This window comes from Camarhynchus parvulus, chromosome 12, assembly GCF_901933205.1.
Source record: "Camarhynchus parvulus chromosome 12, STF_HiC, whole genome shotgun sequence".
Taxonomy (NCBI): Eukaryota; Metazoa; Chordata; class Aves; order Passeriformes; family Thraupidae; genus Camarhynchus; species Camarhynchus parvulus.
The window spans coordinates 5814683-5875630 of record NC_044582.1 but is presented as its reverse complement, the minus strand read 5'-3'; the positions used below and the strand labels follow the sequence as shown (position 1 = coordinate 5875630).

The 60948-nt window shown below is 50.9% G+C and overlaps 4 protein-coding genes across 5 annotated transcripts in view; 2 read left to right on the top strand and 2 right to left on the bottom strand.

Moving 5' to 3' along the window:
* The first annotated feature begins 1740 nt into the window (after positions 1-1740).
* Positions 1741-19571, top strand: WDR82 (WD repeat domain 82). Its single transcript, XM_030956486.1, has 9 exons — positions 1741-2132; positions 6953-7050; positions 9855-9921; positions 10112-10211; positions 12848-12964; positions 13709-13864; positions 13989-14058; positions 15830-15972; positions 16151-19571. The coding sequence occupies exons 1-9, from the start codon at positions 1972-1974 to the stop codon at positions 16178-16180; spliced, it is 942 nt and encodes a 313-aa protein (XP_030812346.1). The 5' UTR covers positions 1741-1971; the 3' UTR covers positions 16181-19571.
* Positions 19572-20310: 739 nt separating this feature from the next.
* Positions 20311-27782, bottom strand: PPM1M (protein phosphatase, Mg2+/Mn2+ dependent 1M). The gene is made up of 10 exons (XM_030956485.1): positions 27568-27782; positions 26492-26615; positions 25635-25889; positions 25056-25168; positions 24005-24089; positions 23565-23683; positions 23106-23169; positions 22182-22289; positions 21828-21976; positions 20311-21559 (listed from the first exon to the last, which is right to left on the bottom strand). Exons 1-10 carry the CDS (start codon positions 27780-27782, stop codon positions 21415-21417), a joined length of 1377 nt encoding a protein of 458 aa, XP_030812345.1. The 3' UTR covers positions 20311-21414.
* Positions 27783-27831: 49 nt separating this feature from the next.
* On the top strand, positions 27832-51486 carry TWF2 (twinfilin actin binding protein 2). 2 transcript variants are annotated; one of them, XM_030956645.1, is made up of 11 exons: positions 27832-27970; positions 37208-37285; positions 41401-41579; positions 42865-42960; positions 43702-43821; positions 47328-47489; positions 47954-48010; positions 48711-48836; positions 48930-49080; positions 49489-49610; positions 50130-51486. In XM_030956645.1, exons 1-11 carry the CDS (start codon positions 27946-27948, stop codon positions 50295-50297), a joined length of 1284 nt encoding a protein of 427 aa, XP_030812505.1. In that variant the 5' UTR covers positions 27832-27945; the 3' UTR covers positions 50298-51486. The 2 variants fall into 2 exon arrangements, with proteins under 2 accessions (XP_030812505.1, XP_030812504.1); XM_030956644.1 differs by lacking the exons at positions 47328-47489; positions 47954-48010 and having other exon boundaries at positions 43702-43806.
* Positions 51487-56029: 4543 nt separating this feature from the next.
* Positions 56030-60948, bottom strand: part of ALAS1 (5'-aminolevulinate synthase 1) — a 7116-nt gene continuing 2197 nt past the window's right edge. The window contains exons 3-10 of the mRNA XM_030956628.1: positions 60871-60948; positions 60566-60788; positions 59933-60117; positions 59178-59357; positions 58856-59020; positions 57493-57761; positions 56860-57022; positions 56030-56307 (exon numbers count right to left, since the gene is read on the bottom strand). The exon at positions 60871-60948 is cut by the window's right edge and continues 78 nt beyond it. Of these exons, the coding sequence (XP_030812488.1) occupies positions 56147-56307; positions 56860-57022; positions 57493-57761; positions 58856-59020; positions 59178-59357; positions 59933-60117; positions 60566-60788; positions 60871-60948 (1424 nt within the window). The 3' untranslated portion in view covers positions 56030-56146. The remainder of the gene's footprint in view (positions 56308-56859; positions 57023-57492; positions 57762-58855; positions 59021-59177; positions 59358-59932; positions 60118-60565; positions 60789-60870) is intronic.

Sequence of the window (60948 nt, the reverse complement as noted above, 5' to 3'; positions counted from 1 at the left end):
AGGAGGGCAACAGGATCCAAAAGCAAAATCAAACTCTATTCTGGACACCTTGAAAGGAAATGCAATTAACGTTCAGGAAGGCATCTACAGTTTATTTTTTTCTTTTGATTGTGTTTCTGGGGGATCAAAGTGACAAGATCTGCTGGCTTCTAAATTTAAAATAGCAGCAAACTTCATGGGGTGAGATTCTCACAGCTACTCTTATACTCCAAGAGCAGTTTTTTAAGGTAAGAAATACACAAAACATGCACACTGAGCCTGTCAACAGGATTTGTGATAGAAAAAAAGCAGTTCCAAGGTGTGTGTACTGGAACAGCATCCTCAAAAGCCACAGTGTGTTTCTCAAAGGCTTAAGTGTGTGCTGCCCACCTTTACCTGAGAGCCCACGTGGCGCAGGAGCAGGTGCTACAGCTGTGGGGCTGCTCTAATATTGCCAACAAGTATTTAGAGGAATAAAGATTACTGGGAAATAAAAATGTGCTGACTGCTTGACTGAAAGTGGGAGGGGAAGGGTGTGAAAGTGATCACAGTGTATTTCAAAGGACAGGGAGCTGACGGATGCTCCCTGGTCAGCTGGGCTGCCCTGAGGCTGTCCCTGCCGGGCTCTGCTGAGATGCCGGCACAGCCAAAATCACCTATGTTGGAAAAGAACCCTGAGACACCGAGTCCAACCTATGGCCTAGCATCACCGTGCCACCCTGATCCCATATGGCCACAGCCAGCCTTTCCTGGAACACCTCCATGGGCAGTGATCCCTCATCTCCCCGTGCAGCCCATCCCAACGTCTAAGCACCTTTGCTATGAAGAAATTCTTCCTGATGTCCAACCTAAACCTCCCCTGGCACAGATTGAGGCTGTGTCCTGTCATCCTGTCAGTGGTTAGCTGGCCAAGCCCCACCCGGCTACAACCTCCTCTGGGGCAGTTGTAGAGAACATAAGGTCACCCCTGAGCCTCCTTTTCTCCAGGGTAAACACCCACAGCTCTCTCAGCCGCTCCCCATATGATGGTGCTCCACACCCTTCCCCAGCGCTGCTGGCCTTCTTTGGACCTGCTCCAATATTTCAATGCCCTTCCTGGAGTGAGGGGCCCAGAACTGGACGCAGCACTCCAAGAGTGCCCTTACCAGTACCCAGGACAGGGAGACAATCAGTGCCCTGCTCCTGCTGGCCACACTATGGCTGGTACAGGCCAGGCGCCACTGACCCTCTAGGCCACCCGGGCACGCCTGGGCTCATGTTCAGCCGGCTGCCGACCAGCGCATTTCTCTCTAGTTTCCACTGGAAACTCCGAAAAACGCCTTAAATCGACATCACACGGGGATATCCCGCACAGGGCGCGGCTGTCCCGCAGCCCCTCACGGCCCGCAGCACGGCCAGCCCGCCCGGACCGCACCGGAAGTGACGCGCTCCCGCCGGCGCGAAGCCATAGCCCGTTCGACGGGATGACGTCATGCCCTCAACCCAGCCCCCTACGCCTCAATCGGCACGGACGGGCGGGTGGGTAAAGAACGGGCAAGGAACCCCGGCCCCGCCACAGCCGCCCGGCCCTGCCCTGCGCCGCCCCTTCCCACCTCAGGCCCCGGGAACGGCGGGGACGGTGACAGATGCTGGCAATTACGGCGGGCCGGGAGCGCGCGGGCCTCTCTGCTTTTCCTGCCACACTCAATATGGCCGCCGGCCACCCCGCCCTCCCCCGTCCCAGCAGCCCCCGCGGACGCCCCCTCAGCACCCCCCGTTCCCAGGGTGTCCCGCGCGGCCCCGCCGGAGCCGCAAGATGGCGGACACAATGAGGGGGAGCCGCCTCTCCGCGGCCTGACCGCGCCGAGCCCGCCGCCCCCCGCCGCCCCCGCGGCCCCTCACCGCCCCTGACCGCCCCGTCCCGCCCGGCCCGGCCGTTCCCGCCACCGCCCGGAGCCCCGCCCGGCTGCCCTCAGCGCCGCCGCCCTCGCTCGGTGCGGCCCGGCGGGCGGGATGAAGCTGACGGACAACGTGCTGCGGAGCTTCCGCGTGGCCAAGGTCTTCCGCGAGAACTCGGACAAGATCAACTGCTTCGATTTCAGCCCCAACGGCGAGACCGTCATTTCCAGCAGCGACGATGACTCCATCGTTCTCTATGACTGCCAGGAGGGCAAGTGAGTGGCGGGGCCGGGGCCGCGGCCTTCGGGGGCTGGGGCAGTGTCTGGGGCACGGGGGTGCGAGGGGCCCTGGCGACTGCCCACGGTGGCCTTTGGGGACAAGTTGTGCCCGCAGATCTGGCCGCCGAGCTTCAGCTTGAGCTTCTCTCCAGTTTTTTTCAGCGTAGGCTTCTGAGTAGAATCCCAGCGGCACGGATGGCAGCAGCGTGGGTTTGCCTGCTCTACGGGTGTGCTTGTTACCTTGGTAGGCTGCAGACAGTGGTGATAACTTCCTAAGTGTAAGCGAAAGTTCATTTCTGTGAGAGCTAAACAGTTGCTAAACCTAAAGGGTTCAGTCTGGTCACATTTCCAGGTCTCGGGGTTGCTGCAGGTATGGAACTGACTTCTCGGGCTTCTCTGGGCTCAAGTCTCGCTAATTAGTAGAGAAGTGGTTGTGAGCAATGTGCAGATGTGCCTTTTTAATGCCTCAGTGTAACCTTTTAATGCCTTTCAGTGTAACTTCTTTGCTAAATGCTTTAAGCCAAAAGGTGCAGATAATGTGACTAAACGAAACTATAACTATAAAAACCTGATGGTGTTTTCCGTAAAACCCAGTTCCTAAGTAGTGTCTTGGATCACTGCGGGCAAACGTGGTCCTCTGTGTTTTGAATCATTTTTTCTAGTTGTGTCCTTGTCTGTAGAGCACTGTGTGATTTGCCTGTGTCTTTGAACATTGTCTGTTTGGATGTAATCGATCAAGGTGTTGATTGATTTCTGTTACCTAAGGGTAATGAGTTGAGGGTGTGTTTCTGTTTCTCATTTAACTGTCCGTATTTATCTATCTTCTACCATTGATCACATGGTGCTCATCTTGGTTTTCGGATAAACTCTCAGAAATCTGCAGAGCACTTGAGATCTGGTGCTCCTGTTCAGCAGATGGAAACCTACACCAAGGGCATTTGTAGCCTGTGAGAGTTGGAAAAATTTGAGCCAAATGGTGTCATTATGCCATTAAAATCTTTCTCTTTACTTTCTCTTTCTCACACTGTACAAGTGTGCATTTGTCTGCTTTAAATTCCTGCAGGTTTTAAGTTTTACATGTGCTTATTGGTGTAGAGATGTAGTTCTGAGGTTGTTGGTTGTTCTTGGATTTTTTTTGTAAAGTCAGGACTGCAAAGCATCACGTCCACGCAACATGGAAGGAGAAGTGTGTGTATTAGAGGACAGGGAATAGAAAGGTCAGGGTAGTGCAGGAATGAAAAAGAAATGGCTTGGGAGTGTCAAGACAGAGATATGTCAGTGTTGTATATATTTTCTATAAACTAGGTATTCCTAACCCTCCTGCTTTTCCAAGCAGGCCAAGACATCATACTTGATGGGAGGAAAGATTGCCTCCTACATACTCTATTTGGTGGCACACCTATTATATATTATTTTAGACTTCTGTGTAGTTTGATTGCTTTACACATTAAAATTGTTGGTGTTCCCCATCTGCTAGAATGAACTCTGACATGAAAATATTTCATTTTGATTTCTGTAAGAACAGGTAACTCTATACATATGGATTGTGCCATGGATCACATCCCAGATCTTAATTATATACAGTAGTAGCAGGGCTGAGTGATGTTAATGCAGATGGTATTGATTGCTCTTCCCCTTTCAAACATGTAAAGAATAGTTTGATGGGTTGGGAGGCATTTGGCCCTTTCATTCCTATCTCCATCTAATCCTGATGTGCTTTATAGTCAGAGGGTTTGCTTCAATTAAGTTAAATGTAGATCAGTGGTCCTCTACTGCAGTGCTGCATGGCAGTGAGAGTAGTTTCAAGGTAACCTCTGTGTCAGGATGCAGTTCTCTGGTGTTTATAAAATTTTAAAATTATTTGAAAGCTTCTCATGCACTGTCAACTGGCTTAAAAGTGTAGCTGTGATTTTTAGGGGCAGCTAAGGATGCAGGACACACTTGTTCTCTAACCTGGAAAGTTTTACTTTATCACTCAAAATTCATGTGAAGATGCTGTTTCAGATCTCTGAGTGAACATTGTTGTGGCAATTTCAGGCTTGTAGTTGGTTTATTTTTTCCCATAAATCACAGTTTCTGCAGCCTGTAACTCTCACCTGCTTGGATATAATGGTCAGGTGGAAATAAAATGTCCTGCTTGCTGGGGTTCAAGGTAGGATACCCTGCTTCATCAAATGGCCTGAAAATTAATTCCTTTCACTGTGTAAAAGTGGGAAAATCTGGTGTGTCCTCTGTTAATGAGCAGTTCTGCTGAGAGAATAAAAATGCAGCTGTTTGGTTGTACTTTAGGAGTATCCTCACCTGATTTGCTTTGTTTTGCCACACCAAAATGAGTTGTTCAGCTCTGTGAGAATGTGCTCAACCCCATCTCGGTGAACTTCAGCTTGTGACAGTGTCAGGACAGTTGAAACAGTGCTGTGTAGCCAAGGGCTGACAGGACAAGATTATCTCCTTATCATGTATTGTTCTGGGCTTAGGTAACTGACATGAGTATCCAACGATTTTGGTCCTGAGATTCCATTTGTTTCAAAGTGTGCAAACAACTAAATTGTTACTAAATTTTTAACCCATCCTGCATCACCAAATCCCTCCACAGAAGCATAAGAGGCTCCCTGGAGTCTGTTTGGACTTGAGGAAGGATTGTGAGAACTTTTGTGTGTTGGGATGTACAGCAATCCCTGAGGCTGGGAACAGCCTGGCTGCACATTGGTGACCCTGCAGTGATAGAAAGGTTTAGCTTGTGTTTTAGTGTATAGCAATTTTGTGTTATTGAAACAAATAAAGTGGCAGATTTGGACTCCTGCTTTACTGTGGTGTTTGCTGGGCACACCCACATTCCTGGTTGTGGTGGTGATGTTTTACCCACAGCAGCAGTGATTCAAACCAAGGCATGAATTATATTACAGTCCTTGCCTGTGTTTTGTTTCATCTTTGTAGCAGATTTGCCTGAGATCTTGTATTTTTCTTTGTCAATATAGCTTTTTTTTGTAGGTGGGCTGCACAGATTGATCTTGACTTTGGAATTGTTTTAGTGATTGTGATTTGTTGTTAAAAAGTACTTAGTTTTCTTGTTTGTGTTTAAAATAGTTGACTGACAGCAGGTCTTGTGTGCAGTGACACACTTCTGTTTGTATCAGTTTACATGAAAACTTCACCTTTCATAGAACACAGAACTCTTTTTCCTTCTTTTTGGTAAATGTACTTTTGTCTGTGTTGATCTTTATTGTCTCTCTCTATTTAATTTATTCTAAATACATCTTCTGAGGTTTAAACTTGTAATAGAGAAGCCAAACTAGGCATGGGAGAATCTAATATCTGTAATATATTTTGAGATTGGGGTTTTTTCCTTGGTTTGTTGTTGGGTTTTATTCCCACTAGACTGGTCAACATCATGGGTGAGGTAACTTCAGAAAGCAGTGTGGGGAAGTATATCACACATAATGTTAGAGTGTGTCAAAATTTAAATTAGGTGTGCTTTTTCAGTGTGTGGCATGTTTAGATCTGAAGAATAATTTTAAAAAGTGCTGGAGGTACTGGGGAAGAATCAGTTGAGGTTTGGTCTGTGGTACAGGTGGTGTGTGGCTTTTCACTGCACTTGCTGTATTGGCTTTCTCTTCATGGGAACTTGTCCCCAGCAAGTTTGTTTGAAGTCAAAGCCCTCTGGCTTCTGCTGTTTGAGAATTGATATTCAAGAATGAATGTCTGGTTTTGTTCCGATATGAAAGTGCTTGTGCTCTTGTTTGGGTGTGCCAGGTTGAGGCTAATGAAGAAAGGGAAAAGTCCAGTGTAATAGAAATACCTTGTCTGAGGTGTAGCCTGACAAACTTTTCTCTTGGCAGCAGTTTTGGTTTCGAGTGCTCCTGCTGTTTGTTTCCGTTCCCAAGCTGTTTGTCTTTGGTTGTGTGGGTAAAATACTTTGTGGGTCTGTGTTATAACCAGAGTTATGAGTCTGGAATAAAAATAGCTCCCAGAAAAGATGGCATTTGTGGTGTTGATCAGTACCCTTCCTGCTCCACTGCCCAGCTCTGAAACCTTTGTGCATCCTTGGCTGGGGATGAAAAGGGAAGGAGAGTGGTGGAGACCTTGCACTGCTCAAACAGGCAACACTGCTGTGAGATACCCTTATTAGCCAGCTGCTTCCAAGCTTACTCTGCAGTTTGAATTTCTGGTACTGCAGTGCATTACCTGCTTACCAGACCCCCAGAAACCCAGTGCTGTAGGTTGTGTTTGCTCTCGCTAGTATTTTTCATTCTGTTGCAAAATGTTAGATTTCTTTCCCTAAGATTGCATACAAGTCTAATTCTGCAGTGGTTTGGAGAAGTCCCTATGTTGCTCTGTCTGTTAGAGATGACTGGTATATAGATGTGTTTGGGTTAATACCCCGTGAACGAGACACCCTGTTCTAGGGTTTGAAGTAACACAGAACAAAGACAAATTATACTCAATCTAAAATAAGCAGCAGATGAATGGGAGATTTGAATGGGCAAGGGCACAGTAAGGCAGTGCTGCTTGCTGTGCTCATTATGGTAGCTCCTCCTTTTCTTTTTGCAGTAGACGTCATAGGAAAAGGACTTTTGGAGGAGACACATGCATTTAGCAGGTACTACAGAGACCTCCTCAAGCCTAGGGATTGTTTTGGAGAAACAACAAGATCCTTGTTTGAAAATAAAATACAAAGGCTTTTCTTTCTTTGTATAAAAACATCTGACTTCTTGAAACAATCATGTAATGCCTCAGTGGGAACAGGCCTTGTTGATGTGAGTTTTGTTTTGAGATTTTTGTTGCAGAATACAATTATTTCTCCTTCCTCCTGACAGACCAAAGAGGACCCTATACAGTAAAAAGTATGGAGTGGACCTCATCAGATACACACATGCTGCCAACACTGTTGTGTACAGCTCCAACAAAATAGATGGTAAGTGATCCACTGGAGTAGAGCATATTAATCTCCTTACACTGCATGTCTGGATAATTAGAGCTAAAGATTTGGGAAAAAGTTATAACAGCTCTTCAGTGATGAGAACTCTGTCAGAGGCAGAGGAGGGAATTAATGTCCAACATTCATGCACAGCTTGGTGCTAGTCCCTTGAGCTTCCTTACATGTTTGTTCACTGCTGCAGTAAGTGAGGGGTTAAACAATGTCAGGGAGATAAAACTCAGGTTCTTCATCTGGGTGTCAGTGCTGTCATTGGCCTCTGCACCTTCACTTCTTACCTGAGTGAGGCGGAAGGAGCACTGGGCCCAGTGCCCCAGCTCTGCCTGGTGCACACAGCTCAGCTGCAGAGGAAGGGAGGGCAGAGCTCCAGGCAGCTCAACAGATCACGGCCAAGCCTGGAGGAGGTCACAGAGCTCAGTCTTGGTTTTCTGCATCGTAGTCAATGTCTGAGAATTTTGCAGTGATCTCGTCTCAGCACAGCACTTCACAAATGGATCTGAACACTCTACTTGTAGACTCATAATGTCTGTAGTAGAGGTTTTGGTTTGGTTTTTCCTTTGCACAGATGAAACTTAACAGTAGAGATGCTGGTGCCTTGTGATGTGTGCTGGGCTACTAAAGGAAATGCAAAGGCTGTGAATTTAGAGAAGATGGAAGTTAAGAGTTGGGAAGTTGGGTTAAACTAGAACAAGCTGGGCCTGAAACTAGAGCAACAAGGAAGTCTCCACCAGAATTGGATTTATTGGTGTAAAAGGTTTAAAAGTGTCACATGCCTTTTTAGTCTGTTTCAGAACCTACTTATTTTTTAATTATATTATTACTATATGTCACATTTTTAATTTGGCTGTTATTTCATTTACAATAAGTAGTAATTAACAATCTAATGAAGCATTTTAATGCCATTTTGAATACTGAGTTTTTGTTTCTAAGCACTGGTAAGCCTTAAGACTTAAATCTTCCTGCTGCAGGGTAGCATTATGGTGAACACTTAATTAGAAGAAAAGAAAAAGAGACAATGTGAGAATGTTTGTTGCTGTTACAAAATGTAACCTTAATAAAACCAACAGTGTGTTCTGTAGGAGTCCAGGTACTCTCTAGTCCCTAATGCATGTGGTCATGGCAAGGTGCATTGTATTAACCTGTTTTGCAGGTATTGGGAGGGGAAATTACCTCAGGAACATTCTATAGGAATGCTGGTGCTTGTTTGCAAGCTTTTGTTGAATGTTTTGTTGCTACCAATCTACTTGTGAAGATTTCCTCAAGACCTCTGGACTAAATCCATGTTGCCTGATTCCAGGCTGAGGTAGTAGTTTGTACAGTTTGAGGGTCTATGATACCACCCGGTACAGGAGATAACTGTACAGGCCACTGCCTTGCCTGGGACAGAGCCCTGCCAGCAGTGAGCATCACAGGGGAGCACAACTGCCCAGTGCTTCCTCCTTAGCACAGGAGGATGGAATTCTGCATGGATGCTTCGAGATCAGGTAATGACACTTCTTGCAGGAAAAACTAGAGCCCTAATAGCAAGTTTCAAGCATGTTGGTTCTATCCAATGTGGGACGGGACACTGGTGTTAGGGATTTATATTTTGGATAATCACGTCATGTCACTTAGAGCTTTTCAGAACTGTCACCAGTACTACATTTCCAGCTTGTTCAGTCAGCTTCAGTTTGCTTCTCAAATACTGGAAGGTGGTTTAGACCTCTGATAACAGCTTGATGAGCAACCTCAGGCAACAATGAGAACTTGACAGTTTTTTCACAGACAGAAACTTTTGCTGAATGAGCCTTTCAAAACATTCTGAACACAGTAGCCCCTCTGGCTGTCAAATTGCCCAGTTCATGTTGCATCCTCTTGGCACATGTTCTTCTGAGTCAAAAGTAAAATGTCCTTGACCCTCAGCAGGACTGGTTGTTCCAGCAGTACAGAGTCTGCACATAACGATTAAAAAGTGGCCTCTGTCTTTTAATAACTGTTTCCTCTTAGAAGGATTTCTTTTAATTTTGGGAAGGAAGTCTCAACAGCATGTTCCAGAATTGTGAGCTACTCTTGGTATGTTCACCTATACTCAGGATAAAATTGGCACGTGAGAAATGTTGTGCTGCTGCTCTCATCTATTCAGTTTATGTTTAAGGGTGCTTGAAGTGCACTAAGCTTTAGACTACTCTGTCCTCTTCTTAGAGCTTAGTGTGGAGAAAGTGTGAAGTTGTTGATTGTCAGATTAAACAAAAAGAAGAGAGATTTGCTAATTTTTAATGATCTTATCCTGGCTTCAAAGTTACAGTTTTATCTTTAGCTGAGTGCCAGAATTTGTACATTTTCTGTGTGTACTGCTTAGTTGGAGATTTGTTTGCTGAATGTGTGTGTAGGAAAGAGAGCAAGATTCATGCTGCAAAGCAATATGAAGTGGTATCAACTCTGTGAATTTGATACTCTCCATTTCATGAGAGCAGTGGAATAAAACCTGCTGCTACTTAAATTTTAGCACCTTTGAAATTACCTTGCATAAATCACATGACAGTTATTTTTAAAATGTAACATGACTTCAGACTGTGGGAAGTATCTTTTCCTGTTGCCTAATTTTCAGTTCTGCTTAAGAACTGAGTTGGTTTATGTCTGTTTCTAACTTGATTCTCTTTCGAAGTCTTACTTGAAATTAAATTACCAGATATAAGCACTGTGGTGAGATTAGTATTGCTCTTGGGAGCAAGTTACTATGTGATCTCTTTCAGATAACCTTGGGCAGGTTGTGTAATAAAGCTTATGGTTTGTTTATGTTTCAGACACAATCCGATACCTCTCCCTCCATGACAACAAATACATTCGCTATTTCCCAGGGCACACAAAAAGGTGAGCTGTGGCTTGGGGACAGGGCAGGAGGAATTGAAATGAAAATGGTGATGGGCTTGAGTTCATTACACTTGGTTCATGCTGCTCTTTGCTTGGTTCAGTTATGGGTTTTTCCACAACTGTTGAGGTGTGTGTTGCTGCATTCACTTCTTTGGTTTGTCTCTGATGTATGTGGGTTTCTGTGTTGCAGGGTGGTTGCTCTTTCAATGTCTCCAGTCGATGATACGTTTATTTCTGGATCTCTGGATAAAACTATTCGTCTCTGGGATCTCCGCTCTCCAAATTGCCAGGTAGGTTATAAAATTCATGTGTACAATGTGTTGAATTTTCAGTTGGAAGAATAAAAAATGGGTGTGTGTTTGTAACAAACTGAAAATACTGTCAGAAGTGTGTGCTGCTGATTTAGTATTGACACATTCCTGAAGGAGCCTGGGTCAGGAATCTCCTGTGCAGAGTGTGTGTGTGTCACATTGTGTAACAGCACTTGCTCTCACCTGTGTCTCTGCTGGAGAGGCACTGGGGAGGGCAAGAAGTAACACCCACAGCTGATGAAACAAGAGAAGGGCTGGGTGTCATCAGCTTGTTCATCAGGCTGCTACCTTATGCAGAGAGTGTTCTCTCAGAGTTGGCGTCCCTCCTGTGTTGAGAATTCATCTTATCTGAGTGTTTGTGTGTCTAAAATTGGTGCCTTGATGCAATTAAATTTGATGAAGAAACTGGTGATCTAAAGTAACTCAGCAGCCATATGGTCTGCCACCTCCTTGCATCACCTCTGTTGTTGATCAGAACTGTTTGTGAGCAGGTTTGACTCGATAGCAAGACAGCAAAACTGTTTTTGTTTGCTTATTTTTGTGAAATGCTTTACTCTTCTTAGTGGAAGCTGGCTTGTAAGAGCTGAGAAAAATACAAGAACTGGCAGCAGTGGCAGGAATGAAAGATTGAAAGTAGAACCACCTGTAGTGGTGCTGAGTTGTTTTGTCCTGGTATCTGGGTACACAGTGTTGTGCTCTCATATTTCTCCATCTCTCTGGGACTGTTTTGCTTATGAGAGAGGGCTCCTTGCTTGTTCCAGATGAGGGAATTGTCAATGAAAGAAAAATGTTACATTTCTTACAAAATGTTTTTATCGTTCTTCAGACCAAGCCTTTTCTTAATTTTTTCTTAATTCTGCTTTTTTTGGGAGTATGCCTTTAACTCCAGCGTGTAGGTTTCCCTTGGGATGAATCTCCATCTCCAAGTTGCTGCAGATGAGACAGGGTTGTAAGTGCAGCAGCCATTCTGTGACTCATGCTAATGTCTGAACTTGTAAGAATGGTAAAACTGGGACTTATAACTGGAAGCTGCATCCAGCCAAGTTTGGGAAACAGGTGGAGGAAGTGTTACTTGTAGTTTTCAGTTGGTCCGTGAGATGGCAGCCATGCTGCCTGGAAATATTCCCAGGAAACCAGAGCTGGCCCACTCACCAGGGCCCTGAGCATTGGCTGAGCTCTCTGCCTCACCTCCAGAGACCACAGGGAAAACTGACCTGTGAGGGAAAGAAGAGAAGTAGTAAAATCTCCAGATTTACCTAAAGAGGAATGCAGAAAGAAAAAAAAAATGCAGAAACTTGTTAAATGTGTTATGGATTTAATCAAAGATGTGTTCTTGTTTATGTGCATACAGTTCATGAAAATGTTTGACTAACATGCACCGACTGGTAGTCAGGATACAGAAGATTACATATTTTGTTGGCTTTTAACAAACTTCCTCAAGTGTTTTCTATGATGTGACTTAAGGAAAAGGTAACATTAAGAATAAGCACTGGTAGTAACCTATCAATTTTAATATGTGTGAAAAACACCATTCACTTTTGTTAAAATTTTAGAAGTTTAATGCTAATGAAAATAGTAATAAAAATTAGGACTCTATAAGAGACAATAAAAAGCAAAGAATTATGGATGTCCGGGTGCCTGGCACTCTGCCTCAAAGCACACCTTGCTAACAAAGGATTACCCCTTAAAAGCAATAGCCTATAGCATATTCATATATCTCACACATGATTCAAACATTCCTTTCAAACTAGGGTGTTTCTGCTTAATTTTGGCTTCCCTCCCCCTTATTGTAAATCAGTCTTCTTGGTTCCTCGAAGTCTGAGCTTTCCCGATAAGGAGGCAATAATTCTTCTCTTGGGATCTTGGTGTCTATTATTGTTATCTCTATCCAGATAGGACAATGTGAAGAATTTCTTGATTATCTTTTCCATTCCTCGAGCTAGTTACAAAAAGTATCTTACATCACATAGTTTCTATTTTAATATTATGCTATAGCCTAAAAACTGTGTTTGCCACACTACTTAAAAGAGATTCATACAGCACTAGTTAAAAGAGATTAATACAGCATAACTCTCCAACATAACACACAGAGCATTCATTTTAATATTTCCAAAGAGCCAATATTATAATATGTATCTGTAACATGTTAGGTCTGTTGGCTTGCAGCAGGTATGAGGTTTCATTAAACAGGCATGTAAAGCTCAGCAATGATATTCCCTTGCTTTCAAAGTACTTTTTTTCCCTCTTGTGCAGCCATAAGTGGTAGAGCATTGCTGTTGATACCAGCAGCAGTGTTTTGTGGTGCTGCCTGGTGTGGTTATTAACACAGCCATATGAGCCTCCCTTCTCTGGGGACTTCTGTAGTGCATGACATCTTGAATGAGGTTTTAATTTGTTTTGGTCTAAACTTTGTCACTGAAGCAAATTGGAAGCCCTATATGATGACCTAAAGTTGAGAAAGCTGGGTTCTGAACCTTTGTGAAACCTCAGTATTTACAATTGACATTAGTTTGTTCCACCCCTAGTGTGCTGTCCTGCTCACAGTGGACTCAAAGGGGGGTGGTAGAAATGTAAGCATCAGTCTTGCAAAATAATTCTGACTATTTGTATTTTAGGGTTTAATGCATCTCCAAGGGAAGCCAGTGTGTTCTTTTGACCCAGAAGGGTTGATTTTTGCTGCTGGAGTCAATTCTGAAATGGTGAAGCTTTATGATCTGCGTTCTTTTGACAAGGTGAGGTACCCTGACTTCCCTTTTTACAGCTTTCATCTTGCAAGAAGTAATCTAAGCTCAGTGCTCAGAGGCTGGATTTGTGTACTCAGGCTTACTGTCTGGGTGCCTCCTTGGCATCCAGAGAGTTCTCATTATGCACACATTTAATGGACAGAGACACAAATCCTGAGGTACACTTAACCCATGTTCAAGTGCTAACTCTTGAACCTGCTCCAAACTGCAGTTCAGGCTCTTTGTTGTATGGTTTTGGCCTTTCTTTCCTTGCTGCTTATTCAGGAAGAACACTGGCAAAGATTGAGCCAGGACTGTCAGAAAGGGTGGAAATTTCAAAGGAAACTCTGCTGGTGTGGTCAGCTGAACTGAATAAACACTGAGCATAGTTAGGTCCATGGTTTTCAAAACTCAGATGACCATTACACTGGCTCAAATTCTTTCTTAAACTTCATTTAGCAGCCTTGTTTGAAGATCTGTTCCTACCTTAATTTGTGCTGTTGATTGTGGTAGAGTATGAAACTGTTGGATTGAAACAGCCTATTGCACTCTTTTTTTGTTTTGGAAACTAGATTCATATATTGAAACTTATACGTGCAGAGACACGTTTGCCTTGACATTGTCTTTTGGTATCTTAGGGCTAAGGATTTTCTTTTAAAAAATCTGAGCTGTTTTCCTGCACTATGGTTAAAAACAGATTCTTGTTAACAGCAATATGAACAAACCCTCGTGTTTCCCATTTTCTCTCTGCAGGGGCCATTTGCTACGTTTAAGATGCAATATGACCGAACATGTGAGTGGACAGGCCTGAAGTTCAGCAATGATGGGAAACTCATCCTCATCTCCACCAACGGCGGCTTCATTCGCCTCATCGATGCCTTCAAAGGGGCTGTCTTGCACACGTTTGGGGTGAGCCTGCTGCCTCTGGTACTTGCTGGAAAGCCTGCTGTTAGTTTGGGGAGCAGGTGCCCTTCGGTTGTGAGATTGCTGTGGACACACTCTCTACTACATATTCTCCTGTTTTGTGCCATAGGGTTATAACAATAGTAAGGCTGTCACGCTGGAGGCATCATTCACACCAGACTCTCAGTTCATCATGATAGGTAAGATAATTCTTGGCAAGAATTTCAGTGCTCTGAAATTAGATGTGTTATGGAGGGCTAAAGCTGTGTCTGTTGGCAAACAGAATGTATTTAAATAATACAATGCAGCTGTAAGCTTTCTTTGCACTGACAGTGTTCTGTTTTGTTAGATTGCTCAGTGTTCTCTAGACTGAAACATAAAAAAGCCTGCAAGAAGTCTTTTCTTCTTTTCCTATATATAAATGCTGTTCCAAAAGAGATAAGAAAGTAGGAAACTGTTGTAGTGTGGGAAAACTGGTCACAGAGTTTGCTAGTGGCCTCTCCCTGTGGCTAGGACGCCCTCACGTGCTGCCTCACAGCATTTTGTGGCTGTGTTGTGGCCATCTCCTGATGACCAAAGCACATGTTTGTGCTTGGGAGACTGGTCTCGTAGCTTGGTGCATTTGTTGTACAGGGCTGTTCTCACTGGTGACATTCTAGGGCAGCTGCAGTTTGTTCATGTGGCTCTTGTAAACCCCCATGGCTGTGGAAGAAGCTCTTAACCCTTGATAGAAGCTGTAGGCATCAGCTGTGGCTCCCAGTGTATGATTCCCCTGGCCCTCTGCAAGATGGACCTCCTGTGGGAAGCAGGTGCCAAAAATCAGCCTGAAACTCGTGTACAGGCTGGTGCTGCACCTTGGGCACCCCACAATGAGCACTTCAGTCACCTGCTGCCTAACAGGACCTTTGGACACAAGTCAGATGAGTCTGTGTGGTGCTGCCCCATCCTAGAACTTTATATTTTCTTCTTATTTCTGTGGCTGATGTATCAAATATGTTTAACCTGGTGGTAATTTGATATCCAGATCCTCATTTTTCCTGTATGAGTGATGGTCTTGGCAAGACTCCCTTTCTTTTGTTCTGGCTGAGAACTTCCTGATTGCAGAGAAGAGGGGTGGGGTTTTTGTTTAGTTTGTCTCTGGAGAGCACTTTATTGCACATATTTACCTTCCTGTTGTGCTCTTCCAAATTAAAACAGTAGTTGAAGTTCCAAACCACTTATTCCTGTTCAGTTTTTACATACGTTAAAGTTGCAACTTGTGCTTCTTAATTTTTTTCCTGAAAGGCTACAGACATAAATACAGAAGGAGAAGAAAATGATTTGCATTTTTATTAGGAATCCTATTTAAAATTAGTCTAAAGCAGAACTGAATTTAAAAATTCTAAGTTCTTAGCCTCAGAGTTTGAAAAATGTAATTTTAAAGTGAAAAACTTGTTCCATTATAGTAATGTGGAGAGTCGATACCTCCAGGGGAGCTTCTGATATTTGGCTTAGTGCATTGAAATCTGGTTCCCTTCCATGATGAAAGCTTTGGCTTGATTCTGTGCCCACTGAGTGAGACATTTACCTGTGTCTGAACTGAGAACTTGTATGAACAATGACTCTTTCCCCAGCACTTGGCCTCTGCACATTGGTGCAGGTTGGCCAGGGTCTCTGGTCCACAGCTGGAGGGTGTCAGGTCTCCTTTCCTACTGGGTGACAGTAGTTAACATCTTTGCCTGTAGAATGTTGCCCTGTTGTGTGGTTGAGTCTCTGCAGTGCAAAGATACAAACCTACCATTTGGATACAGGTGTTTCAACTCTATGATGTTTTGTACCTGCCCTTGTGGCATTTGGAGAACTCTGAAGGTTGTATTATGAAGTTGAGACCTGCCTGTTCCTAAAGTTCTGACAGAAAAAAAATGTTCTTTCTTTCCTCTGCTGACATCTCCAGTGCATCTTGCATATTTTGTTTTCCATTCCTACCTTCAGGTTCAGAGGATGGGAAGATTCATGTTTGGAATGGAGAAAGTGGGATGAAGGTGGCTGTCCTAGATGGAAAACACACAGGTCCTATAACCTGTCTGCAGTTCAATCCAAAATTCATGACTTTTGCTAGTGCATGTTCCAATATGGTAAGGAAATGGGCTTTCACTTCCTCTGAGCTCCATGAGGTGCTGACCCTTCCAGAGATGAATCTGAGAAGGCTCAGTGCCCCTCATATGTGCTTGCAGAAGGTGGCAGCTCCTACAGGATGCTGTAGGAGAGATTTGTGTTCTGCTATCAAAAGATGTTTTCTTTCCTCCTCTCTAGGCCTTCTGGTTGCCAACTATTGACGACTAATTCCTGCGCTGCGGCCGCTGTGGGATGGCTCCATACTGCTAACAGCAGCACGTCATTGCAAGCATAGTTCTGGAATTGCTTCCATCTCCTAGACTGTGTTCCTGTTCCTGCGTATTTTCCATGTCTTACCTTTATCTACAGCATTCCCTTGGGAGGACTGCTCCTCTTGGCCTCCTGGCACGCTCAAGAAGCAGTATGCTACAAGTTCTTACCTTCCATGCCCAGGAGGCTTTAGCCCAAGATGGAACTGACACAGTGTCATTTCTTAGAGCCCTGAAGTCTGTTTTATCTACAAAGTGTTTGTAGCATTTTTTAAAGCTGTAATTATGTGTTTTCCTGCTGTAAATGCACAAGGCTATTGATGTTCCAATGTGGAGCGTGCAGTTCCTTTCCATAAGTGCATGTTTTTAACGTCTGGGATCTCTGGTTTCACTGCAGTCCACAGATGCAAATACTTCTGTGCCAAATGTGAACACTGATGATTTTCAGCGGCAGATGCTGGATTCTCTTGCAGTGGAACATGCACCAGAAGTGTGGGTAGCTGTGGATGTACCTCATACATCTTGTCATCCTTTTTTTTGGCAATTTAGTGTGCAACTGCACAGGTTTCATCCACTGTCAGAGATTGCCAAAGCCTCCCTGCTGTTTGCTGTGTCAACATCCTGGAGGTGCAGACAGCACTGCTGAGGTCCAGCTAGTGTCCCGAGCAATAAAGGAGTCTGTCAGCAGAAGATGGAGGAACCACACTGAGACTGAAAGCACAGTCTGCCTGTGTATCTTCCTTATGTACCATCTTGGCTGATCTTACTTGTAAATATCATGGGGTGGGTGGGCAGTGGGAATGGGCCATATTTTTTTACTTTCAGATATAAAAGAATATGATGTGGGCCAGTAATGTGAGGTGTCTAGGCTGTTTACTTTCACCGATGCAGTTTTCCGCCCCCTGGTTTGTAAATAAGCTCCATGAAATTTATCCCACAGCAGGCTTAGACCGGTATCCCTTTGCTGGTAAAACTGATGTGGTTAGTCCATCACACAGTTTGGCACTGGGCTGCAGGTTTTTGGTGATAGCTCCAAAAGAGCAGTGCATCCTTTGTCAGATGGTGTCTTCAGAGACGAATTTAAAAAATCTTAGGCATGACTGTGCTGACTGCTTTGCTGTGGCCCTGCTCCAAGCAATGCCCCTGCAAAATGATGGGGAGGGACATGCTCTCCTGCCTCAGGGGCTTGTAGCACTGAAAAGCTGGCTGGCTGGTCTTCAAGCCCAGTTCCAGGGTTTTTTTCCTGAAATGCTGCTTCAATGGAATGCATTCACCAGCAAGCTGGGACAGGCCTGGCAAAAATGCAGTGTTCACTGTATTCTTGCCTTTCCAAACACACTTGGGGTTGTGCTTGGGAAGTCTGTTCTTTCCCTTGCCCAGCCACATGTGCTTCCCTGCTCATAAATATGAAAAGTTGGCAAAGTGACAAGGCAGTAACAGGCGTGTTCTCTCTGCTCTCCAGGCTCACTCCATACTGGCAAACCATGCTGGAGCATTTTCCCTAGGTCAGTTTCCTGATGTTCCCCTGTTACAGCAAAGTTCATCTCAGCTGTGTACGGGTCACATTTTGACTCCCTGGAAAAGTAAATGCCTTGTAGAACAGCTGTTTCTGTTTTGCTGTTTCTTGCCTTTGTTTTGTCCCCTCCCAGTCCTTGTTCAGGGAAAGGTGTTGTGCTGAGAGCTGGGGACAGGCACTGAGCATTTCTGTGCTGCTGGTTCGGTTCAGGTTGCAGCACTTGGCTGTCGCAGAGCAGGAGCCTTGCCCACACGGGGCAGGCTCACACTGTGCTGCTCCTTCTGTGCTGTGGTTGTGGCTCTGCTGCTGCTGCCACACGGGGCATTTCTAACCACAGGTCTGCAGTGTGAGTTGGCCATCCTCCAGCAGGGTGATGGATGCTTTCCCTCTGCCGCACAGGCCTGCTGCTGGAGATGCAGATGAGAGGTTCATGCCACCCCTCTCCTGTGCTGTCCCACCGTCGCCTATAAATAAAACTGCCCCGTGCAAAGGGAGGTGGTTTTCTCGGGCCTCAGTCACTTTAACTCAGCAGTGTTGCATTTCAGGCTGTTTGGTGCTATTTTACCTTCGTTGGTATTTGCAGTGCTTTGTAAAATACAGATATTTCGGGTTTGTAGTGTGTTTTAACAGTCAAACTTCAGCGTCCAGTAGTAAATTATCTTTGAGGTTTTTCAAGTCTTTTGCCTGAGGAAGTGAACAGGTAGCCTCTGGCCATATTCCTTGATACTTTTGACAGGGAAGCATTTGCAAATCTTTTATTCTATAAAAGCTCTTTGTTAATGTGGTTTTGAGCGCTTGTCTAGAGGTTGTTGTTCAGCTCTCTTCTGCTTGCAGTGTTTTAAAACATGGTGTGTTGTGGCATGGAATGTTGAAGAAAAAGGGAACCAGAGTTGTTGTTTAGGAGGATACACACACAAGCACATCAGTGGCTTTCTGGAGTGAAGAGGGATGTTCAGGCTCTAGCAGTAGTTCTCCATTCAGGGTGGCAGCTGAGCCCACTGCCACCCACGGAGGCAGAGACATCTCTGTTGATGTAGCATGGAGTGCTTTCCATCTGGCTTTAAAAGAGGGGAATGTGCCAAGTGTTGTCAGGGAACATGAGGATTGTGTGTTTCAGACAGTTGGACAGGAAAGGTGAATAAGCTTTTAGCTTTCAGCTTCTTCGTGCTTCTCTAGGAGTCCCAGGGCTGCAATTCCTGTGTTCTTTAGGGCTGCCAGCTAATGAGAAACAGATCTGATGAAAAACAGCCTTCCCAGGTCTGACAGAGTGGCCAAGCAGCAAACAGCATTCCCCCTCCAAATCTCACATGTAAATCCTCCCCATGTTCTTTGGGATGAATTAAAGACCTTTCTTTAGAACAAGGGGGAAATGAGACTCAAGAGCCCACCTCTAAGCAAGCAGTGTGGTGGCTGAGCACATCTGCCTGGGCTGTAGGAGATTTCAGGTGTAGTTCTCCAAATCAGTCTTTAAAAATTTTTATTCCTTTATTGAAGCTCCCAGGTCCTGGATTTGTGCCCCAGTCCCTTTGTGCTTTGGAGGGTGCAGGAGTGATTGACAAATTTGGAAGCAGCAGGGTATCTTTTTCCAATGCCTCTTGGCTATTTTAGCACTTTAAGAGACTTTACTTGGTTTTGGGTCAGGAGCAGGAACCTGGTGAGCCTTTCACAAACCGGTCTCTGTGGTCATGAGCTGCTCTAGGGAGTTGGACTCCTCGGTGGTATCTGCCAGTGAGTGTAAATACATAAAGTCAAATTATGCTTTGTCACAAAATACTACCTATGTGGAGAATGCAATGTTGTGGCTGTGACCAATAAATATTTTGTAGAGAGACCACTCGAGTGCTGTAAATTCTGCGTTTGTCCAGTGTGATACAACTTGCTGGTGTCTTAGAGGGGGAATGTTAAACTCATCCGTTGATTTGGAGAGTCAGAAATTCTGTAGTGGAAATTGTGGTTCTTTGAAGGTACCCCTCCATAAACTGCCCATTTTAAGGGTTTTTTTTTTTGCCTATGAATGTATCAGGATAGGGAAGCCTTGTGACAGCTACTTATGGAGCTGTGGTGCCCTAGGTAAAGAGATGTTCACAGCAGCCTGTGGTCTGAGCTCTTTCTCAGCAAGGTGAGAAAATAACTTGTTGAATTTGGGTGACAGGAATCTTGGGTAATTACAGTTAATGCATATAAATGTGCTACAGCTTCTAAAGGGAGAACAGCAGCCAGTATCATTACCACGGGTGAATCCTCATGTGCATTGTTTTCAGGTCAAAGTTAAGAGGCTGGAAGGAGAAAAATGCTTTTTATTCTACCCCTTGCCTAAATCATGAGCAGATAACTAAGAAGGCTGCCCTATTCCTGGAGGGAATTTCCTCCCACTGCTGGAAATAATCTTTTGACACCAAGCCCTTGCAGCAGTTCTGGTAAGGGGATGCTTCTGGACAAGCAAAGACAAATTAAAAGCACAAATTCCCCAGTGATTTTCTGGGGCTGTTTTCCTCCAGCCCAGATCTGTGTAAAACCCCCAGCAGGAATAACACCACAGTAAGATGCATGGGAAAAAAACAAAGTACTTTCATCCTTGCAGAACTTAAACACACACTGGGGTTTGGCTGCTTCTCTAGGGAATGGAACCTGTGTAATGAATAATGAAAACCAGAGTGGGGACTTGGGGAGATGGGAAGCTTGTCCAGACCTGAATTTGCCTGGCTAATAAACAGGTTGGGAAGCAGATCCTCAGAGTTTAAGGCAACTCTGGCATGTCTGCTGCACTGTGTTTCTGCTGGAATAAGTGCTCGAAATTCAGCACTGCAGACAAATTGCAACAAACCAGTTTTATTTTACTTGGAGCTCTTCTACTGAATCAGCTGATGCACTGAACACCTTGGTTCTCATCAGTGCTGCTGCTACAAAATCTGCTTTGCTATCAGAAATGACCTGAATAGAGAAAGTGTCAGCAGGTGTGGATTAAGATTTGTTAGAAATCTGTACACGGTGTTACTAACACGCTTCAGTGTTCTTAAATAAGAGTAAGGCACATATCTTTGCACAGGAAGCTTCTGTACACAAGGGTGAAGCTTCACCTGGTTGCATCCTCTGGGTGTGAGGTGCTGCCTACAAATGGCAACTGTCTCAAGAGCTCTGGGCTACTGCTCCAGCATTCCCATGCCACAGGCACAGCTGTGCCCAGTGCTGTCTTGGCAGCAGCTCCCAGGTTTTCAGCACATCTCACATTACAGCAAATGGATACGAGAGATGCTTTAGCTTATGCATCCAGTTCAGCTTAGTTCAAGTCTGATTAAAAACCAGCTCTTCAGACTGGCTGGATCTCAATTGATCCTTATTGTTCAGTATTGAAAAGGGAGAAGGATCAGTAGAAATATGGATTTGAGTGTCACTGTACCGCAAAGATATTAGGAAAAGTGCCCTTTGGTTTGCATGGCCCCCTTTGCAGGTTCTCCTTGGTCCAGCAATGAGAAAGGGGAGTGATTTGTTGCCCACTGTGCTTCTCTTGCATGTTAAGGAGCTAATCTTGTTCAGCCTGTGCCAAGTGCTGGCTGTGCATTTCAGGTTCCACTGCAAATGGTTTTGCTGGAAGAGCAGCAGAAGTCCCTCAGTCTCAGGCTGATGCAGAATGGCAGCAGAGTAAGGGAACACAGAGATGCTGGGTGTCATCCTGACAGTCAGTCCTCTTCCCTGTTGTGTAGTGGGATGACAAATACAGAGATGTCATCATAGGATGCCTCATGGCTCTCATCCAGCATCCACTGGTGGCCTCTCTTCTTTCCCCTTGCCCTGCATACCAAGCACTTGGCCAGTTCTGAAAACCTGTGGGTAGAAAAATGCAAGGGCTCATACAGCAACTATTCCCCTTAAGTACAACGTTGAGATGTAGCTTTATGTTGTCAAAATAAGGTTTTTTAAGACATCAGCTTTGTAATTGTTACTTTAGAATGGGAACAGATTAGTAGGCAGTTTGCAAAGTCACAGAAAAGAGTGGTCATGCCAGAGCTGACCTGGAAGCAGTGGGATCTCAACCTGCTTTAGGTCTGACCAGGTTCTTTGGAAGGGAAAACAAAGACAAAGCTGGTTTTACCTTTGAGGATCTGTCCTGTTTTCTGCAAGGAAGCTCCTGACCACATGTGCCACCTCATCATTGCACAGAACATCCCAAAGGCCATCAGTTGCCATGATGAGGACATCGTCCTCCTTAATGTCATGCAGAGCAAAGTCAAATACATTCACCTGGAAAGCAGAGCAGTTAATCTGTGACAATTCCTGCAATGTAACAGAGGGGTCAGGAGATGAGACTGTCCCTGAGAGGTGACACACTGGGACCAGGGTGCTTGGAGAAATGCTAAGACCTGCCAAGTCTTAATTTAAAAGGTGCATCCTTCAGAGGAGCAGCTTATTTAATTCCACCCTACAATTCCCATGTGCTGTGACTGACCTTAGGAATGCAGGAGAGGAAGGGTTTGACTTCAATGTTGGTGTCAATGACCTTGAGCTGATGATCCCCCAGGCCTCGAGAGACAGCCAGAGTGCCCAGCAGGCGAGCCTGGCCCCAAACAAAGCAAAACAGGATCGAAATGTCAGGGTGTGGGGCATTTAAAGGCTGATGTGTGGCTTGTCCTGACTGATCTATGTGTTGCTTTAGGACCTTCCTCCAAGCATCACCCAGCACAGCCTCTGGAGGCTTTGGAGATGGAAGAGTGATCAGAAGCAATGGTCTGATGTGAGTGTGGAAGCAGCCTGACTGTGAATGGCTCCATGTGGCCCATGGTGTGCTCTGGAGTGAGTACATGTGCTCTGGGTAATGCTGCAGACCTCAGGAGGCCCATGGTGGCATCTGCTCTTGGTTTGAGGTGGCAAGAAAGATAGTTGGGCTGGTTTGGGGGTGTCTGTTTGTCCTGCACTGACTCGGTAAAGGGGTGGCACATGGGTTGTAGTGCTGGGGGAGTTGATGGGACTTTCTGCAGGCAGATACTGGATGGGTGCAGTCACTGCTTCTCCCTACCTCCTCCTGCCCCTCCAGGCTCATTTCTCAGCCTCTCCTTGAGGAGGACAGTTTGTGGGAAAGGCACTAGGGCTAAAGGAGACAGTTCCCAGTGGGAGCTGATGAAGTTCTCACCTGAATCAAGTTCTGTGTGCAAGCCCTCGGGGCTGCTCTCTGCTCTGCTGTACTCTGGAGGAGGGTTTCACCAGCCAGGCAGCAAAGGAAGCTGCTGTATCCAGGCTGTGGGACTGCTGTGCTGGAGAACACCAGTGCTCCAGGTCTGCTCTAGTGCCCCAGAGTGTGACATGAGTGACAGGGACACTGAGGACCCCCAGAAGACTTGCCTGTGCTTTCCCAGTGTGTAAAGCATTAAGCTACCTGCTTCCCATGGCCATGGACAAGAGGATACTTGAGGTCAGCCTTCTCCACCGTCTTGTACCCCCTGGAACAGAGAATTCACTGTTGATTTGGGGTTTGTCTGACCTGATAGTGCAACCCAGCCAGAGCATTTTGACTTTGATTGATCCTTGTGATGTCCCCGTGCACAGGCAGCTCACTGAGGATCAGGCAAGGTGATCCCCACTCTCCCCTTCCTCCCCAGCTTGTGCCTGCACCAGCCCCGTGCCCATGGATGCCAGAAGGACCATCCTGACTGTTTTCTAACCACCCTGCCAGGGCCCTGGTCCTTTGGAGGGAGCTGCTCACAGCATCCTCCCCTACCATCATCGTGCTGCTGCTCTCACTGGCGGGATGTGCCCCTTGTCCCCTCACTTCCCCATGGGTGTGAGCAGGTGAAGCTGCCCTGTGCTGCAGCCCTGCAGGGCAGAAGGGACTCACCAGCCCTCCATGAAGTAATCCCGGTACAGCACTTTGTGGCCCACATCATCTCCCTTCAGCCTCCGTGGAAACTCAAAGCGGGTGAATTCACCATCCAGGAGCTTGGGGAAAAGGAAAGCCTGGAGGAGGGAATGGAGGGCTGAGCATGGACAGGTTCTGCTTCAGTGGAGTAGGACACCAGAGCTGCTTCTGCCTCAGGACTGGCACTCCCAGCAGCAGAATGGGGACCAGAATTGGGAAAGCACGTTCCAATGAGGACGTGAACATCTCCCATACTAAAGATTGTTGGCTGAATTTCTACCCCAGCCCTCCCTGGCTGGTTCCAGCTGACATTATGGCCACACAGTGGCCTTCAAAGAAAGCTGGAGGTCCTCTGGCCACAAGCCCTCTCTGGCCCAGTGGGATGCTTGCAGCTGGATTGTGTGGAAGGAGTCACTCACCAGGTGCTGGATTCGCTGCCTCTCTGACTCGGGGGTGAACTCGCTGCTCATGGGCACAATGCTGTCCTTCAGGACAAGAATTGCCCTACAAGGGGGAAGAGGCAAAGCTCAGCTGTGCCAGAGAATAGCTGGGCACCCAAAACTGTTAAAAATGCCACTGTATTTCAAACAACTCCATTGCAATTGCACTGTTGCAGCAGAGAACTGTGCTTGCCTGGTTTGACAGTGGTTGAGCTCACTGTTAGAGGAATGGGGGGCCACAGCCAAGTGAGGGAAGTCACCCCTCACTTTGAAACACCTGCCAGGCTGAGTGTGCTGCTGCATTACCACCCCAAGGCTGTGTCTGGGCAGCTTTAGTCCCTTGAAATCCCCGAACTGTTCCAGAGGGCATGAGAGCCTTTCTTCCAACAGGTCTCATGGCAAGCAGGAGGGGGATGGCTGGGCTGCACATTTACTGTCTGTAGGATTAAATCAGAGCTGTGCTTTAACCTGGCAGCTAAACACCACACAGCCACTCACTCACTCCCCCACACCCAGTGGGATGGGGCAGGTAACTGGGAAAAAGAAAAGTAAAATCTGTGAGTTGAGAGAAGGAAAGTTTATTAGGACAGGAACGGAGGGAAAATCATGAGAAAATAATTAGAATATAGAAAACAACTGATGCACAGTGCAGTTGCTCACCACCTTCTGACTGATGCCCAGCCACTTCCCCAGCAGTGGCCTCAGGCCACCTTTCCCCTCAGTTCACACACTGAGCATGGTGCTATGTGGTCTGGAACATCCCTTGGGTCACTTGGGGTCAGCTGTCCTAGCTGTGTCCCCTCCCAGCTTCTTGTGCCCCCAAACCTCCTTGCTGGTGGGGTGAGAAGCTGAAAAGTCCCTGACTGTGAGCAGGTGCTGAGCAGCGCTTGCACAACTCAAACATCAGTGGGTGTTCAACAGTGTTCTCTAGAACTCTGCCCCAGCTGAAACCAGGACAGTAAGATGCTGGAAACCTTGCTCAACTCTCAGCTCTCATCCCCAGCAACTTCCCCCTTTTATTATGACTCACCTGCTGTCCCCAGCATTGGCCACATAGAGCTTTCCCTGGAAATAAAGGGCAGCCAGAGCAGTGCAACCTCCTGTCTGGTTTGTAGCTTCCATCTCCTGGCCAATTACTTCATCCTGTTGGTTTCAACAAGTTTGGAGACTGGTGTGATCTGGGCTGCTGCTTTGTACACATTCTCATCCCTCCCAGCAGAAATCCAGAACCAAAACTGACTGTGGATGGGCCACAGGAAACCAGCGAAGTAACAGGCAATGTTGCCTACACAGCTGCTGCTCCTCGACTATGGATGATTTAGGAGGGTGATGGGGAGAGCTCAGCCTTGTAGGTGCTGTATGAGTGTGACACCAGCCACCTGCCTGCCCTACAGAATTGTTCAAAGCTGCATATTGTGCTTTGCTCTGGGTCAGCTCTGCAAACACACAACTCTGACACAGGCCCTGGGGTCTGACCCAGCGTGATCTCAGCACATTTAAAGATTTGGCCCAATGTTCCAGCCTACTCAGCGAGCAGAACAGCAGACCCTGCCCTTGCAGGCTGTGGCTGCCTGGGCCAGCAGGACTGGTGCCCTGCACGGGTACTCACACACTCCTGGAAGGCATTCTCCAGGGCTCCCACCACCAAGTCTGCTGCATGGATGTGCTTCTCCTCCACGAACTGGGGGTCACTGTCACAAACGCAGCGCCCGCTGAGGTGCATGGGGGGCTGGGCCTCGGTCATGCCTCCCACAACCTCCTCCAGCTTCTGCTTGATGCAGTAGTGCAGATAGTTGGAGGCGATGATGGCAGCGTCTGGGCCACCGTGGCCATCAAACAGCGCCCAGTAGTGACCAGTCAGGAACTGCCGTGAGGAAGAGGGACAGGACAGGGGCTGAAGGGGTTGTACAGATGGCAGCCCCAGAGCCAGGATGCCACTCTATGTGTTTTGTCTGACTTTTCCACCCCAGCTTCCCTTCCCTGCCACTGGTGAATCTCCTCAAACTCAAGTGATGCCCACGTGCTGCTCTGCCCAACCCATCATCTGAGCTCTGAGCATCTGGATCTGCACCACCCCCTCATGGGCTGCATTAGGGGAGATGGGGCCATTTCACCAGAAGTGCAGCAGAGCCTGGTGAGAGCATCCTGTGTGCCCAGCTCATGCTGCTGCCCAAGACACACTGGCCCTTGAAAGCACAGGGAGGACAGGAAAGCTGACGACACCAAGGGCTTGGAGGACCTCAAATGCTGCAATTCATGGCTCATGGAGATAGAAATGGCATTTACAGACAGAGATATGTATTTGCCAGCCAGAGGGTATACAGATCTCCTAAATACATCCAAGGAAGGGTTTCAGCATGTGGGCATGTAGGACTGATGGAGCAATCCATGATTCCTGAACCTGCACCCTTGGGTGCCAGCAAGAAGCCGGCAGCAGGGTGAGCACAGCCTGCCTGGGGGCAATACCTGTGTGGAGCACAGGATCAGCCATTCCTCATCCTCCTCCAGGCCTGGCTCTCTCCTCCGGACAGAGATCTGACAGCAGGCTGCCTGGTCCTCGTTGAACTCTGACTTCTCGGCATTGATAACCCTGCAAACACTCCAGGTAAGGTGTGGGGACACACTGCAGCTCTGCTGCTCCCAGCCAGCTGTGCTGGCTGCTCTGCAGCCCCTGCAAACAGCTGCATCTTGCCCCTCCTTTCCAGCCCCATGCTCCCTGCTCCCTTTTCAAACTCAAGGATCTCTCTGCTGATGACTGAAATAGTAAGTCATTTATATGCAGCAGGGGAAAGCCCAGCTGGGGACACAGAGACCTGCACCCTGGCCTCAGGCAGCCCTGTCAGCAGCCCACACCGTGCCATTTCCTTGTTGACACAGTGCATTGCAGAGCCACCACCCTTGCCTTTCCTCCCAGCCTCGGTAATGCTTGTCCCTGGATGGGAGCGGGCTCTCCTTGCATTTCACGCTGTGCCATCCCAACACCGTGGGGTCATGCTGGTCTGGCCAGGACGTGGGGACAGCTCCTGCCTGGATTCTGCCTGATCCATCCCTCTGCCATTTGAAACAGCAAACCAAGAGATTTCTAAAATCGCGGCCATCCCCTTCCTTCGTTTTGAAGACACTTTGCCAAGAGCGGCGCTGCTCTCGGGGCTGCCCCGGCCGCGCGTCCCAGCGCTGGAGCCGGCACTGCGGCTGGCAGGGGTTGGCCAGGGCTGTCCCCGCCGGCCCCGGCAGGGACGGAGAGGGGCCGGAGGATTCACCGCCGCGCCAAACCTGCCCTGGGGTACAGAGCCGCTCTCTCCTGGCCCGCAGATGCTGCAGGAGGGCGAGCTGTGCCTGCGGCCCGGGGCGGCTGCAGCCGAGGGGCGCAGCCAGGGCAAGTGGGGAGCGACCGCCCCGGGCACCCCGCCAGGAGCCCCCCAAGCCTCCCCCGCCCCCTCCACACCCCTAAACCTGCACCATTCCCCGGTACCGGCCCCCGGCAGCGCCCCTCGCCCGCCCCTCGCCCGTCCCGGAGCGGCGCCGCTGCCGGCTGCACTCACTCGGCGTATCCCGCGCCCCAGGGCAGCGGCCGCTCGGGCGCGGCGCCGCGCACGGCCCGCCCGCCCCGCGGGGCCTCCTCGCCGCCGCCGGGCACGAACTTGGGCCGGCGGTAGCGCAGCGCGGGGGGCGGCGGGCCCGGCCCCGGTGCCGGGGCTCCGCCGGGCCGCTCCGCGGGGCCGCCCCGCCGCCACCGCCGCAGCCACTCGCCCGACATGGCGGGGCAGGTGCGGCTCCTCCCGGCGCGGCCGCGGTCCCGCCCCGGGGCGGCGCGGAGCGGAGCGGCCCCGCGCTCCGGAACGGGCGGTGCTGCCTGCCCAGCCGTTTCCTGCCCGGGACGCGGCGGAGCGGAGCCGAGCGGAGCGGAGCCGAGCGGAGCCATGACTCACCAGACCGGCATCCACGGTGAGCGGTGCCCGCCGAGCGCTCGGGTCCCCCGGCCCGTCCGGGGCTGCCCCCGCCGCTCGGCCCCCGCCCCAGGCCGGGCTGCCCCGCCGCGCCCCCGCCAGCGGCACCCCCGGGGCCGCGCCCCGCGCATCCCCGGCCCCGCCGCAGCGGACTGCGGGCGCTGTCGCGACAGCGGCGGCCATGGGGGCGATAAGATGAAGCTTGGGGTTCATCGGTTCTTCGGCGGAACCCCCGCGGGCGGGTTTCCTGCGGTTAGCGGGGGAGGGGGCACTGAGTCAGGCTCGGAGGGAGCGTTTGGGTGCCGGCAGGAGGTGCGGGAGGGGGCTCAGCCCGGGGTGCCGCCGGTGCGGGGCTCTCCCGCATCCTTTGTCTGGGCTGATGCTCAGCACCCGCCGCGACGTGCTCGGACAGATGTGTCACGCTCGTCTGCCTGGCCGCAGCCCCGGCCACCGCTCCCTTGCCCACGGGGATGCTCGGCCCCAGCCGCTCCCCAGCCCGGGGGAGCTGCGGAGAGCCCGAGTGAATTCCTGCTTCCCGATTTCTCCTCCCGCTCCCCACAGGACCCAGCCAGCACCCCGACACGGCGGCTTCTGCATTTCTGAGTGTGCTTGGTGCATGACTGACTGTGTGTCCTCACGGTATTTCCCTCCTGCCCCTCGCCTTGCCAGCTCAATTAGCAATATTAATCAGGAGTAGAGGTGCTGCATAATTTATGTAACCGAATCAATATGCGAGCAGGGATGTGAGAGCAGCTGCCCCTGGAGCCCTGCTCTGTGCGGTCGGGTGTGAATCCAGCCCGCAGCGTGTCCCGGGAGGGAGCTGGGACCGTGGCCTCGCAGCTCCCTCTGGCCAGCACCTTTGTGCCGGGGTGGGAATTTGTGTCTGCTGGTTCTTCATGGCAAGAGCATCCTTGGTCCTTCAGCATGGTCGAGAACATCCTTCCTGTCCATTTGCTTCTGGAGGGGCTGTAGCTGAGGAGTGGCCAGCGATGATGCTTAGATGTTCCTCCTGCTTGTGCTCAGGAGAGCTGGTGGTTGTTGATGGCATTTGGGTTCTGGTTCATTGCTTCTGGCTTAAGCTGAGATCCTGAAGCACATGCTCTAATTAAATCTTCCTTGTTTTGTAAAAATATAACAATAATTTAAAAAGTTCAAAATCAGCAGGATGGAGCCCTTGCACCCACCTGAGCTCTGGGTGTGCTGGCCCCATCTGCAGAGCTGTCCATGGCCTTTGGGCAGGCAGGGCCTGTTGCGCTGTGTGCCCCCGGAGGCTGCTGCCTGTTGCTCTCTGGCCATGCCCGCTGCTCCTGTGCTGCTGCTGCTGTCCTTCCTGGCACCCTGCAGCGGCCAGGGAGGGAGATGTGCCAGCTTGGCTCTCTCTGAGGGCACTGACCTTGGCTGACCTTGGTTGCCCACGGCTTGGTGAGCTGTGCCCAGTGCTGGGAGTCACCGTGGGACGTGACGTGCCCCGTCAGCGGGAAAGGGGAAGGGACTCCACTTCCCCCAAGGAGCTGCAGTGCAGGGAGGGGATGGACATGATGACTCTGCCCTGGCAGCAGATTCCTGGGCTGGGGTGGTGTAAAATCCCCCTGTGGTTATGGAAAATGGCTTGTGTTGGGTGGTCTCTGCCACAGCATCCTGAACATCTCTGGGCTCTCTCTCCGTGCCCTGTTGCGCGTCTCTCTTCCCGGAAGCTGCTGTTTCCTCTCTGAATGCAAATCTGCCCCTCCAACACCTGTGATGCACAACTGGGGTGCTCCAGGCTTTAAGGGAGCCCCCCCTTCGAGGTGGGTTTGGGATATTTCAGTCTGCCCCACCCCGTCATGGTGATTGAATTATTCTGTTTGCTCAGCAAAGAGCAGATCCCATATCGAATGAGGAAGAGCAATCCCACTGCTACTTTCATCCCCTCTGCTGAGGCGCTGAGGTCTCTTGTTTGCTAGGAGAAGGAATTATTCACTTCTTCCTGGTTTCTGGGGCCTCGTTGTCTTTGTGTGCACCCAGCAGTTTCTGTTTCTTCATTCCCATTTCTCCTGCATTTTCAGGAAGACATCTGCTCCCAGGGGAATGAGGATCAGGTTCTGCAGCTGGCTTAGGGGAGGTTGCAGACAAGCTGGGAGGGATTTTGCTTGACACGGTGCTAGATCTGTGTGAGGCAGGGTGACGTGGTGGTGGGGAACCCCTGGAGCAGAGACACTCCCACATCATCCCAGCTTCTGGGGAGAAACAGGTGCAGGGGAAGCTCTGACACTGAGAGCTGGGAGGTCAGGGAGTGCAATCAAGCCTGAGCCTTTCATGCAGGGGCAAGAGGCTAATTATTATTTTTTTAGGTATCTCAGGCAGCTCTCTTGAAGGTGCTGGCAAGAAAACCAGGCTGCCATGGAGACTGCCGGGGCTGGGGAGGCGGTTGGAAACTCTCAGAGGGTGCTGTGGGCTTCCTGGGGCTGGAAACCTGCTTTTTAGCTACAGCTGGGAGGATTCACTGAGAGGTCTTGCAGTCCCTATTTTGCTCTGAGTGGCATTAGCATTAGATTGGAGCAGCATTTGCTGCCTGAGCTTAGAACCTTGGGAAGGCAGTGCTGAACCGGGGCTTTGATGCTGGTGGGAGGTCATCTGCTTTCAGCTGCTTCTGGGATCTCTTTCAAGACCACTGGGTAGAGAGAAAAAGTCTCTTAGAAGGTATTTTTTTTCATCTAGAAAGTAGAGAAATCAAATGCATTTTGTTTCTTCAACCCAGAAATAGAGTTTGGTACCTGCTGTTTCTGGGGGAGGTGGTAAGATCTGGGCATAGGGGAGAACCTTTGCTCCCATCCACAGCTGAGCTGCCACTTTGCCCCAGGATCTTGCTTTGGGAATGCATCTGGTAGGGGTGGATGTTTGCTTCAGGAGGAGCATAACCATGGTGCACATGGGCAGGAATGCTGTCAGATGGGTAAAAAAAGAGCATAAGGTGGGACCCAGGAGCTGCTGGGTCTGCCAAAGTGTAAGTGGAAAGCAGGCAACTTCCTGTCTCTCTAGTGAGAAGAAGGAAGGACCTTCTCTGTCCATCCAGCACATCATTAGCCCCTCTCCTCTGGCTGTGCTGGGAGCCAGCACTGGCTCCTGAGGCGCCTGGGTGCACAAATTTGGGGGGCAGCTTTGGAATGCTGGAGGCACCCCCTAAGCAGAGACATGTCACAAGGTGCCATCAGTGAAGGAGCAGGGATGGCTGGTTCATGGCCCCTTTTATCCATAGGGAACACAGGGCACTGGGCTGCTGCAAGGATATTTTTGAGGAGCCAGGCCCAGTCTCTTTTCTGGGGCCACCCTGGAGCTTGGTGTCCCCTGGGGGTATGGCCCATATCCAAGTGGGGGCACATCAGGATGGGCCAGGGCAGCAGTGCCGGTGGCAGACCAGATAAATGCCCTGAGATGTCAAACCCCTTGAAGTGAGGCAGTGGTGGGATAGAGGAAATCCTTTGGAAAGTGTGCAGTGAGATAAATGCAGTGAGACTGTGGCCAGGTCTGTCCCTGGGTGCCTGTCCCCTCCAGTGCACAAACCAGTGCTCTGCTGGTGGCTTTACTGGGTGGAGAAAAGGAGCAGCAGCCTGCAGCTTCTGCAGGCAAGGACAGACCATGCACCACCACTCTGCCCCAGGATCCAGCTGATGCTGCCTGCAGCGTGGGCGCTGCCTGCCCTGGAGCAAGCGAAGGGACGAGTAACTCCAATCCAAGGTGGCAAAGTGCAGACAAGACAGGTCCTGGGCACACGAGGAAAATCAGGTGTTGAGAAGCAAATGTCTGGTGTCAGGCAGGTGGCTGAATGTCTCTGGGTGGGATTTGCACAAAGGACCAGGAGCTGTCCATGTGAAATCCTGCAGGAATACAGTCTAGCCCCACAGAAAATTGGGAGAAAAGCTTTGCTTGTCTCCTCTCTTGCTCCCTTTCCCCCCTGCCCCACTCCCTTCTTTCTATTTTCTTCTGACATCTGTAGCTTTTTTCCTCAGAAAGGATTTCCTGCAAGGACATATTTATTTTTTTTTCCATGGTGAGGAATAAAATCCTCTTACTCCTTAAACTGGCCAACCGTGTCCATCGGCAGAAAAGCTCTCTGCAGCAGCGGGTTGAGCAGGCACTGCCTAAAGGAGTTACACTGGGATAGACTGAAAAGAAGGAATTTTAGCAGCAGCAAAAGCTACTTCGTGCCTGTTGCAGTTGTATCCTTTCCTGGCTGCCCAGACCAGGAGCTGGGCAGGGAAAGTGTGGGTTATGCAGGTATAACCGTGTTTTATTCATCACCATCTTGACTTCCGTCTGGCCACGCATCCCTGGAACTTGGACAAGTTTTGCTTGGGTTTGTGGCTGGGTTTTTGGCTGAGTTTCCCCATTGCATCCCAAGCACACTGTGCCCCAGACTGTGAAAGGGAAGCAGCCGCTTGCAGTGGCATCGAGTTGAAGAAGATGTCCAGGGAATGAAAGATTGATGGCCCGGGGCTCGGGTTTCCCGCTGGGAGGGCAGGGTGGCTGGGTGTACTGGGAGAGGCATCTGTTTCAGGAGCATGTATTATTGATCTGGGAGCTGCGTGGGGGCCACGGGGAAGGGTCAAACCAGCAAAAACCTGCTGTGCCCCAACAAGTGGGTGAGAGGCTGGAGGAGGGGGGGATGCTGTGGCTGTCGGCTCCATCCCCATCCTGCAGTGCTTCCCAGGGATTGTGTGGATGGCTCCACCAGCATCCCTGGGAGGGAGGGAGGGACCCTTGGTGTGGCCACAGTGCCATCCGTGCCTCTGTACCCCCCCTGGTGCCATCAGTGCCTCTCTGTCCCCTGGGCTCCCTGCAGAAGCTCCCTGGGGCTGTAAACAGCACAAAAGGCTCGGTCTGGGGCAGTGTTTGGCAGGGTGGTGCCCACAAGCAGCATCGTTCAGCAGCTTAAACAAGAGCCATGCTTCAGGCTCTGGCATCTCCTGGGGGCTGATCCAAAGGGGCACATCCCAGCACAGGGCAGCCCTCTGGCTGCCAGCAGCATCTGTCCTGGTGACATCCCTCTGTCTGCCAGGAGGGGCAAGGATCTGGCTGCCCTGCTGCTGCTGAGCTGGGGGAATGCAGGCTTTGCTCTGAATGCACCTTTTGGTCAGTGCTGCCCGAGGGCTGGCACTGTCCCGCCCTCCTCCCACAGCTCCACTTCTCCTCTGGCAGTTTGCCTGCAGGGTCAGGGCCACCTGAAGGCCACTGCTGGCCAGCCACCACGTCCCTGCCACGCTGTGAGCTGCCACACCAGCCTGGGTGCCCTGGTGCCATCAGCTGGCTCTGCCCAGCCCTCCATCCCCAATGGAGGTGCCACCGGGCTGGGAGGCTGTGTGGGACAGGGGGACCTGGGACATGCTGTTATCAGGGTTCTAAATGCTGTTTGTGCACAGGGGACAGCTCATCTGCAGCCTGCAGACAGGTGGGAGAGGGAGGAGCTGCAGGCTCAGTGGCTGAAGGTGATTTTGGACTGGGGTGTGTGTGCCCAGCACGGCTGCCATGAGGGTCAGCAGTGGGGCTGCCTTGTACAAAGGCCAGAAGGTTCCTCAGATGCCACTGGGCTCACACTGCCTCAAAGCAGCAGCATCCATTTTCTCAGGGCAGGGATAGGCACATGGCGTCCTTCCCAAGGTTTGGGCACCCTCATCAGGAGTTTTCCCAAACACCACGGTGCGTCTTGATATTCCTGACTGGAAAACCAGTACAAACTGTTTGTGATTTTTCTGCTGTTCCCTGGGCTGACCAGCTGCAGCTGCTGCACGCTGTGCCCTCTGGCCCAGGTGCTGGGTGTGCTGTGCCTGGCTCCCTGCACGATGCTGGGTGTGCTGTTGGTGCTGTGCCTGCAGCCTCGTCAGCAGCAGATAACGTGGTCATGCTCTTGTTTGTGCCTGCAGCAGTGTGAGTGGCTAACCTGGACTTGGCTTGTCACCCACCTCTCTTTGGAGCTGCTGGACCCTGCCCTGTCTGGTCCTTTCTCCAGTTATGGTACTCTGCTTCCTGATGAGTTTCATCCTGTTTCTTTTTTTCCCAGCCCATTTCTCCAGTCTCCTGAGAGAACGCTGAGTTTTTCTCCAGTGCACCCGTGCATCTCCTGTAGCTTCCCACCTTAGAGCTGCAGGAAGCACTGTTGCAGCTGCCAGGAGTGTTCATGGAGATGTGGATAAAGCTGCACCCACCCCAGGTGCCCAGGACACCTTGCTCGATCCCACCTCTGATCCCTCCCTGAGTGAGTTACCCCTGCAGTGCTGTGTCTGTGCCAGGGAGGTTCAGCACCCCCGTGTTCCCAAGCTGGCATCTGACACTTGGGGACACTTAGAAGCTGAGCTGAGACCCCTGTAGCCCACAGGTCTCTGGCTCTGCTGGAGGAAGCATGAGGGATCTCATGCATCTTGGCCTCAGCAGATCCACACTGGCTGTAGCCCAGCTTGGATTTGTTTCTGGATTATTTGTTCCAGGACTTTCCAGGAACCCATGTCTAGAGGGTGAGTTGGATCTGTGGGTCCCTTTCAGTCCTGTTGCTCCTCCCTCTCCCTTGGTTTTCATGGTTTCCTCACACGGGGTTTTTCAGCTCTTCAGTTGTATCCTGGACACTTCCTGGCAGGGATGCCATGAGGCACCATCTCCAGGGTGAGGTCTCCTCCAGCTCTTCCTCCAGAGCCAGCTGTGGACTTCTCTGTTAATATTTCAGGCACACAAGCCATCTCATCAAGTCTGCTGTGCCAATTAAGTGGTAATCATGCCCTAATGAAGCAGTGCTGAGCTCGTGCTCAAACCTTCCCTGGTTTATTCCTCTCCCTCCTCACTGGCTCTTGGCTCTGCGTTGTGAGAGGCAGAAGGGGACATTGGAGACATTCTGGTTTTTATGTAAATGAAAATTGCTTAAAAAAAAAAACCAACAAAACCAGCAGAATTAAATCTTGCAAGCCTCCTCTGAAGTTTTTTTGAAAGCTTTGCTGCTGTCTCCTCTGGCAATATTCTCCCTCCTTGGAAGACCTTGTGGTATTTCCTGTGGTGTGCTCAGCTTCTCTGGCGGCATCCAGGCTTTTCCTCACCCCCTTCAACCCCTGGGTACCTGCACAGACCCCAGTGCTTGGCTGTCACTCGTCAGCCACTCACCTGCCAATCCTCCTGGCTGTCAATCTGCAGGGCACTCCTGCATTTCCAAGAGGGTTACACGGTTGCATTTGCCCAGACTCCTGATTTTCCAGACCCCCCACCTGCCTGTGGGTTCTGGGAAGGATGGGGTCACACTGGAGGGATTTGCAAGCAGGTTAGTGCTGCAGAGCTTTCCTGTTTCTTCCCTGAAGTTCATGCTGTGGAAACATCCAAGAGTGATGTTATTCTCTCATAGTTTTGCAGGGTAATAGGAGTTGGTGAAACTTGATGTTTATTAAGAGTTATGTCTCCTGCAGGAGGTTTCCTGGGTGCTTAAATGTCTTTTTCTCTTCCTCTTCCGCCCTGTGTGTGTGCAATAACCACAGATGCTGCCAGGAGGAAACTGCCACTCTCAACAGGGAAAGGGGCTAAAAATATCAGAATATCCTTGGTTGGGCACAGCAGGAGCAGGCTGAGCTCCCAGCTGGCCCTGGGAGAGGGTGAAGGTCTGCTCTGGGAGCTGGGAGAGCTGCATGCCCTGATGCTGCTGGAGGGAGCCTGCTTGTGGTGGGATGACACCAGCAAACCTTCTGTTTGTCCCCTGACATGCCATTAGGGAGTGACAGGCCTCTGCTGGGGTGTCTGTGTGCCCATTCTGCAGGCTCCTGTCAGGATGGCATCTCTGGGTCTGTATGGGAGCTGCTCTCCCTGGCGTGTGCCTCTCCTGTCTGTGGGAGGAGAATTCAGCACTCCCTGATCAGGGCGGGCTGTGAGCTGTGGAGCATCACAGAGTGTCACTGTGGGCACAGGCAGCAGTGTCCTGGGAGCTCCCCGGGGATCCCCCCTCCCTGGGGGCTGGGGCAGCTCTGGCAGAGCCCCAGCCCCGGCTCTGCCTGCAGGGACTGAGGGCAGCACCCAGCGGCAGTCGGGGGCTGCCCGTGTCCCTTGTGCAGTGCTGGGGACACCAGGGCTCCTCTGGGGCTGTGCCAAGGGTGGCACCCGGTGCTGGAGGGCCTGAGGGGATGGATATGGCCCCTGTAGGGACGGCTGCCTCTGCTGTGGGTGCTCTCGAGCTCCAGGTTCCTCCCTGTGCTGGCGCAGCAAAGCCCCAGGAATGGAGGGGCTGCTGATGGAGATTCCCAGCACGGGTCCTGGTCTGGGCTAAGGGGCGCCTGCCCAGGTCTCTAATCTTTGCAACACCAGTTTCCTGAGTATTTCTAACCAGCACAGCAGCTTTTGAAGTCACAGGGCCCCTTTGCTGCCTGGCTGCATCCAGGAAAGGGCTTGGGTGGCTTTAGGGGGAGCCAGGCCAGGAGATGATCCTTGTTGGGGGGCTGGCCCCTGGGAGCCACATCTCCTGGGCTTTGCCTTCACACAGAGCATGTCCTGGGTGGCACGGGGAGCTCTGTGATGCTTCAGGGAGGGCACATGAAGCCTCCAGTGCTGGCTGGGGCTGCTCCTTCCCTGTCCAGTGCCTCCAGCTGCCTCCTGCTAGGATGCTGAGGATTGGTTGCCATTGCTCAGGGAGCAGGGTGAGGAGGAATGCTCCCCAAAACACTTCCCAAAAGCCTTCTGCAATCCAAGCCCTGCCAGCTCCAGAGCAAAACCCCGGGGCTGTTCCTTTCCCTTCCCCACGGGCTCAGCTTCAAACCAGCATGTCCAGTTTGGAGCTGTGCAGGTTCCCAGCCGCTGGGAGCAGCATCCTGCCGTGTGTGCCCAGCCTGTCAGGGCACCACAGCCGGCCAGCACATCCTGCAGCCACCCCTGCCGCTCTGCAAAGCCAATCAACGTGTCACTTGAGCTCTCCCTGCCTGCACTGGCCAAGCCATCGTCTAAATTTGGGTGATTATGTTCACCCAGGCCAAGTATCAGGTTCTCTGGGTCACATGTGCTCCCTCCCAGCTGCTGTTTAACTCTGGTGCCACAGGGAGACGCGGCACTTCTCTCCCAGCTTTGGGGTTTTCTGTTATTGTTATTTTTTATTAGAATTTTTTTGGCACCAGAGATTTAATATTTATTTTTTTTTAAGTTTCAAATTTCTATCCTGCCAAGTTGGTCCCCTTTCTGGTCAGTCACTGAGCAGCCCAGCACCTGCTTTGATTGCTGAGTCTGATCACGATGTTTTTGGTTCTTTCAGCCACCACAGAATTGAGGGACTTTTTTGCCAAAGCCCGAAATGGTTCAGTTCGGCTCATCAAGGTCATCATTGAGGACGGTAAGTCCCGTTTTTAAGTGCTTTGATTTACACTCTGCCTGTTCTCTGTTTCCTCTCCTCCTTTCTTCACCACTGCGGTGCCAGCTTGTGTTCTTGTAAACCTCAAGGAAAATGCTGCTGGGGCTTCTGGGCTTGTGGCAACCCAGACCTGAAATACAAGCCCAAACTTTGGCTGTGCTGGTGAGCAGCTCTTGGAGCCCCAGGCCAGCTCCAGTGGGGAGCAGTGACTTTGCCAGCAGAGCAATACCAGCCTGGGATTGGTGCTCTGTGGGGGCTTTTGCTGCTGCTGTGTCATGTTTTGTTATGGGATCCCTGAGGCAGGCTGCTGCAGGGACCCTGGGACCTTTGTTGGGGTTGATGCACAGGCATCTTCTTCCTGGGATGTGCCATCCCACAGCTGGCAAGGAGGTGCTCAGGGCAGGGGGGTGCTGGTGGCTCAAGGCCTGCAGTGGCATCCTGTGAGGAATGCCACACTGAGACCCATCCCATCCCATCCCATCCCATCCCATCCCATCCCATCCCATCCCATCCCATCCCATCCCATCCCATCCCATCCCAGGGCTGCCCCTAGCCCAGGATACAGGCTGGCACCAACCTCACCCGTGTTTGTCCCAAGGAATGGGTCCTTTGGGTGGCCTCTGCATGTGTCAAGTGAGCAGAGCTGAGCACTGATTGCATGTCCCAGGGGCGGGGAGCTGCCCTGGTGTAGGTTTTCCATCACCTCAGCCTCATACAATTGCATATGAATGACTTGTTTCTCCAGCAGCAGCAGGGACATTGCTGCCCTGCCAAGCTGCTGTCACCACCTGCCCTGGGTGGGCAAACACCGAGGTGGATGAGGTTGTAAAGAGCCTGTGGTCATACGGAGCCCACCTGACCTTTGGAGAGGCCACAACGTCCTGTTCAGAAGAGCAGTGTGACTGGAAATGCATGGGACACATCTGTGGAGCTGTGGCAGGGCTCAGCAGCTCCTTGGCAAGGTCCTCACTGTTGGGGGGTGAAACATCCACATTGTTTCTCTGGATTGTCTTTGACAACAATTTTGTGCTCTCAGCTTCTTTTGCTTTTCAAAAGTGGAAGTCAGGTTTGTGTTAGGATAATCATGCCTGTCCCTAAGCCTGGACTTGGGATGCTCAGGGCTTGTTTTGCTAGTTTTGGGCTGTGGCTGCTGACGCCAACAAGGGAGACTTTTTATCACCAATGGAAAACCTTTCCCACCATCTCTGCTGTGGCTGAAAGGGATTTTTTAATCTGTGCATTGCCAGCAGCTGGGCCAGCACTGTGCTGTCACACAGGGGACATCAGCCTGTGGTGCCCAGCAGAGAAGGACCCTGGGGCACTCAGAGTGGCCAGGCAGGTGTCACAGCCAGACAGACAGATGCTCACCCTGGAAGGGAGGTGTCCAGAGCTGCCTGGGGAGGACGTGCCTGCTGCCCTGCCTGGACAGGGGATGGGGAAGGGGAGCCTCCCTCTCTGCTGGATGGCTGCAGCACCTTTTGCCCTGTGGAGAATTTGTCTTGGGGCATTTTGGAGCAGGCAACAGTGGGTAGAAGGAGAGGAGGATGGTGCAAGGAGCGTTATGGCAGATGCTCTGTGTCCAGGCAGCTCCAAGGCCATCACTGTGGCTGAGTGACCCTTTGGGAGCAATTTGAGAGGTTGTTTTTCCTTTGGAGAGCTGCTGGGAAGAGCTGAGATTGGATGGAGGAGGGAGTAGGGGAGCAGGATGTGCACCAAGGCTCAGCAGCAGTTTCCCAGCCTGTGCTCCAGCTGTTTTTAGATGATGCTCTGCTCCTCACTGCCAGCAGGGTCTGGGACAAGATTGGCTTTGTGGACTCTCCTCTTGGTTGCATTTCTTTACTTACAGGTGGTGGTGTGCCCTGAGTTTTGCAGTTGGCACCCACCAGAGCTGCAGGCAGGGCTGTAGAGGCGTTTCAGAGCAGGGCAGGGAGTGCTGGGGGCGCCTCGAGGGCCAGAAACGCTCCCAGCTCTGCTTTTGCAGCAGCAGCTGCTGGGACAAACAGAGCCTGACACAGCCAGCGCTGTGTAACTCTGCTGAAGGGCGTCTGCTCTGAGTTTCTGACACTGCCCAAGGAAGAAGATTTGTCCCTGAATGGGTTGAGCAGGGCTGCAGAGGGCTCGGGGAAAGGTGAAGGCTGCCAGCTCCCCGCAGCACAGCACGGCCGGCTCGGCTGAGTCACAGCCGGGAATAGCCGGGGTGACTCAGCGCTGAGCGCTGTGTGAGTGAGGCGCTGCTTTCTGGCGGGGGCCACAAGGGCCTTTGGGGTGATGGAAGAGATGTAGATCTGACTCTATGATCAAGAAGGCTTGATTTATTATTTTATGATATATACATATACTATACTAAAAAGAAAAAGAAAGGAGAGTTTCTAGAAGCTGCTAGCTACTTAAGAATAGAAAGTAAAGAATGAATAACAAACCAGCTCTCTCGGACTGTGTCCGAGAGATTTCAGTTCTGGATTGGTCATTAATTATAAACATACAAGTTGGGCCAATCCAGACAGACTTGTTGCATTCTACAGCAGCAGATCATCTATTGTTTGTCTTGTTGCTGAAACTCTCAGCTTCAGCAGGAAAAATCCTGAAAGAGGATTTTTCATAAAAGAAATGTCTGTGACACTGGTTTGTTTTGCAGAGATACCCTCGAGCTGCCACTGGCTTTGGCCCTGCAAAATCCCTGCAGTTTCCTCTTTGGGATGCACAAATCCATTCGCAGAGCTTTGTGTTTATTTTAGAGTGCACTGAGGTTTTTGTGCTTCCCTTTCTCCAAACAGGTAGTTTTGCAAAAGGTAAAATATTTCAAGCACCTTGTTCTCTGCTGTCCCTGTTACTGAACGAGCCACTCGTGCCCCCCATGCACAAATCACTGGATTGAGTAGTGGTGGCAGATGCCAGGGCAGTGCTGGGCAGGGAGGGCACTGCTGTCACGGGGGATGTCCTGCCTGGGTGGGAACAAGGGGTGGGTAATTCCTCCCAAACCCTTCATTCCTCAGCTGTTTTCCTTAAAAGCTTTCCTGCTGTGAGATATGGAGCTGCTGAGCTGAATGGGTTGGGAGGGAGAGGCTTGTGCCCCAGCCAGGGGGCTCCCAGTGGGCAGAGGTCCTGCCAGGGCATGCCCTCAAGTGCTAATTGCCCAAGGCCCCAAAACATTTTGCTTTGGCACCTCCAGAATTTCCTACATCTTCTTCTGAGTCCTGTAATCTCCCCCCAGACCTTTCTGCAGCAACAGATGGAGTAAAAATGCAGGCTGTTCTCCAGCAGCCTGTGCTGGTATCCTCAGCACCCCCACTTTTCCACCCAGCCATCCCAGAGCTTGACTTGAGCCTTGCCAGGGTGTGGATTCATGTCTGTAGGATGCCTGCACCAGTGTTAAATCCCAGCTGAGCAGTGCCCAGCTCACAGGGCTCCCAGTCCCTCTGCCCCTGGTGTAGCAGCTGAAAACGATGCCCTGAGGTGTGTGTGAGATGCACAGGTTGCTTCCAGAGGCTGGGGCTCTCCTGCAGCATGGTCCCCTCCAGGATGGGGACTGTGGGACATCCCTGCTGCCCACAGCCTTGGCCTTTGGGTATCAGCTCTGATTGTGACCCCTGTGAGGTTGCAGGGAATCCAGTGAGAGCAGCTTTGGCTCATCACCCTGGGTTTTGCTGAGACCATTACTTTTCTCAGCACCCAAAATGCTGGTGGTTCTCTGTGTCCCTGGTGAGGTGTTCTAGTGACCCTAGGGCTTGTCCAGGTGGGGTGGGGGAGCTCTTGTGAGTGAGGAGGGATGGGTGGGACTGCAGAGCTGGAGGGAGCAGAAGGGAAGGAAGCCACAGGTGATCACCAGAGAGACTTTGCTGGTGGGAAACACAGGAGGGGGAGAGATGGTTGACAGGAAGCTGGCAGAAAACCAGCCCTCCTCAGCAGCCACAGCCCCTTGGTCTCTCCTGGTGGGAATGTACACTCCTGCACGTGGCTGGAGGTCATGATGTGTTCTTCTGCAGTCCAGCATCACTGTTGGTGGTGGAGCTGCAATGAACCCTTAGTGAGCCACTCCCTGGTCCTGGGGATGAGCCTTGCTTTGGTCTGACACCCCCTTTGCTGTGTTCTCCTTGCAGAGCAGCTCGTGCTGGGAGCCCACAAGGAGCTGTCCCGGCGCTGGGACGCCGACTATGACACCTTGGTGCTGCCCCTGCTGGATGAGCAGCAGCCCTGCTACGTCCTGTACCGCCTGGACAGCCAGAACGCCCAGGGCTACGAGTGGCTCTTCATCTCCTGGTCCCCAGACAGCTCCCCGGTGAGCCCCGGGCCCGGGCACCCCCCTGGGGACAGGGACCTGCCCGGGGAGGGACAGGGACAGGGGGTGCTGGCCATGGGGACTGTGTGTGCCCTGGGGCTGGGGAGGAGCGTTCACACCCTGGTGCTTGAGAAATGGAGAATGCTGTGGGGATGGGGAATTTTTTAAGACACAAAGAGATACAGTGGGGCTGTGTGTCTGTCCTGTTTCAGTGCTAGTGAGGAGATGGAGGAGCTGAGATGTGGAGGGAGGAGTGGTGTGCACCATGAGGCCAGGATGGACACATCCCACCATGGCTCTGGCCATTGCAGGGAGGAGCTGACCCTGATTTACCTCCAGCCTGGCCCTGCTCTGCCTGAGGCTCTGCCTCAGCCCTTCGCCAGGCCTTGCTCCAAAATCACCTGGTGGAGACTGACACAAAAGGGCTGCTTGGAGGGGAAGCAGATTAGAGGATGTCAGTGCTACTTGAAAATCCATTTAGCACATCAGCGATGTGTAACGTGTGCTGTTCTATATATATTATATATTATGTATTTGTGTGTATATATATATATATATTCCTATGTGTTTATTTGTTATATATTTGTTGTAATCTATAAGCTAGATAGATTTACTGCCATGTTAATGCATGCACTGGTCACATACATAAAAATATATAAAAATATGTATAGAAGCGCGCCAGTGTATATAAGTGCACCACATATATAAAATATATAAAAATATGTATACAAGTGATATATATGTCATTTTATATGCATGTGCATATTTGTGCATGTGTACATGTACATATACAGGTGTATATGTAATAATATATTTTTAAAATATGTATATCTTTCAACAAACCACAGAAGCTCTTACTGCAGAAGCACAGTGTGCCCAGGAGCACTTGCCAAAGCTCTTCCCTGCATTTTGCAGAATGATGCAATAGAAGTGCCAAAGGCAAAAGTCACTTTTAAGTGGGCCTGTGGTATTTGTGCCTCCTCTAACCCAGGTGCTGGTGGGAAATGGTGCTCTGGAGCTCAGGCACTGGAAAGCAAAGCATGGAATAAACTGTTGGGTTGTGGGCAGCTCTTGGCAAGGCTGCAGCCCCAGAAATAGTGCTGGTGGGTTTTCCCTGCTGATCCCTACCTAGGGCTGCTGCCATTAAAACTCAGACTGAGCCAGAAACTCGGTGGGTGCTGCTGGGAGAGGCTGAGGTGTGTGGAGCCCGTGGTGGGGTGGTGGCTGTGAGCACTGGGCCCCCTCTGGTGCCCTGTGTGACAGCAGTGTCCCCCTGTCCTGGCAGGTGCGGCTGAAGATGCTGTATGCTGCCACCAGAGCCACTGTGAAGAAGGAGTTTGGCGGGGGGCACATAAAGGACGAGATGTTTGGCACAGTGAAGGTACCGTGCTGGGTCCTGGGCAGCCCTGGGGTCTGACCTGAGCTTCAGAGCCTGCCCAGAGCTCAGTGTGAGCGTGGTGGGTGTGGGATGCTGGTGTGTGGTGAGGGAGCAGCAGGGTGCTGGTCCTCCACCCTGCTCCCTGCGTGGCCAGTGCTGCTCTCTCCTGCCTGCACGGCCTGCTCTGTGACAGAGACCTGGGAGAGGTGGGAGGGAGGCTGTGAGACGTGGAGCTTTGTGCTGAATGGCAGAAGTGGTGCCAGGTGGTGGCAGTGTCACTCCAGCAGCCAGAGCTGCTCCACACCGGGGTTAGCCTTGCCTTGCATGGAGGTTTCTCCTCCCCTACCATGGGCAGAGGGAGCTGCACAGCCAGGGCCATGGTCCTGCTGGGGCCTCTGGTGCTGGTGGAAGCCAGGGAGCATCCCTGCTCTTCTCCAAGTTCCCTCTGCTGCTCCTGGGCTATGGGCTCTGCCTTTCCCTCTCACTTCCATGCTCATGAGCTTCCTGAAACAGCCAGAGGAGCCCACTCCACAGCCATGGGTGACTGGGGAGGGGCAGGGGGGTCACAACAGACAAATGGAGTGTGGGATTTGCCTGGAGGAATCCGAGAGCCTTCGGGTTGGTCCTCCTGGTCAGGAGGGAGCCTGTGACTCTCTGGGTTGCTCAGACTCAGCTCAAGGCTGGGGGCACACCCAGCCCTGCAGCAGTGACCACCTGTGACACTGCCCTGTGCCCTGTCTGCAGGAGGACGTGTCCCTGAGTGGTTACCAGAAGCACGTGTCCTCCTGCTCTGCCCCCGCCCCGCTGACCGCAGCCGAGCAGGAGCTCCAGCAGATCCGCATCAACGAGGTGGGTGTGCTGCACGTGGTGTCCAGCTGCAGGGTGGTGTCCAACAGGGCTGGGTGTGCTGCACGTGGTGTCCAGCTGCAGGGTGGTGTCCAACAGGGCTGGGTGTGCTGCAGGATGGTGTGCTGCAGGATGGTGTCCAACTGCAGGGATGGTGTGCTGCAGGGATGGGTGTACAGCAGGGGTGGTGTGCAGCAAATGGTGTCCAACTGCAGGGATGGTGTGCTGCAGGATGGTGTCCAACAGGGGTGGGTGTGCAGCAGGATGGTGTCCAGCAGGGTGTCCATCAGGGCTGGGTGTGCATCAGGGCTGGGTATCCAACAGCCCTGGGAGAGGAGCCTGCAGCCCTCTGGGCACAAAGGGATGAAGGATGCAGGGAGTGAGCATACAGCTAAAAGGGATGGCTCATTTTGACTTCACTCTCTGCCATGTAAACAATTCCTGCCCTTCTCAAGGTGGATGAGCACCCTCACAGTCAGACTGGTAGCATAAAGAGGAATTTACACTTCTCTTTTTTTTCCCCTTGCTTGGACATGAGCTCAGGACTGTGTTTTACTGACAGTCAAAAGTGGTTTGGGGCTGAAAGCAGGTCTCTAACCTGTGGGTATTGGGGCAAAAGCAGAGCTGAGTTTGAGGATAGGGAAAGCAGGAAGAATCCAGGCTTGTCTTTGGACTGCAGCAGCATCCTCTCCCATACACTTCCTTTATCTCTATAAATATGAGGGATGCTGTCCCAAGAAATACAGATCTGAGCCTGTATTTGGGGCTTATGTGCTGGAAAGGATGTGGAAGTGGGGCAGGGTAGGGCTGGGGGCACACAAGGCTCTGTCACCATTGCTCCCTGCTGGCCTTTCACAGCCTCTGTGGTGCTGTGACACACTGAGGCAGAAAAGGGGGTGTGCTCATTGTTGGGGAGACCACTTGGAAGCAGTATTTTGTTTTGGGATGGGGGAAATTCCCTTTCCTTTCTAGAGGAGCATCCCTGTCCTCTGCCAAGGGGCTGTGGCTCTCAGGGGTGGGTCAGGACGTGGGTGTGAGATGTGAAGCCAATCAGCCCCATGGCATTCACTGATAGCACAGATGAGGCAGGAGGTTTCTACCTGTCAAAGCAGGTCTGGGGGTGATTCCCACCTGCCAGAGCAGGTCTGCAGGTGGCAAAGTTGAGGGACATTTGGGAGATGCCACCAAGGTGGGTCTTAGGGGAGTTATCCCAGCTCCCAGCCCGGAGGGCCTGGGCTGGATTTGTTCTGCAGGATCCAAGGAGATGCTCATGTTTGGAGAAGAGAGAGGTGCTGATGGTGACTGTGTGGTTTGTTTGGGATTCTGGACTTGATGATCCTTGAGGGTCCCTTTTGACTCTGCTGATTCTGTGACCTGCCATCGCCTTGTCTGGCCTGTGCTGCAGGATTGAGTAGTTTTGGGGGAGGCTGCTGGGTGTGCCTTACAGGGCTGTATGGCCCAGGTAAGTGGTGCTTGTGATGCTCATTGATCTGCCTCATTCTCCTTCCCTCCCACCCTTGCCTTTGGGAGATGCAGCTCCTGGATGGAGGTGCTGCTGCTGTCTGGCTTGTTGGGGCTTATTTTAAGGGTACACGGTCCCCTGTGAGCCTGGGCCACAGGGAGGAGTCACTGACATTAAAAAACAGGTGAAGATGGGTATATTTTTGCCTGTGGATTTAAAGGTGGGAAGCAGCCACGTGCTGGGTGTGCTGAGGGGTCTCTGTGCTGGTGTCACAGCTTGGTACAGTGATGCTTCCAGCCTTGTTCATTGCCTGCAGCTTGCAGGGTGCAGGGCCCTGTGCATGCCCTTGTGTTCAGCCAATCCATTAGGATTTCACAAGTGGCACAAGGGACATGGTTTCTTTGAAAGCCACCAGTCCACGAGGGCTTTGCTGTGCTGTGAGGGTTTCCCCCTCACCTGGAGCTGCTGCTGGGCCCCCCTCCCCTCCCCTGTCACTCTGCTGACTCTCAGCCTTCCAAGGTGTCTTGGGCAGACTTGCAGCCTTCACCCCATACATGGCTGTGTTTCTGGTCAGGAGAAGCTGCCTGGGCTCCTCCCCAGCCACCAGGTGAGTGTGGAGAGGGGATGGGAAGGGCAGGACAGCCCAAAGGGACAGGTGAGGGCAGCAGAGTGGCCTTGGACACTGAGCAAGGAAGGGCTCAGGTTGGCACATCCCCCAGGGAGCTGCCCAGCCTTTGGCACAGCAGGTTTTAGGCTGGGGTTTGAGGGTTGGATGGGCAGAGGGGATGTCATGAGTTAACCCCCTTTTTGATAGCTGGGTGGGAGCTTGTGGAAATTTGCCACCTGCTATATATGTGTGTATATTTTTACTAGCTGGAAAATGCCAGCATCACTGAGCTGATGGTTGTCACAGACCGTGGGCTAAGAAACAGCTTTGAGTTTGGCACTGAGCTCAACACCCACGCCTGGGGAGTCTTTGTAGAAGTGTTTCAGGTTCAGAAACAGGGGTGGAGGGGGAGCTGGGTACATCCCATTGGTGTGCCCATGGGGCAGAGGAAGGCAGCCTTGGAGCTGGGGAAGGAAGCAGGAGAATTGAGGAGAAACAAAGGTGGGGGTGCCATTGCAGTGTGTCCTTCACAGCTGCCCCAGAGTGCTGGTGCTGCTTCACCAGAGCCCTCCTGTGAGGACATAAAACAGAGAAAAGCTCCTCAGGCAGGGTCAGCACCACGCCAGGGAGGAGGGAAGAGGAGGAGAAAATCTCACCTAAAGAAAAGGAGATAGAACAACCTCCCAGGCAAGCCTGCTGCAGGCAGGGTTGGGAGGCTGGGATGCAGCACATGCTCAGCTGTCCCTTGCACTGCTCCCAGGCTGTGCCCTGGGGAGTGCCCAGGCAGCCAGATTTTAATGTTTCTGAAAAGGGAAGGAGTAGAAAATGCAGAGGTATATGGGGGAGTTGATGTTGCTGGGACAAATTTCCATCTCCTGGTGTTTCTGGACCTCAGTGTGCTTTGTGTCAGAGCTGAGGTCTCTGTGGTCCCGCTGTAAGTCTCCTGGTCTTCCTGCATTTATGGGAGACTAAGCTGGGGTTCTGGAGGTGTGGGCACTGATAACATCCTTGTGCTGCACCTCTCCACAGGGTGGGACCAGGTTACTTGCGTGTGTCCTGAATCCCTGAAGGGGTGCTTGCCCTCAGGGGGATGGAGGTCAGCTGGACTTGGTGCCCACCTGGGCAATCATTTCCCTTTCCTGAGAGCTGCCCATCAACACCCTGCTCATCCTCCAGGACGCTTGGCATGGACAGAGGCCTGGGCATTTTTTTCCTCACAAACCTTCCATACATGCTCCTTAGTGGAGGATAGCCCAAAAGTTATTGCTGCAAGTGCTGGAACTCTTCCAGACCCTGGACTGGGGCCAGCCTGAGTGGGGAGCCAGGAGGAGATGGGGCAGGGCTGGGCTCTGCACAGGGATGTTGCTGGAGACCCTGCACGCCCAGGCTCGGGGCTGCACTGGCGTCTCCTGTGTTGTTTTTTGCTGCTCTCCGTGCCCACATGGCTGGGATCAGCCTTGCCTGTGCTCCAGCAGGGTGCTGCAGCTCCCTGCTCCTGGCACATCGGTGTGTCCCTCCCCTTCTGCTGTCACATCCCCCTCCTGTGCCATTGACAGTGTGTCTCCTCTCCCCACGCTCCCTCAGGATTCCTGCTCCCAAGGCTCGAGCACTGAGATGGTAGGCTGCTCTGCTCTGCTCTGCTCTGCTCTGCTGCCTTGGTGCCCGGTTTCTCCCTCTCCTGGCAGTGTTTTCCTGCATGCTCTGCCCCGGGGATCTGGCTCCATCCTGTCCCCAGGGTGTGGGGCTGTGTGGGGCTGCTGTGACAGAGGGCAGCCTCTAACGAGAGCCACCTTGGTGCTGCCGAGTGGTTTTGAGATGTCAGCTCCAACTCTTGTGTTTCTCTTGGCATGCCTTGACTTCTCTTCCTTTTCTCTATCAGGGGGAGGGAAATGAAGAAAGAAACAAAACCATAAAGGTTGGACTCTATCCAAAATCCCCAAAACTGGTCCCAAAGGAAAGGGAGCCAGGCTCACTGCAGAGTACTGGGATAGTGTTGTGGAGTGTTTCCCTGGGAGGGGGTCTGGAGGTGGGAGGGGCTCCTCTGCCATGGGGTGACCCCATGTCCCTGTATTCTGTGGCAGATGGTGGGGGGCTGTTGCTGCTGCCCATCGCTGGTAGAGTACCCCGACCCCGAGGAGGTATGGTGTGCCCCCCGTGTCTGCCCTGCTCCCCAGCCCCACCAGGGACCCTGCTGGGCCTGCCTGGAGCCACCTGCAGCCATTTCGTGTCTCTGCAATCTCCTTCTCTGCCCTCTCTGAAGTGGGGCTTGGTCTCCTGGACGAGGGGGTTTGCTGGGGATGTGGCTGGCAGCCTCTGCCTTGTAGGGGTTGTGGGGAAAACAGCAGCTGGGATCTTTGTGAGCTGTGGCTCTCCAGCCCCCAGCTCTGGCATTGGACAGAGTGTCTGTCTGCTGCAGTACAACCCACTGAGGAGGGTGGGGTGCCCAGCTGAGGGCTGTGACTCCAGGGCTTCCCCTGTCACCCACAGGTTGCAGTTGGAGATGATCAGAGAGGAGGTGTGCCAGTGCTGGTCACAGCATCCCTGCCAGGGATTCCCTGGGGAGTGTTGGTTTTGAGCTGGTGTTTGCTGAGAGTGAAGCAGGAGGTGTGGGGGTGCATGGCTGGGGCCGGGTGATGTCCTGGAGAGGTGGCATGGTGACAGGCACCACCACCCTGAGCCTGGCTGACTCATGGTTTAATGCCATGATCCCCATGGGACAGGTGTCAGACACCTCCTTGGAGGCGAAGCCTTTAGCTGCAGAGCCAGCTGGTTGTCCTGTTCCTCCCTTCCCACCCTTTTTCACTGTGCCCTGACGCTGGAGGTGGTCTCCTTCCCCAGGTGAAGACGGAGATCAGCGTGGAGAGCAAGCACCAGACGCTGCAGGGCCTGGCCTTCCCCCTGCAGCTGGATGCCCAGCAAGCCATCCAGGCACTCAAGCAGAAGAAAATCAACTACATCCAGCTGGTAGGTCCCTCACATGGCTTCTCTGTGCCCCACTCCCCACGTCCTGCTGCTGTCTCTCACTCCCATCTGCTCCCTGTCCCCTCTGTCCATCAGAAGCTGGATCTGGAGCGGGAGACCATCGACCTGGTGCACACGAGCCCCACAGAGATCTCTGACCTGCCCAAGAGGATCCCCCAGGACTCTGCTCGCTACCATTTCTTCCTCTACAAGCACTCACACGAGGGAGATTACCTGGAGTCTGTTGGTGAGAGCCTCAGCACTGGAAAGGGCACTTTGAGCCTGTGCCAGTCCCTGTTTTCCCAGGATCACTGGTTGCACGGGGAGCAAGCAGGGATGGGCATAGGGATGGTGCCTCAGGGAGCCTCGAGTGAGTTCCCTCTCGTGGTGGGTGCTGCAAACCCTTTGGTGCCACGTGCAGGGCAGCTCTCTGGGTGCTGCCCCAGAGCACCTGGTGGTGGTGGTTTGGTTTCCTCCAGTGTTGCAGGAGCAGCAGGGGAGATTTGGGAGGGGCGATGGATGGGGTGGCTCACCTTCTGTTGCTGGATGTTGTGTGGCACTCTGCGCTGGAGGAGCTGTGAGCAGGGTGGGATGCAGCCGGTGCTCCCTGGCCATGGGCCTGGGCAGTGCCACAAGCCCCGCTGTGTTTTTGCAGTCTTTATCTACTCCATGCCCGGGTACAAGTGCAGCATCAAGGAGCGCATGCTCTACTCCAGCTGCAAGAGCCGGTTGCTGGACACGGTGGAGCAGGAGTTCTGCTTGGAGATAGCCAAGAAGGTGAGAGTGACCCCCCCAGAGGTGATGGAGCTGGACACTGCCAAGGGGCTCTGCTGCAGCCTTGATCCAGCCCCTCTGATGGGCCTGGGTGCCCCAAAGTGGGTGTCTGTGACGGTGTTCACTGGGGTCCCAGGACGAGGGAAGAGACAAAGATCTGACTCCATGTTTCAGAAGGCTGATTTATTATTTTGTGATATATATTATGTTAAAACTATACTAAAAGAATAGAAGAAAGGATTTCATCAGAAGGCTAGCTAAGAATAGAAAAAGAAAGAATGATAACAAAGGCTTGTGGCTCGGACTCTCTGTCCGAGACAGCTCACTGGGATTGGCCGTAAACTGGAAACAACTCTATAAGACCAATCACAGATGCACCTGTTGCATTCCACAGCAGCAGATAACCATTGTTTACATTTTGTTCCTGAGGCCTCTCAGCTCCTAAAGAAAGGATTTTTCACAAAAATGTGACATGTGTCAAACCCCGAGGGAGCTGCTGAGCCCCTGTTTCATTTCCCAAAGATCGAGATTGACGACGGGGCGGAGCTGACGGCGGAGTTCCTGTACGAGGAGGTGCACCCCAAGCAGCACGCCTTCAAGCAGGCCTTCGCCAAGCCCCGGGGGCCCGTGGGCAAGCGGGGACAGAAGCGGCTGATCAAGGGCCCGGGCGAGAACGGCGAGGACAGCTAGATCCCCGGGCAGGGCCACGGACACCATCCCTGCGGCGCTTCCCGCCCTCCTTCCGCTGACCTGGGGATCTTTCCCTCCATCTCAGCTGGTTTTTGGTTTTTTTACCTTTTTTTTTTTCCTGTTTCATTCCTTTTTTAAACATCTGGATGGCTTGTTGCACCTGGGGGCAGGGCGGTGGGGAGGGTTCAGGGTGGGCTGTCACTGGTTCTGTTCCTCGTGTCCTTGTGCGAGCCCCGAGGCAGCAGAGCCGTGTCCCCAGCCTTGCTCCTGTCCCCCTCAGGGTCACAGCCACTGCTCTCCGTGTCCCCTGGGTGACTGAAGGACACACTCACCTGAAAGCTGCTCTATGCAAAGGGAAGGGGGTTGGGGATTCCTGTTTGAAAAGCGAACATGCTTCTTTCCCTGCCCCCCCCGCCCCAGCCTCCAGAGTCTGTTCCCCTGTCCCACTCTTGGTGTGCACGGCCCCTCTGCCCCCGGCTGGAGCGATCCCACACCCCCTCAGGGTGTGGGCAGGACCCCCTGTGGGGTGGGCTTTGCTTCCTGTGGGATGGGAGTTTGTCCCTGCAGAGAGCCAGGCAGCGGGAGGTGGAAGTTCCCCACTGAGTCCTGAGCTCAGCCTGGACCTGGAGAAAGGTGACTCTGCCTTTGGGTGATGTTTGCATCTCCTTTTTGAACTGCTCCAGTAAGGTTTTCCCCCTCAGAAGGAGCTGTTACAGCCCTGACTCAGCCCCATCCCTGTTTAGGAAGGGATCTGGGGGGTTCCTGAGCCCCCACCATTACCCTACCCCCAGGTTCTCAGCTGGGTCTCTGGGCTGGGGCAGCCCCATGTCTCAGTGATCACATGGGCTACTCCAGATCCTTGTGTGGGGGAGCATGACAGCCCCTGTGTGCCCTGGGGCTGTCCCCACCACCAAGGGCCATCATCAGCTCCACGGTCTGAGCTTGGCACTGTGATTTGGACTGCACTGGAGGCTTGGGGGGAGAGCACCTTGCTGCTGGGTACCAGCGAGGGCTTGAGAGCCACCTGCTTCCCTGAGAGGATGGCAGAGGGGACCTGCCCTCTGCTTTCCAGCTGTGGCAGTGAACATCCAGATGTTGCCTCAGTGGAGTCAGGGGGTTGAAGGTGGGAGGAGCAGAGCACACTGTACTGAACGCTGTATTTTCTAAAGAATAAAGTATTTTTAAAACAGTCTGATGCTCTTTGGAGATCCCCTGGGTTCCCCATGTTTGGCATTTAGCAGCTGTGAGCTCTGGAGCTGCAAAGCAAATTGCTTGGACATCGTGAGCTGGGAGCCAGCAGCTCTCCCAACCCACCTGCCCTGGCTGAGTGCAGCCCTCACCACCTTGAAGGACATCCACAGTCCAGGGGTCTGGCACAACCACAGTGCCTGGCAGAGATTTTACACTGAGCCACTCCAGCAATGCCCAGAGACTGAGCTGGCTGCAGGAGGCAGCACCCCTGCTCAGCCCAGCTTTCCTTATTTTAATGGCTGGTGATTTTGCAAGGTTGTGAAGGTGCTCCTGGGGCTGTTCTCTTGCCTGGAGTGAATTCCTGCTTGGACATGGGGAGGGAAAGCAGGAGGATGCAGAGCCAAGAGAAGAATTGGGAATGCAGTGGGATCTGCCTGCATCCTGGGCTCCAAATCCTCCTGCTTCTCACCCAGGTCAGGGCATTGCTGTGTCTTGGCTTTACCCTTCATGTCCAGGATGAGGTGGAAGATTTGCAAAGCCAGCTGTAAAATGTTTTTTAAAAAAGGTAATGCAAAAAAAAAAAAGGTTAAAAAAGGTTAAAGGTTAACCTTTAAAAAAAGGTTTAATGCAAAAAAAAAAATCCAGCCCTGAATCAGTTTCTTTTTGACATGGAGGAGAAGGAGGGAAGATGCTGCTATGCAGGAAGCAGCCTCAGTGCAGGAAAGCTCCCTCTGTATATAAATGCTAATAAGCCTGGCTGATGCCACCAGAGTCATTTGACAAGCTGAGTCACCCTTCTTCTTCAGATCTTCCTCCCCTTCTGTGCTCAGTAATTTTTAGCTTGCCCAAATATTGAGGGGGAGTGAGGGCTGTGCCCCTTTTCCCACTTGTCCCACTCACTGCCCCAGCCCCTGCCAGTGCAGCCATTGCAGGTGACAGCCCCCTGTGCCAAAGGCCCATGGTCATGGGAGAGATGGCCAGGAGCAGCCCAAAGGCTGGGCACCCTTCCCCTCCTATCTCATCCTGTCTCCTGTCCCATCCCATTCCATGTCTTTTCCTATCCTCCAGCCCATTCTCCATCTTCCATCCCTTCCTATTCTGTTATCACCTGTCCCCTCACATCCTATCTCGTGTCCCCCATCTCTTCCCATCTCATGCCTTCCTTTCTTGTCCCAGCTTCTCTTTAAGGTTTGAGCTAAAAGTCTCTGCTGCTGCTGCAGAAGGCCTGGGGTTTGAGGCAATGCTTGGGAAAGCCACGTTTGGCCAGCGGTGGCTTGTGCCACCTCAGGGCACATGGCATTTGCCTGGATGGGCAGGGGACAGCAGGGCACAGCCTGTTTCTAATAGAAGGGGCAGGTGCAGGGGGCTGTGGCTGAGCACCACACCCAGCCCGAGTGCTCAGGGCTTTTAAGAGTCACACACAAAGGTTCATGGACTCCACAGCAAACGAGCTGCAGAGTAAATGATAGGACTATGATGCTTTTCTTTATGGGATTCCTACACGGAAAAGGGTAAAATCTCAGAGGAGCTGACACCTTTGGCTTCCACTCCCCTGAGATCTGGAGCAGAGGGGCTGCAAATGAGTTACACCTGTGTGAATTAAGAGTCAATTGGCACCTGGGCTATAAAGCCTCAGGTGCCTGTGGGAAAGGGAGATGAGCCCTTGCCCTCTCAGGAGCTCTGTGCCCTCTCTACAATCCTTGGGGAATGGCAGGAAGCAGGTAGGAGCAGCAGGGAAGGAAAGGCTGTTTACCTGGGGGTGAGGATATCTGGGATCAGCCCCGCTGGGATGGTGCAGGGTTGGGGGTCCAGGTTGGGAGGAGGAGGGTGTCTAACAGAACCTAACCCTAACCTAACCTAACCTGGGGATGATAGGGGCTTGGGATCAAGCTGGAGGGTGGCTGGGGCACAGAACATCCTAAATAACCAGGAGACCAGCTGTGCTGTGGTGGGCTAGCAGCTCTGGGCCAGGGGCTACCTTGCATTAGGCTTTTGCTGCCTTGTGCCAGCGTGTGCCCCAACAAGAATGGTTTGTGGTGAGTCCACACTCACATCCCCCATCCCAGCTGCTGGCAGCAGGCCAGGGTGCAGTGCAAGGGGTGTCCCAAAATAAATGGGTGCAAAGCATCAGGGATGGCAGAGCTGTGGTTTTGGGGGTGTCAGTAATGCCATGGAAGGAGCAGAAGCCCCTGCAGCTCCTCCTAGCAATGGGGAACATGTGCTCCTGCTTACACTTGGAATGGTTTAGCTGCTCCTGCAGCACCTGGGGTTTCTCCTTTGTGTAAATAGGTTGGGAAATGGAGGGGGGTGTGAGTTTAGGGCAGTGCAACATTTAACTAGATGAATTGTTTTGGCCCAGACAAATGTTAGCCATGGCTTTATGGCTGCATTCCTGCTTCCTCACTCTGCCACTGCCATTGTCTGACCTACAACATATTTTACTGATTACTTCCTCTATTATTTTTTCCGGGAACCAAACTAAAGTTTGCATAACTTATCCCTACTTATACAACCCCCCATTCAATTTTTATTTGCTGGGAAACAATATGTGTTTATTTTTTCTTTCTCTGTCCTTTCCATTGGGGAGAATTTATCTTTTCAATGTGCCATTGGATTTGTTTTTTGCAGTTAAGTGATGGACATCTGCTGGCCTCTTGCTGTGCCCTGGTTCTGCTTTCTCACTCTTGCTTGCCAACAGCAGTGTAAAGGTAATTTGTCACGGCTGATGTTAAAGGTGTGGAGGCACTGCCTGCCACGTGCTGAGGTTATTCGTGTTCCTGTCATTTCAAAGGTTGCCAGCTTTGAATCCTGGGGTTTGGTTCTCTCCTGTAATTAATTTGGAGGTTTTTGGTAGCTGGTATCTTTCTATGTCTTATTTCTTCTCCTTGGTAGAGAACAAAGTGTTGAGTTGCCATTATAAAAAACTAGGGAGAAAAACGGGGCTTATGAACTGGTTTGTAAAATGGACTGGGCCAATTCTGAAGGCTTTCAGTGAAAAAAACTAGAAATGCAAGTGACCTGGTACTGTCAGAATATGGCCATGTGTGAGTCAACATGTCTTATCTCCCACACACACTGATTGCTTACAGCTGTTCCCTGATTGCTGCCAGAGTTTGCAATGACGTTGTTGGCATGTCATGGTGCTGAGGACAAAGTCCTTGGGAGAGGTTGATGGAGGAGCTGTGGCTTCTTATTTTATGTCTCCAGTTAATGCAGTAATATAACCTAAAGGATAATGGGAAGAGCTCTATAACAGATGCATATGCATTGAGTCTTGGACCACAAATGGTTCATGGCAAGGCCAGGCAGGTCACATCCTCCCTTCTACAGAACACCTGCACGTGGCAGAGGCAGCAGCAGCCCCTTGGCTGGCTGGCAAAAAGCTTTTTCTAAGCAGTTTGACTGCTTGGAAAGTCAAATGTTTCATAAAAACTCTTCTGAGAACGGCAGGGTTCTTCAGTACATGCTTAAACAACTGGTGACTTCCAGCTGATGGTTTTGCTTTAATTTGGGATTCTATCTCCACCCCACATGGCTATTTGTGATACTTTAACAGATCCCCAGTGGGAGGGAGCCTCACAGCACACACGTGAGTGTGCCAGCAGGGGGAAGGGCCAGGTTGGCTCCTTACAGCCACAAAACAAGAGTCCCTGCAGAGAGTGGCTGTTCAGAGCAGTGAAAGCCACTGTAGCAGTGCCTGGACGTGCCTGCACCTGCAAGGAGCAGCTCACTGCTCTGACTTCATGCCAATACTGACCTCTGAGTACATGTGCTCACCCAGGGAATTTACTTCCCCCTGTTCAAAGCAGGCCTTTGCTATTTACCAAAGCATTAAATAGGATAGGCCCGTTACACCCAATTGCTAAGGTTCCAGAAGGGTTGCAAAGGCAGTACTGATGTTCTCCCGCAACGACTTCTCTCAGAGACCTGAACTATTATATTGCCTGCTGCCAGTTTTTATAGCAGCTCATGGAGACCTGCAGAGACACAGGCAGCCAGAGCCCACCTGCAATGGTGAACACATCTTCCTTTTCCAGCCCCTGCCCCTCCACCACCTTGGTGTTCTGTCAGGTACTCAGAAACTAGCACTTAATTAATGCCATTAGCACTTTTTCCCTCAGTGTAGTGAATGCCAGAAGGGGAATGCTTGTGCACAAACTACAAAGGAAAAGAGGGTAGCAGAGGGAGACAGCATCTAGCAGAACCCATTCTAAATGCCTGCCTCCCAAAACATGGGTGCAAGCTGCTTATATACAGCACTTCTCAAGGTCCTTAATATTGGTGGGCATGTAGAACTATTACCTGCATGTTTTCAAAGGCTTTCAGGAATATGGCCCAGAGAAGCTATTTTCTCTTTTCATAATAAACCCTAAGCAGGAAGCACTACTGAAGTTCTTTGGGCATAGTCATTGGACAGGCAGTAGTTCAGCTGAGGGGCACTAAGCTATAGAGCACTGTTTTATTCCATCAAATGCCCCCTGAGACATCAGTTCCAGTTATGGAAGGGACACAGAGAAGCACACAAACACAACAGGACATCATGGCTCCTGAAATTTATTTTCAGAGCGTAGTGCTTCAACTACAATTAAAATACTTGAGCAATTAAAAAATGCTACTGATTCCATACTAGAGCTGGACAACAACTGACACTGTTGCTCTCATGCACTGACAGATACTAGTTTGCTCATGCCACTGAAGTAGGCTCGTTCTCTTTCACTCATCACTTCAAAATGCAGGGGTCGTCTACAGAAGTTGCATTCAGCTGAGGAGTGTGGTTTCAGCTCCAGACCAACATCCTTCCATGTAGCCAGCAGTTTTTCTGTTAAGAAAAGTTTATCAAGATCAAAGCTTAAGACTGGATTGCTTTAGAGAAGCAGCAGAAGTTTCAGCATCTTTATTCTCCTAACAAGTGAGCAGGGATAATAGGATTTCATTCTGACACAATCTACCTCTTGAAACAACTGGGCTGCAACTAAGTCTCAACTATCCTCAGATCACCTTTCCTGACAGGATCAAGAAGGATCTACTTTCTCTGAACAGATCCATGTTTAAGACAAGTTAACAGCTCAGCTGAGGACAGCTGAGTTTGGAATCCATGTAACACATGAAGATTGGTTTGGACAATGCATGAGCAGAGCCCTGGCTGGGTACAGGTCTGCAGTGGCCTTGCACCCTCTGTTCCAAGTCACAGTGCACTGACCTTCACACCTCACACTCCAATCAGGGAAGTGCGCAGGATGTGCTGCAGCAGTGGAAAGTCACTGTCTAGCTCATGATATCTAAAACTTAAGTGCTTCCCAGTCTCATCTTCAGTACAAAGACTGCACAGACAGGCAGGATCTGCACTGCACTGATGCAGGAGTCCACTCACCGATAAAATAACTCATCATCTGGGGGGTGTGGTGAGGTGTAGGGGCAATTCGGAGCAGCTCCTCTCCACGGGGAACCGTTGGGTAGTTGATGGCTTGGACATAGATGCTGTGCTGGCTCATCAGCTTGTCACAGATCTCTGTATTTTTAGCAGCATCTGCAACCTGAAGTTCAAAATTTTAAGTCGCAAGATCAACCAAAAGAATGAGAGTTGGTAAAACTGTCAGCCCAACTTAACAAGGTGTAAGAATCCAATAGGGCTGGTAAGTAATGTGTAGGTCAGAAGAACAGGCTAAATGTCTGTTGCAAAGCATTCTGGGCATAAGAACACCACTGCAGCCTAGGCAGGTAGCTGTTTACAACCAAAACCTTTTAGCTTGTTAGCAGTTTCCTTATTTTCTGTATACTGTTAGTGTATGAAACCCACAGTCTTTCTCCCTGTATTTTGTATTTACACCAGACTTAAGCCAGGCTCCTGGTACACCACCACTGAGCAAGAGGGTGAGTTTGAACTTTGTGAAGGCAGTAACTAATGGTGCAGGTACATGTAACTAATGTACCTGATGGTACAATGCACTCACGGACAGCAAAACGGGCACCACAGCCCCGCGTTAACAGCACCCCCAGTGCTCACCCTAATGGGAATGATGTGGCTGGGGCAGTGCACCACGGGCAGCCCCGCGTCCATCAGCATCTGCCTCATGAGCTTGACGTTGCGCTGGTGCTGGCGGCGCAGCGCCTGGCCCTCGGCGCCCTTGAGCGTGCGCACGGACTCCAGCGCCCCGGCCAGCAGCATGGGCGGCAGCGACGTGGTGAAGATGAACCCGGCCGCGTACGAGCGAACCGTGTCGATCAGGGAACTCGTGCTGGAGATGTAGCCTCCCACACAGCCAAATGCTTTGCCTGAAGGGAAAAAAAGTAAAAAGGTAAGTGATTGGGTTTATTCTTTCCACCTATTGAAAAGCTCCAAGCTTCACGTTGTTCCACTTGGAGGAATGGGTTATTCTGACCACACATGTAATGTAGTCATGGCATGTGCCAGCCCCCACCCAGTAATCTTGTATTTACTCAGCACATGGTACAGCTTTGTTTTTAAGCCAATCTTGATAATGTGGATCTAGCTGCTGCACAGCAAGGATAGTTCATGCCTCTATCAAATACACAAGTTTTGATTTTTGGGGAAGACCTTCCAAGCCAAATCATCAAGCAGGGACTTGAACAGTGACCCCAAGTGATCAACACTAAGTCTCTCAGCAGATTTAAAATAATCTGTTTCAGAGATGCTAGAAATAGCCTGTGATCCTAAGGAGCACAGAAGGCTGTTACTGTGATTGTGCAGTTGATACCAGCCCTCCTTTCCAAATGTCTGGAGTGCAGAACACAGCCACAGACTGAACTAGGGTGTTTGGTGAACACTTCTGCTCCTATTAGGCTGTAACCCAGGACTTCAAGTTCCAAAGGGCATGAAGTTTTCTAGTAACTTTTATTTATGTTTTGAAACGTGTTTATACAACCTTCCAAATTACAGCAGTAAACTTACTCCTTAGCCTGCATTCTACTCAGATAATAGCAGTTGCTTCAGTACTTGCCAAATCTCTTTACATAACTCCCCATCTCAGGTTTCTAGATTAGGAGCACTCCATTTCACATAAAGGAACTAAGTACTACTAAATATAGAGAACTGCTCTACTAGCATTCTCACCTGAATTTCTTCTTGAGTTGTATAACATGCCACTGGAGGACTTTTTGCTAACTTGCTTAAAAGAAAACCTCATACAAAGCTACCATAACTATTTCTAAGGCAGTGTAAGTAGCTTAACAGAAGCTTTTCAAACTGTGGGGCACACTTAAATCCCTTGGGCTTTCTGAAAAATCCTAGGCCCCAGCAGCCCTTAACAAGTTCATTTGACTAGACTGATTTTGAGCTAACCCAGTTAATTTGGCTGCTCAGCAGCTTTGCTGCCTCAGCTCCTGCAGGAGTGCCAGGCTGTGCATACCCAGCGTTCCAGAGATGATGTCCATCTTGTGCATGACTCCATCCCGGTCTCCTATCCCGCCTCCTCGGGCTCCATACAGCCCCACAGCGTGCACTTCATCCACAAAGGTGATGGCCCCGTGCTCGTGGGCCACATCACACAGCTCTTCCAGAGGACAAACAGCACCTAGGAACCAAAGCAGTGACTGGCAGTTTAGGATTTTCTGTATGACTGGATAAACCCCAGAAGTACCCCCAGACAACCCCTACAGCACTGTACACTTTGAGACCTAAAACAGATGATTTGCCCCAGAAGCAGAGAGGAGGCTTTGATGTCAACTTACCATCCATGGAGTGAACAGTTTCAAATGCAACAATTTTAGGGGTGCATGGATCAGACTTTTTCAATAGCTCTCGAAGATGGTTGACATCATTATGGCGAAATATATGTTTTGGCACCCTGCTGTTACAGATCCCCTGGATCATAGAGGCATGGTTTCCAGAATCAGAGTAGATCTCACAACCTGAGGAAACAGGTTACAGCCCAGTTACTTTGTAAGTACAGAAACCATTAATTGATTCCTAGCATCGCATTAGGCTCAGGAAGTGCTCAGGAAACAAGGGTAGCTTGTTCTTGAAAGTAATGCTCTTGATCAAAAGAGCAAGTTACAGATCATGAAACAAGAGTAATATTTGAGGTTTATTTTAGGCATTCAAACTAACACAAATGAGAGCTTGAGAAAATAGTTATCTAACTCTCCTAACTTCTGAAGTGAGAGAGAAGTTCACCCCTTCCAGTGGGAGGGTGCTAAATTCCTGCCATCTCATTTTCAGGTAGAGTTTAAACACAAGAACAGAAGACTCAGCTTGTCTAATTCCTCCAGCAGTCCCCAGCTCATAGATCTCAATCTCAGTAGGTTGATATACCGGTAATTTGTACTGAACATAACTTGAATATGGTATTAAAACCAGCAAACCACACTCTGCCCATGGATTAGGGTGAATCCTCACTTCGGACAGCCATTTGCAACACATACTCCCAACAGCCTGGGGCAAGGCTGTGTTTTTGTGGCAACACAGGCGCAGTTTGAGATCTCACCTGGCAGCATTTTAGCTAGAGTGAAGAGAGTGGAGTCATTGGCTACAAAGCAAGAGGAGAACAACAGTGCTGCATCTTTTCCATGAAGATCAGCTAGTTCTTTTTCCAAGTCGACATGAAATTTACTTGTTCCTGATATGTTTCTGGTGCCTCCTGCTCCAGCACCGTGTTGTTTCAGTGTTTCCCTAAAGAAAGCCCAAGAGAGGAATTAGCATTGCTGTGGGACGCACAGAAGAGTAAAGGATCATTGTTGAAAACATTCTGGTACATAATCAGGACTGTTCTAAAGAAGAATTGGCAGCAGAAAGCAGCTGTTGGGTCTTTGAGCAACCTGCACACTCAGGAGTCCAGCAAGGTCAGGTATCAGTGACCAAGCACAGCTGCAATATACCATCCAGTTCATCTGGTAACATTTGGGGCTTTTAAGGAAGATTCAAGGAGCACAATCAGTAACCAATACACACAGTGGATCTGAACACTAAGCGACTGCTTAAGAAACAAGTGTAACCTTAACTGCACAGCAAGAATCACATCAGAAGCAACTTATGTCCCACAGTATAGAAATCAGTTTTTCAGAAGCCTTGCCACAAAATACAGCTTGAAAACACCTCTTAAGAGCACAGCAGCACTCACATCACTGCTCCACAGACACGAGGGTGGCGGCTCATGCCCAGGTAGTCATTGCTGCACCAGACAGACACCTCCTTCTTGGTGATCAGGGAGTCAGTGTAGTCGTCTGCCATAGGGAAGATCTGCGCCTTGCGGTTCACGGTCTTGAACACTCGGTAGGTGTGATCCTTCTTCTTCTCATCTATCTTCTTCTCAAAGAACTGATCATACTGGAAGGTGGATACAGCTGAAAGGAAACAAGAGACTTCAGCACACAGGAAATAATCACAACAGACCAGGCCTCTGGGGGTTTTGCCAGACATTCTTACATTTTGGCAAGTTATCCTGAAGCAGATGAGAGACGCTTTCCGGTTTTTGCTTCAGCATAATATCCTTAAACTTCTCGA

Excerpts from the sequence above, each read along its gene's own strand:
- TWF2 (XM_030956645.1), top strand. The coding sequence starts at position 27,946 with ATGACTCACCAGACCGGCATCCACG. Across the intron at positions 41,580-42,864 it reads GGTCCCCAGACAGCTCCCCG|GTGCGGCTGAAGATGCTGTA; the intron begins GTGAGCCCCGGG and ends CTGTCCTGGCAG. Across the intron at positions 49,611-50,129 it reads GCTTGGAGATAGCCAAGAAG|ATCGAGATTGACGACGGGGC; the intron begins GTGAGAGTGACC and ends CATTTCCCAAAG.
- WDR82 (XM_030956486.1), top strand. The coding sequence starts at position 1,972 with ATGAAGCTGACGGACAACGTGCTGCGGAGCTTCCGCGTGGCCAAGGTC. Across the intron at positions 2,133-6,952 it reads TATGACTGCCAGGAGGGCAA|ACCAAAGAGGACCCTATACA; the intron begins GTGAGTGGCGGG and ends TCCTCCTGACAG. Across the intron at positions 14,059-15,829 it reads CTCTCAGTTCATCATGATAG|GTTCAGAGGATGGGAAGATT; the intron begins GTAAGATAATTC and ends TCCTACCTTCAG.
- PPM1M (XM_030956485.1), bottom strand. The coding sequence starts at position 27,782 with ATGTCGGGCGAGTGGCTGCGGCGGTGGCGGCGGGGCGGCCCCGCGGAG. Across the intron at positions 25,169-25,634 it reads AGAATGCCTTCCAGGAGTGT|GATGAAGTAATTGGCCAGGA; the intron begins GTGAGTACCCGT and ends TGAAACCAACAG. Across the intron at positions 24,090-25,055 it reads GCCAATGCTGGGGACAGCAG|GGCAATTCTTGTCCTGAAGG; the intron begins GTGAGTCATAAT and ends TCCCCCTTGTAG.